The 72,089-nt window shown below is 39.4% G+C and overlaps 1 protein-coding gene across 4 annotated transcripts; it reads right to left on the bottom strand.

The window, feature by feature from the left end:
• Positions 1 to 18,633: 18,633 nt before the first annotated feature.
• Positions 18,634 to 54,232, bottom strand: LETM1 (leucine zipper and EF-hand containing transmembrane protein 1). Of its 4 annotated transcripts, none has more exons than XM_085309665.1 (14): positions 54,046 to 54,232; positions 49,924 to 49,981; positions 46,862 to 47,318; positions 43,097 to 43,240; positions 41,193 to 41,330; positions 38,127 to 38,330; positions 37,518 to 37,637; positions 36,597 to 36,728; positions 35,246 to 35,425; positions 34,426 to 34,581; positions 27,459 to 27,593; positions 26,748 to 26,938; positions 23,750 to 23,906; positions 18,634 to 22,466 (listed from the first exon to the last, which is right to left on the bottom strand). In XM_085309665.1, exons 1-14 carry the CDS (start codon positions 54,122 to 54,124, stop codon positions 22,317 to 22,319), a joined length of 2,301 nt encoding a protein of 766 aa, XP_085165791.1. In that variant the 5' UTR covers positions 54,125 to 54,232; the 3' UTR covers positions 18,634 to 22,316. The 4 variants fall into 4 exon arrangements, 3 of the variants coding, with proteins under 3 accessions (XP_085165791.1, XP_085165792.1, XP_085165793.1); XM_085309666.1 differs by having other exon boundaries at positions 23,750 to 23,888; XR_014896436.1 differs by lacking the exons at positions 18,634 to 22,466; positions 23,750 to 23,906 and adding exons at positions 23,915 to 24,017; positions 24,662 to 24,811.
• Positions 54,233 to 72,089: the final 17,857 nt, after the last annotated feature.

Genomic DNA, 72,089 nt, shown 5'->3' with positions numbered 1-72,089 from the left:
CATCTCTGGAAGACACAGCTTTTGAACACACCAACAAATACAGACATGAAGAGGAGCCCATGTGTCCAAGAGTTTGCAGGGTTTTTTCTCCAAATATTCAGGGGAATTAATGAGGAAAATTGCTCTCCTTACAAACCTTGCTTTCCTTGTACCCTTAGATCATCATGGCAGCAGCATCCACGTATTGCTCTGCACACCTGGGAGCTGTGGCCAAACACAGTGCTGAAGGCAGAAACATCTGGGTAGACATAGGCAGCCTGCAATGCACAGCTCAAACTGGGAGGGAAGTTTCCAGCCCTGCAGACCCGGAACAGCAGCATGCAGGAGAGCCACAAAGCAGAGCAGCTGCACCATCTGCAGCATGGGCAAGCACGCATGCGAGAAACATGGCCTCCGTTCCCCATCCAGGATTACGGATCAGAATCTGACCCTTCGTTTGTAGGGTCTCATGTTTTCACTCTTACAGTTCTCTTGTGGGTCAAAATGGACTGCAGCAGCCACGGCACAGACCAGCTCTATGAAGCTAGAAGKGTCCTTGGCAGCGAGCAAACCATGATGCACAGAGCTGCTGCGGGAGACCCTCTCCCTCTTGGTCAAGCCTGCACATGCACCAGCAAAGGGACGATCGCAAAGTCAGCACAGCTCCAGCCTGAGGCTTTTTTTTCTTAAAAAAGCAGTGATCAAYGTGCCCCGGCCTCTGAGGGTAAATCTTGTGATGGGGCCACAGGGTGACAGAGCATTCTCCTGCCAAGCGGAGAGGGCTGTGATTCAGGTCCCAGACTATTTCTTTTGCCCCTTGAAAATACCACTTTCCTGGCATTTTGCCTCACGCTCCTGCCAGGCACAACCTGCGCAGAACTGGGCGTCTGGAGGAACAAAACATTTTTGCTCCATCCTTGCTGGTTTTTCCCACCGTGCCTCAGAGCCGAACCTCTGCTCCCTCCCGCACGCCCGCACGCACGCGCACGGCGCTGCCGGGGTCTGCGCTGAGGTTCGGCCACGGTGAGCTCGCGCGGGAAGCGCACTGAGAGCTCGGAGGCTGGCGGCAAGCTTGCAACCCCGAGCGACGGGCTGCGCGGACTCCCTGGGGAAAGCACGCCCGGCGCACGCGCGCCTGCACGGCTGGAATTAAAATCCGGCCTCGTTCCCCGTWCAGGGTCACTCCGCTTCCCCAGGAACGAGCCGTAGCGACACAAATACGCAGGAGCACGTGGAAGAGCTGCTTTCAGTTAGCTRCAGCGCAAGCGCAGAAACCCGGCCCTCCTTCCCCGGCCGCTGCACGTCTCCTGCTTCTAACGATTACTTGCTTCGTAGCTGAAGGCAGGATTTAATCCTGCAAGCAGCAATTCACGTGTACAGTGCTGTGATCAGTGAGGTTTGCCAGATTAAGTCCTTAGGTCCAGCAAAAATTTTCACAGAAGCATAATCATAAGCAGACATGCAGCTGCACGTGCATTTGAGCACATGTGTAATTGCTTGCAGGAGCAGGGCCCGAAAGGGCCAGTCTTCGGAGCAGGAGCCGCAGAGCGATTTGCTGCTTCCTCATCTGGATGGTCCCAGGGAGGGTAGAGGAGCTGCGTGGGGATATTTGCTGTAACCATGTGGAGATCCAGGCCTGAAGGTCGTCTTGCTTCCAAGACACATTTGTCACACCCTTGAGCACAGGGAGCAATGGGAACACGTTCTGCTTGGTTCCAGCTTTTAACCAGAAAAATCACGCAGTGTCGCATCAGCGTGAGAAGCCTGGACAGACATACATGGCATGGAGCTGATTACAAAAAACAAAAACAAACAAAAAAAAATTCGGGGGGGATCCTGTTGTTGATTCTTTGCTTTGACCCTCCTCTGTCCCCAATCCAGGACTGGCCATGGAGATACAGATAACCAGCCCCAATCGCCCACGGCAAGAGGCACCTCGTCCCACAGGCCTCCCCCTTGCAGAGCAGCACTAACACTTCTCTATTTCTCTCTCTGATGCCCCCCAGACCATACATCCCTTTTCGGCAGCACACCTGGGGTTCGTGCTCCCTGTAGTCAACGGGAGCCCCATCAGCTCCTCCTTGGAAACTCCCAGGTAATCGAGTTTTGAACCGTCTTAGTTACTACATAAAGCACACTGCACCACAAACGCTTGAATTTCAGCCAATTTCTGGTGCACCAGCTTTTCCATCTCCCAGTTACCTAAATCTCCTGCTACGATACACCAGTTCACCCAGAGGCTGCTGGCGCTACCACCCTCACGCGAGGAACCCCCCTAACAAACTGCAGCTTTTCACGCCAGAAATTTTCATTAATGAGATCATTTACAAATGATCGTTTATCTTTCRCTTCTTGTATTTCCCACGCCACCGCTGCAACCCGTGCGCCCACCGGCCCGTGCCGGAGCCAGCCCAGGCGGCGCGGAGCTTTCAGCTTCGAGCCGAGCTTTCCGCCCGCACGGCCCCCGTTGCAATCGCGGGCTGGATGAGCGGTTTCAGCCGGGTTCCCAGCTCGTGCTGCTGATGGACCGAAAGCTGCCACGGGCAGAAGAAACAACCTCACATAGCCACRCGAGTCAGCCTGCCCCAACTCCGGTCCCCTGCTGACGGTCCCGGCCGTCAGCCTGTTTCATGGACCACAGCGAAAATCTYTCAGTCGTGGGAGGAGCAAACCGGGTTCAATTTAACATCAAGCAGTTTGCTCAATTAAATAGAGTGCCGAACRGGGAAATATTATTTGCTCTCCTTACTAAAAACATAACGCTAATTAAAGCAAGAGTAAYGAAAGATGAAAACGCATATTTAAATTTTCTCCATCAGTCTGAATAAAACCAGAACAGTTTTTAAGGGCATCTTAGAGGTATTTGCTCCCTTCAGAACGCGCACACCGGGCTTTGAATGAAAATGGACTGAGAAGATGAGTGAAACCTCTGCRCAGAAGGTTTAAGGCCAAATAAATAAGAGCCTTAAATATTACCTCTGCACTTCTGCACTGCACAGAATTATTGCTTTTTCCAAACTGGAAGCACTAAGTCCTGTGCAGAGCAGCAGCTGCCTGAGCAGTTGCTCGTAGTGAGAGTTTGTGCTTGGTCCAGTCAGAGGAAAGAGCCTGAAATCAAACCCTCGCTCGGCGCTGCCATTAATTCCCTTTTCGCAGCGTGGCACAGACCAGGTGTAGCACATCCGGCAAGGCCCCGCCAGCAGAGGCAACGGCATAAATCACCACGTGACAGCATGAAGGGACAAATAAATCAACAGGGGAGACACGACATGAGGAGAGATAAGAGCTATAAGCAGCTCAAACACATGAGTAYATGGCCAAGGCCAGCCGTGCTGGAGCTATTTTGGGCGGCATCAACTGAACATCTGGAGTTAAGCTTGGTTTATGGCACTGTCTAGGCTCTAGAGATAGGAAAAGTGAAACACAGAGTAGATCAGCTGGAGTTTTCCAAGATTTTGCACAGAAGTGAGACACCCTCTCTGGTTGCAGAGACCTGCCTAAATAAAGCTGCTTTGGCATATTAGTGCCAGAGCTCAAAATAGTGCAGAACTTCCCAGATCCTCCCTTCTGACTTCAGCGTAAYGTATTTATTTCTTCCTTTACTATTCAAATATATTAAAAGCACTTGTATAGAAAATGAGCAGCAAAAAAGATATGTGGTGAAGATGAATAGCAGGTGTTAATAAAAGGCTGTCCTAACAAAAAGTTCTTTCTCAGAAAGACGTGTATAGAAATTAATGTGAAGAAGCCCTTCCTCTTAAAACTATCTRTTGGAGTTAGGTACATAACGAAGAAATTTGTTTTATGTTTGGGGTTTTTTTAAGAGAGAATGAACAGGAGAGAAGGGTTTGTTTTKTTACTGCAGCTCATGGTAGTTACAAGCAGGAGGCAAGGGCATCCGTATTCCCAGCCCACGCTGGRAACGAGACGTCGTTGTCAGAAGGAAAGTGAAATGCATGCAGAAGTTTCCCAGAAATCAGTTCCCAAGGTTTTATCTTTAATCTCTTTCCCTCCCTCCTCCAATGTGGACTATATTGAGAAAACCCTGAGCTCAGCAAAGCAGCCTGTGCGCGAAGCTGRAGCCTGTAACCACGGCCTGGCCCAAATCGGCAGAAATGATAGCAAACATCTAATTTCCTACATGAGCCCGAATGGGCTCCCAGCTTTCGTTACATCTTCATTGCGGCAGAGCCACAGACATCGCACACGGAAATATCTGCTTTGGGTTGCGGTTCCTTCAACGGGCAGGATCCGAAGGGCAAAGCTGGAGCCTCTCCRCCACGCTTCAGCGAGGGAATTGGACCGGCGCATACCTCGGCGTTGGGTTACCGCCGTGCACAGCATCACACACGCAATCAAATACCGTGATGAGCTGGGGGCTTTCTCGGAGGACTCTTTGCTCTGTCTGAGGGCTCCCCCTTTGAACTGTTCCCACCACTCCATCCRAGCCCCATCCGTCCCCGTCGCGGCGGGACGGCTCCCGTGAGCCCTGGCACTGCGCCTGTGCTGCGCGGACACATCCCAGCCCTCCACACACCCCTGGTGACTCAGTAACGGTTCCAACAAATTCACTACTTATAGTGGCTTTTTCTTTATTCTAGGCAGCTGTATACTTTAGTGGTGACAACGGCCACCCGGTTTTGCATTTAGCAAAGAGAACTTCTTTGCTGGAAAAAGCAAACATAAGCAGATGAGCTTGCCCAGCTCTTGTTCTCTTATCTCCGTGAGGGAATTAACGACTAGTTAATTCCTGTGAAGACATTTGTATTTGTTCCTGGTTTGGTCTTTAATCATGAACTTGAAGGCCAGGACACACACACATATATGGAAAACAGCAAAGACAAAAGATCATTACAAAGTCAGGAGTGTCTGGGATGAGAAAGAAATGTAACAACAGCAGAGTGAAGAGTGACCATTAAATAGCTGGGGAACGCCAGAACCAGGAGCCTTTAGGAGGTCGACAGGCAATCTCATTTAAAGTACTCAAAAAGAGCATACAACGTTTTATGCAAGATTCACACTTTGGTCGGTGTCCCACGGTACTATTGAGGTCCACAGCTTAGCAAGCTCCTAAAAAGCATCCAGTGTTTTTAGCAGCATTAGATCTCCGGAAATTCTTGTTAATCAGGACTGGGAGGACAGGGTGGGGGAGAAGATATTTCAAATGCATTTAAGGAGCTATTGCCAGCTGATCTGAAAGCGATAAATCCCACCACCACCTACATCCAACACTCACAGGCATTTCTCTGGGATTCCTCAACACCAGGAATGAGTAGGTTGCCCTCTAGACGTGGAGGGAGGGTAGGGTACCCATAAAAAGCACATTGTGCTGAAATGTATACGTATAGGGCTGGTGGATCTGTAAGGGCTGGTGGATCTGTAAAGCCACATAGCTCCAGTTCAGATCCTCGAAGGCTTGGGGTCTTTTTGTCATTTGATTGGTTTGGTTTTTGGTTTCTCTTTTTTTACATTTAACTACTTTGAAGAAAGAATCCAGCCCTTMGGAGAAAAAGTCCCTTTGGAAGCCAATGGGATTTAAGAGCATAAGAGACAAAACCATAAGGTAGTGCAGAAAATGTTATACTAGCTGTGAGGAGCACAAATACTTGTGCTTCAGGGAACAAGCCAACTGTTAATTATGGACGAAAGAGGTGTACAAGGGTAAGGAGAGAAGTTCCTGTTACAGGCTGGTTGTTTCATGCCTGCTGTGTTTCTTGTACCTTCTCCTGAAGCACCAGGAACTGGACAGCCTAAGAAACAGGGAAATGGGCCATACTGAACTCCTAACCTGCTTCTGTGAAGCACTTCCTACTTTCCCTCCAAGTAGCATTTGATTTTGTGGTAGAAGGTATTTGCCAGACTAGCTTTTTTTGCCCTCCCTCCCATTTTTTTAGGAGGAACTACAAAATGATGGAGTTAATAGAACACAGAGCAGCTGTAATATATTTGGATTTTACTGAAGGGCTCAATACTGTCTCCTGAAATCTTATGCTCCAAATTAATTCAAGTTGGCTTGGGCAGGAAAACACTGTCATGCCGATTGAAAACTGCCTGGAAAGACTGTAAATACAGGGTAATGATACATGGCGATGCGTCTCGCTGTCGGGAGAGCCTCGCGGGGCACCGCACGGCTGCAGAGCAGACCTGCTTTGATTTAACCRCATCGGCGATCTCGGGGTGGGGGGCAGGAAAAGAAGCAATCAAAGCAGCATTTACAAAAATTCACAGATGACGTTGAAACAAAATGGGGTTGCAAACATCCGTTTGAACAGAGGGCTAAATCCCACAAGGTCCATAGAGTTAAGAAATGCTGATAAAAGCGACAAAACTCAAAACTTTTTGGTAGGAGGGAAAGAGGGGAAGGGCCGAGCAACCTCACATATCTGCAGAGGTAACCGAAGAGCATGCATAACACTTAATGGAAATGAAAAATCAAGGAGACAGCAGTGTTAACAGAGATCTAAAAGTGATTTCTTTCTCCCCGACAAGCACGATAACAGCACGATYGGATTCATGAGCTCGCAGCCACATACCAGCCCCTAAAGCCAGAGGCTGTGCGCGCTGGGTGTGTTCCTGCTCCGTACTACAGCGGAGATTTAAGGCTTGCCGACGCAGGGAGCTCGACCAGAATAGCTATTGCAGAATAACTTATTCCACAATAACAGCTTTGGAAGAGCTCCCTGTACAGACCACTCCATTCCACAATAAAAGTCATTTTACGGTGGAGTAACTAATGCTCTCATCCGAAGCAAAATARTTACTCTGGAATACACTCCCTTTGATTCCCCAATAGAGTTCATATGAGTAGCAAATTCCAGAACAACTCTTGCAAAATAGATTATTCTGGTCAATGTTCCCTAGTAGGCAAGCCCCTAAAATCAGGAGGCTCCTGATSCCTAGGTAGAAAATCAATGTGGTGACCAAGGGAAGGAATCTCATAGCTGATGCAATCTGGTGCTGCCCTCGTCACCACCAAAATCTGCTGAGCGTCTGCTCCAAGGCTACTAAAATCTGGGGGAATTTTGCTGCTTCAGCAGCAGGGGATTTGATCGTGGCCAGAAGACTTTTTTTTTCAAGGAAAATGGCTCTTCTATATTAATTTTTTTTTTTTGCTTGTGGATTTATTTTTCCATTTAATTTCAATAAAAGGAAAGCACCTCAGCTTTTGGAAAGGAAGAAAATGTGGGCTGAAAAATAATTGATAAGAATGGGAAAAYTCTGTAGGGGTAAATTTAAAGAAATATGGCTGTGGAAGAAGAACCAACAATCTCCAAGCAGTTTTGACCCTTTCTGGCATATTCACTGTCTTTGCAGGCCATGCTTCTTCACATGCAAGTCTTCCAAGTTCTCCAGTAGCAAAATGAGGTTTTGCAAGACCTTTCCCTTTCAAAACCAAGGGCAGATACCTCCTTCCCATTTCTGCCCACACCAGTGATAGGCAGTGACTATTTCTTTAAACAGACGKTCGCTAGGAACATGACATTCAGCTTTCTTCGCCTATCCCTGCTTAATAGGAAGCAGATGTCTTCTATTAATTAACTAATAGCTAATTAATAACCACTTTGATTCTCTTCCATCAGTTTTCTTCTATACCCAGGGAGGGCACGCTAYGTAAAATAAGTCAGTCTCCATAGAAATACATTGCACATAATGCAGCTTGAAGGCAGCAAGGTAGAAGATGAACAAGGCAGTGTTTCTTGCCAGACAGGCCACTAAACAGGGACTTTGGACATCCAGTTTAGCTCTTGGTACTTTTATTGACTTGCTAAGTTGCTTAACTCCTCCATACCTTGGCCACCCTCTCAAGGGTTCTCAAGCCTTCACATGCCTATTCGGATTATAAACCCTAAACAAGGGACACCTCTTCTCTGACTTCAGTGCTTAGCAGAAAGGGGCTTTGATATTTCCCAACAGCTTGGGAAACTATAATAGTGCAAAACGTTGGAGCAGCTACACGTGCACATAGGTTAKGCTGATCCTGTCTGGCCTAGCTTGTGCACAAGCTCATCTTGCACCAACTGGCCAGGCGCAGAAGCAGTTGTCCTGTGTTTGAATGCAGCTGCACTCACACTGGGACTTTTGCTGCACGATTTTATCAATGAAAACAGTTACACTGCTACTTGGAATCAGGCTCACGAAAGTTCAAATGCAGAGACTACCTAGGCCTAATTTCATCACCCATGGGMCACTGTGTAGGGTGCTGCGAAGGCAAGTACATGAGTGACTTTGCAGTCCTTGTGCAGACCAGCAGCTGAGCAACACACGTCACAGATACACAGTCACATCACTTCTGAAAGCTAGATAGCACATTCCCTCTTTTCACTTCGAATTTTCATGGGAAACTCAAGTATCACAGAACGGTTGAGATTGGAAGGGACCTCTGCAGATCATCTAGCCCAAACCCCTTGCTCAAGATGGGTCATCAAAAGCATGTTGCCCAGGACCATGTCCAGGCGGCTTTTGAATRTCTACAAGGATGGAAATATTAGCCTTCTGTTASAGTTGCATCACTCTAAGACAACACAAATACAACCCAGTGACTTCAGCTCTAGACAGTAAATACTCCACTCTCTGTACYGAGACGAAAATTATCCATAGTAGAACCTCTCCAGTTTTCCTGCCGGATGTGGCAGTATGCCTGGGACAGCCCCGGAAGCCAAGACCCTCCAACAGGCATCTTGCTGCAGCTTCTGCAGYTTCCCTTGCTCCTGAGCAGGAACTCATGCAGCAGCCCAAAGAGATTCGCCCTCGGGGGACTCCTGAGCTTGGGACTCTCAAATTCCAGTACACAGCATTACATCTCAGTTTAATTAAGAGAAATTATTTCCCTCTGGGCTCTACATTCAAAAATCCAGTGATACTTATGAATTATTTATAGAGGAGGGATCACATTCAAACTTTGTCTGGGTCCCGGCCGCCAGATTGCGTCTTTCTAACGGTTTCCCAACAGAGAAAGATTCCTGTTCTGGCTGCCTGGTTCTCCTCTCCCCTTTTCCCTTGATACTAAAAGATCTTAAGAGCTTAGAAAGTTATAGCCATGCTAATTTTGTAATACACTGGAAGTCTCCTTTTGCATTGTCCTAAGGGGGACTTACTGTAATTTGGTTCTTGGAAATAACTTCTCCTCTCATAAAACACCCCAAATTGTAAACCTTCCAATGAACTCCTTCCACAAAGAGCTTTTAAAGTTTTATTTYGGTAATCATAATAACAAACAACTCCAGCCCGTACAGAGCCCTTCATCCCAAAGGATTCCCGAGCGCTTTCACTGCACACCAACTATATACGGGGATGAATTCATCTCCCTGCACGCACACAGCTGTTGCTGGGACAGCAGCTAGTGGCGCACAGCAAAGCTCTGCAGAAGGGTTATCAGCGGGAAGGGAAGAACAATGTCTCAGCCGCTCAGCGGGTGCAGCCGTGTTGTATGGAGTTCGAGCACAGACAAAGCGGGAATGGCCCAAGTTCTCCACTTTCACAGAGCATCATGAAATTAAAAGGGCAGTAGGGGGTTACMGAAAAATATACTGCGCTTTTACTGTTAATCTAGGGCTTTAGTTAATTAATAATTAAGATTACTGATTGCAAAATGATAGGGCATGAGTCAACACACACAAGTAGCAACACAGGAAATTCCAATTAGATCTAAGGAAAAATTTTTTACCATAAGGGTGAAATATTGCAGTGGGTTGCCCARAGAAGTTGTGGCATCTCCATCCTTGGAGATGCTCAAAATTCAACCGGACAAGACCTTGAGCAGCCTGATCTAATCTACACTTGCTTTGAGCAGGGTGTTGGACTAGTGACACCAGAAGGTTCCTTCTATCCTGAACTTTTCCATGCTGTAATCTGGCACAGTAAGTTAAAGCATGAGTTATATCACACACTAACTTCTGAACTGCAACATCTGTCATAGACTGGCCTTTACTGTTAGTTACAGGCCTGGTAACCTCCAGCCGACAACCAGAAACTGTGATGCCTCAAATGGCACCAGCAAGATTCTGCAGAAAYGCCACTCTTCTAATATTCCAAGAATTTCACTGAAAGTTAAGTTTTCTTCTCATCCTGTCCCTACCTCTGACAGCCATGGAAAAGAATGAATCACTRGACTTAGTGTACCAAACGTTTCCATACTGTGTGTTCCCTCCCTACAAGCCTGCATTTTCTAGATTAAACCAATGCAATTCTGTTAACTATTCCTCACAGCAACCAATTGCTTGTTATACTGGTTAACCCTGACCCTCTCCAGTTCACCAATATTAGTGAAGTGCAATGCCTAAACCTGGAGCCAGTATGTTTTAATTAACACCTCATCAGCACCAGTGTAACCACCTCTCTTCTATTAAGTACAGTGTTCCTATCACCATGGCCCATTTCTGGGCTCATACAAGCCCARATGCCCCCTGAGTTACGGTCTACTGTAGCTCCAGACCTTTTTCCATGGCACAGCAGCCTCAGCCGTTGTTCCTTGCTCGTTGTGAATTTGTGCACTGGATTACACCTCCTGCAGCATGGCACTGCTTACATCTCTGCTGCAATTTGTCTTGCTGATTTCAAGTTCACAGTTAACTCCTGAAAATTTTTCCCCTAAGGACTTGTGCATGTAGYGCAAGTAGCAACAACTATACCTTGTCTTCTCAGAAAAGCATCCAAGTTCTGACTGGAAGATGACAAGGCAGGAAGACTCTGCCCTCGTACTTTTTTAGTTGTGAACTTTCAGCTTGCATTGGATACTCATAGGGAGTTAATATGTGGGCAAAGACTACAGCATTACATAAAGACCTGGTAACTAGACAGTCAARCAACTACAGGCAGAGCCACTGTGCAAAGTCTCCTGAGGCTGGGCACCACAGAGGTTCCAGTACAGAAGATATTCCTTTTTTTATTGATATCATTATATTTTTATGTTCTGTTTCATTATAATCTGAAAAGACTTTGCAACCTCCCCACCCACCCATTCTCACTGTGATTAGCAGTCATCCTGTTATCTCAAAGGAATCATTGCCGGGATTCAGGGGATTCAGGTTGAACTTAGATGTAGAAACAAGCAGGCAATTCGGGTTTTTACGTGTTTTGGCTTTAGTTACCGTTGTGAAACAAACAGCCTGATAGCTCATATAACTGTACAGCACTTTCTAACAAAAAAAATAACTGAACTATAGAGGCAGCATTTTTCTCGCTACTGTAGGGCAGGGAGACCTGGGGCAAAACAGAGTAGGTATCTATAGCCCAGACAAAAGCCACATGACTCATTGACTTTGGACAAAGATCTAGTAAGTTCCAGTTCTGCTACATAGCTGCTTTTAAACTGCAGCTACAAGCACTGGCAAATATGTTCAAAAATTCTTTACTGCTATAGTTTAAATCTAGAAAACATGCAGGTCAGAAAACATGCAGTGCAAAGGTGAACTAAAGAACAATTTTTTTGTTTAAAGTTTTAACTCCACAGAGTTTACATAGTGAACAAGTTATTTATAACTYGTAAGTCCAGTATGTATGGTATCACATAAACTTTTCAATTTATAATGTTTCACAGCAGTAGGAATTCATTATTCTATTCATCACAGCAACTGAACAAACATAACTGCTTTAAAAAAGTGGGAGAAAGAAAAAAAAAAGCTTCCTACCAAAAAGTAAAGAAAAGAGAGTTAATTACAGCACTTCTTTAAAAAATAGTGGTTGGGCATCAGCCAAAAAACATTCTGTTTAGACCTGGTTAAGTCTTCCTAAGGGAAGCATTATTTTTCTGATGCAGAGATTCAAGCCTCTATTTTTAGAGTATATCACAGTCAATGAGTTTAGCACTTTCCCATTTGGACCAACAGTCTATTAGTTTTTTTTCAGACCTTCTGTAATACCACATGGTAGSTTGTTTGCTTTGTAACAATTGCGTAAATCATCAAGTCCATGGCTGTCATTAAACTGTTTTACCCTGAATAACCTCTTGAATTGGGAAAGTAGAACTTAACTCTTCTACYCTGTGTGTTAACTGTATGACTTTCTTGTTTGCACTTCAGTCCTTCCTTTGAACCCTTTAGAGCASTCAGTATGTGAGCGTGCAGGCTGGAGAAACAGGCTGGTGAAGCTGGACAAAATCCTGCACACGGGGAGGAACAGCAGCGTGTACCAGCACAAGAGAGCTATCAACGGGCTAGAAAACTGCTTTTCAGAACAGGCCTTAGGTGTTCTGCTGGACAAGCTGAACAGAAGCCAGCAATACACTCTTGCAGCAAGAAAGGCCAATAGGTTCCTGGGCTGCATTAGGTAGCTCGCTGCCAGCAGGTTAAGGGACGTCACCCTTGCCCTCTCCTCAACACTGGTGAGACACCTCTGGAGTGCTGTGTCCAGTACTGGGCTCTCCAGTACAAGACAGACATGGGTATACTGGAGCAAGTTCAGCCAAGGGCTGGAAAGATTATTAAGGCATTGGAGCATCTGGCATATAAGGAGGGGCTGAGAGAGCTGGAGGAGAGTAGGCTTCAGCAGGGACTTTATGCTGTCTGCAATTACCTAATGAGAGGGTATGGAAAAGACAGAGCCAAACTCTCCTTGGAGGTGCACAGCAATAGGAGAAGAGGCAGCAAAGTTACAACATACGAAACACCTACTAGGTTTTAGGAAAGAAGCTTTACCATGAGGGCAGTCAAACATGGAACAGGGGCCCAGGGAGTCTGTATAACCTCCATCCTTGGGGACATGCAAAACACGACTGGACAAGGCCATGACTGAGCTGACCTAAACTTGCTCTGAGCAGGAGTTGGACTAGTTAACCTCCAGGGGTCCCTTCCAACCTAAATTAGTCTACGATTCTATGTCTCAGGTCTTTTCACCAAGTTAATCTGTTTTTTTCCCCTTCCCCATTTGACACTTCAGATCAAAACCCCTGAATCACGTGACTAACTCTCTCTTAACTRACCTAGTATTTGATTCTAAAAATGCCTCATACCAAAAAAATTAGAGTGGACTTTCAGTTTTTGTTAACTAAGTGTCCATAGTACTGAATAATAAATCTGATAAGCCCTCGAGGCCAGAGATGAATGTGCCTTTCTTTTCATAGCAGAGCTCACCGCCACCATCGTTTTTATAGCAGCCGGAAAGTAGTGGGCTCTGTGGAAAGATACAAGCCAAGATTTTAAAGCAATTCACACCGTTGCAAAAGGACGATGTATTCAGAGCTGTTTAGCACTGACCTGTAGAAATGTAGCCAGACTGACTGCTCTAGAGCCAAGACATACGCAAAACCACAAGGCACCCTCAAACACCTTGGTCCAGGTGTCTACACTGAAGGGCTTATAAGCACATGTTACATAAAACCAACCCAAAAGGAAGGGCTCCAAGTCGGGGAGGACATGGGTCAGTAACAAGAGAATCGGGAAACTCTTGGAGGAAGTGAACAGCTTCAGAGTTGCACGCACCTTAATGCATCTCATACACAGCTCAACAAAAATGCTGTCAGGTGAGCTTTTCCACCCAGCAAATTGAAGTCAAATGACTAGAAACTGGCAAATTTCACTAGAAGCAGCTYGGGGTTTTGTTACCTCATATGCCAAGATGGGAACTTAAATTTTTGCTAATTTTTTTCCTTTTTTTTTTTTTTTTTAGATTCTTTTTCCTGCTTCCTTCCTGCATRAGAAAAGCCCACAAACCAGAGTGTGATAGTAATACGCTAGTATAAGAGCTCACCAAAGAACTGCAGTAGATTCTTCTTTTGCTGTCAATTTTCAAATTAAGATTGGAGAATTTCCTGGAAACTATGCTCTCTTTTAAAGAGCAATTAATCTGGGGAAGTCCAGTGGCCACTTCTGCTTGGTCAATTGACCTGACAGCAAAGGTTTGCAAGCCAGTGTTACCATGTCAGAAAATGGGGAGCAGTTAGAGTCTGAGGCACGGGATGGGAGAGGCTGCGGAGCCCCAGCACTGAGTTAGGAGCGTGGAAATAGCTGCACATGGCCTTGAATTTACAGCAACCTTACTGGRAAAAAAAAGCATTTAATAAAATTTTGCAAGGGACGAAGTATCAGGCACTGGTTGGGAAGAAGCAAGGGGGTAGGGAGCAAGGGAGGAGGCTGTTCCAGGCAGAGACCTCACGTGCCTTGGGTGGCACCGCTCCCGGCCCAGCGGCCGTGCGCAGACGTGCGGCGAGCGCGCTTTGCCTGGAGCGCCCAGATTTGGGCCTCGCCGAGCTCTCGGAGCGGTGGGGGCACGCCATCTAGTGAACGGCGACTGCTCGCTCGCTGCCGGCTCTGGCGCGGGGGCACTCAGCAGGGCTTGAACCCCCAGCCAGGCCAGAGCCAGCCTCACCGGGCAGAACCACCCCCGCCTGCAGCAGACACGTCTCCATATGCACGGACTTGAAACAAGGAGGATAGCTCCCCAACTGCGGTTTCTAAACTCAAGAGCAAACCGTGGGGAGGGAGGGAGGAGAAGCCAAAAATAACACCGTAAAATCTACCCCCCCAACACAACCTATTTTAGTTCTTGACATTACTACAGTTTCCTGTGTATGATCTTGGAGAGTTTATCTATTTTCCACCCCTAGAGTCCTCTGGATCACRAAGATATTCGGAAATACAAAAGAGAATCAGTTTGGGGGTTTAGCACTATTGCTTTCTCCCCCTTACCATTTATTTCAAGAGGGCTTTTTTGGACTGATACCAGTTTAACTCTTGCATTTGTAAACCCAAACCTGGAAAGCCCTAAAGGACCCTATTTTCAGAGTGAGAACAAAGCATTTCCTGGGAGAAAGAAAAAAAGCCCTCCAGTGGTTTAGATACACCCGAAATCACACTAAGTCACGAACGGACCACAGCATTGTATTTATTACAGAACTTGGATGTGTAACTCTGCCTGCAGACAGCAAGCCTAAACATAAGGATACGCACGTCTTCCCTCCCAGTGTCAATCTCACTTTGAAGACTAACTCTAAGAGCATACTTGGTCTTGAAATTTTGTGGTTAACGAAGGGGCATATATAGTTTCCTGCGATAAGGGCATGCTGGATTCAAAGGGAACGATAAATGCTTTCAGCTCTTCTGAGCCCGACGTATATGCTGCAATCAGGGGCAAGGGTGGGACTGGCATAACTATCACAGAGAAATGCGCTCAGCTTGAGGCAGGCTACTGCTGACTGTGAGTTTACATAGACCAAGCACTGAAAACTGTCTTGTGAGGAGACATTCACTGGAAAGATTAATGGTTATTAATGATTTCAAGGCTACTTCCACCAGTGCAAAGCAAGCTACTGAGAAACCGAAGTGTAACACGGACTCCAAACATGTTGTATGCTTAGTCCTGCACACTTAACTAGGGACAGGGAAAAAAGAATAGTTGGGAGAGAGAGAGAGAGAGAGAGAGGAGGGAAAAGAAAAACAGGCCGCTTTTCTTACTTCTTTAGGATGTATTACCTGATTAAACCTGGGGGAAAAACCTTACTTTTTAAAGTCTGAAGTAGGCTACAAAGATTCCCAGCTTTTCTACATAACAGACTACAATTCCCATCTTAATTGGGTAAGACATTGCTCAAGACTTTTTTTAATTTTGTTCCTTACCTTCGAGTTGCAATTCAACTCCTTCCAGAAGCTCTCATTAGGACAGATTCTAAAGATCTCACTTAACCAACAATCTGAAAAACGTGGTTAGAAAATACTATGAAGGAACTCTGATTACTCGCATGCTGGAGTTGAGACAAGAGGAGGAGGGAGGGAGGGAGAATCCACAGACTCTCCTAACACGCACAAGAGACTTGACATCTTGAACTGTTGGCTGCAGCATCCACCAAGACATAAATCAGCCCATTCATGAAGGGGTCTGGTCTGCCAATATACATAAAGAGAAATACTAGACGGAAAGAGGCAAATCTGAATTAGATCCATCTTTTGCATAGCAGAAATCCTTTACGCCAGTTAGATGAGAGAAACTGATGTTTGAAAACCACAGAAGGTTTGGCAAGTGTAAAATTTTACATGCTAATGAGCCCCCAAAGAATTTTGACCTGTGAAGGATATTTAACTACTGAGAAAGATTTATATCCAGTATTACACAAAAACGGAAGTGAGCACAGAGTACAGGGAATTAGAAACATACTACAAACATCCTCCTGTTCACATCAGTGCTGGAAAAAAAAAAGAAGAATTTAAGAAAATACTAGAAACACTTTTCAGTACATAAGTAATGAGAAATGTAAGATTCCCTAGCCAGGGAAATTGTTAAATATGGTCTGTCACTGTTTGTATTAAGTATCTAAAAGCCTTATCACCAGAAAAAACTCTAATAGGCYTTGTACAAAGAGAAACTCTCTGCTCTGGAGATCTAGTAATCTACCCACTCAAGGTCAGGGAAGTTTTACATGACTAGAACTGAGACAGAAGAGCTTCAAATCTAGTATTAAAAGAAGAACCATTAATCGAGCACAGATTTCTCAAACCTTGGGTCAACGACCCAACCATAAGACTATCTATCTTCTCTCCCCGCAGGTAGAATCATACCTATATAGCATTTAAGTGTCACTTCACTGAAATAGTTTGCAATGAAACTCCCTCTGTATTAATACTTTTAAAGACCTATGTTTCACAAAGTCTAGAACTTGCAACAGTTTTTCAACTAGCTTATTTCATATCTGAATTACTAGTCTAATGCAAAAGAAAAGACGCTTCTGTCGAGTGAAATTACAGCAGTATTTTCATAATGGATTCTTTTTCATTAGTGAAGTTAGTTACCATTCCCTCCGTATATACTTTCATACAGTGTACAGAGTCTCATCTGTAATAACGGCAGACTAGCATTTGTCCTGTGTCTACCACTGACTCATACTAAAGCAGACTGACCAGGCACTCTACCTGATCATTTATATCACTTTATTTTGTCTTCCCCTTACATCCAGGCAAGAGAGTCCAAAACCACATTTTTTTCTTAAAATTGTAACAATAACTAGATATAATTGCTCTAAATGGGTAAAATATGTTTAGAAAAAAATATTTCTTTCTTACAATAAATCCATTAAGAAAATACCACATCCACAATTCACTCTCTTTTGGGCATTTGAGGCAAATAACTACAATCAAGAGCACTTTGAACATGYACATTTAAGTTTACAAACTCAAAGCTATGATTTCTCTGCTTTTCTGCTTTACCATGCTGCTGCACAACAATCCTGTTCACCCCCAAATTAGTCCATCATTAAAGGAAATCTCAAAGCAAAATCTTAGGAAGAACAGGTTGTTAGTTTTATTTTTAAAAYAATGGTTTATCGATGTTATTTAGCTTCAAGAAAAAAGAAAAAAAATCCAATCTATTTTATCTATTAAGCATCTCAAGACAGCAGATTATTTTATTTTCACCCATCTGTTGAAATACTTTGACACTGAAAAGCAGATCCACAGAAGTATGTACATACCCAAAACCCATTCAAACGGGGCCAGGAGACTAAATACTTCTGTCAGAGTAAGCCTCTGGAATATGACCTCTTTTGGGTACAGATCATCCTTGCTACGCATTTCTGTAAGTGTTTAACACAGCTGGGTCAAGCCTGGTGTTGAAACTTCTGAGAACAACTGCAATACAAAGTATGTTTGAGACAGTTATTTCCAAGGGATGTTATGCACGTTAAAATACCTTTTTGACTTAGACTTCTATCTGTCTTCCCATCCCAGGCTGCCAGAGCTTCTAGAAGACAGAGAACAGTAAGTCACTAAGAGCTTTTAAATAAAAAAGCACATAGCTGGGTACACTCAAGATGCATAAACTTGCTGTGACCTACAGATTTGATGTACTCTGAAATGATTTTTGTAAGGAATACTAAGAAGGTTACAGTGAACTGCATATAATTTYGCAAAATTGGGGGTGGGTGCCATCATAGCATGACATACAAAAATAATGTGATTTCAAATGTAGTTTGTTCTTACTGACTTGGACAAAGACCAAGTACTCTCTTTGGTAAGTGATGACTGAGGGGGGAATCTTATCAATGTGTACCTGAAGGGAGGGTGTCAACGGGACAGGGACAAACTCTTTTCAGTTGCCTCGTTTGATAGGACAAGAGGCAATGGGCAGAAATCAAAGCACAGGAAGTTCCCCTGACCGTGAGGGGGAATTTCTTCCCTGTGAGAGTGACGGAGCACTGGCACAGGTTGCCCAGAGAGGTGGTGGAGTCTCCTTCTCTGCGGATCCTCAAGGCCCGCTCGGATGCAACCCTGTCTAACATGCTCTAGGTGAYCCTGCTGAGCAGGAAGGTTGGACTAGATGATCTCCAGAGGTCCCTTCCAACCTTACTGATTCTATGATTGCCAGAAACACTGATAGCTCCTGAGGCAGTTCATTTGTATTTGGAATAGACTTTGACCTTTCCAGTAGTTCTTTATCATAAAAAGGGAACTGTTCACCACCTTCTCACCTGAATGGTTCGGTACTGTTCAATCCACCAGACAAGCATTTCCAGTGACATTAAGAAAACTTCTACAAGAATGAAATAAAACATAAACAAAAAAATCCCACACACCCAAACACACAGAATTTTAAAGACTTAACTTGCCCTCTTCCAACCTGGAAATTTCAATTATGGTGTCAGCCCATCACTGACTATGTCTGTGCCTGGCGTGTCATCTGAAAACTAACAGGTAACACTAAATAATCAAAAGCAACAGAAAAGTAATGGTCGGATTAGGTTTCAAAATAATACATTTATTCAAACTGAACAGAGGACACAAACTCCAATTAGCTTAAAAATTTTATACTACATTATGGCAAACACAGGACCAATATGCTCAGAGCACAGACACATGATATACAACTTAAAATTATAATATGGGCAGTTCTTAAACTGAATGGCAGAACTTCAAATATGTATCGAGAATAAATATGGGATTTTTATTTTAATTAAGTATAACCAATAACATGATATAAACAATTGAAAAGTATTTGAATACAAGCTAAAGTAGCTAAAGTTTAAATGATTAGCAAAATAYGTAGATATAAAGTTACAAGTAGTATTTTGGAGTTGGATACAAGATGCAACTTTGTCTCCAGAYGAAGCCTACAATATAAGGTACTAATCTTGTCCAGAGAACATTCTCTGCCGACACACGGTCCTGCTGACACACTACCTAGTAAATTAGCTTTCTAGTATTTTAACTTGCAGGCAGACTTGCTTACACAGCATGCAYTCAGTAATGAAAGTCTTAGTAAAACCACCTTTTGAGCCAATATGAATTGGAAATAAATTCTTCATTAAAATAGGTCTTATAACCTAATTATTTTGAAGGAATGATGCAAAAGAACAATCCATGTAACTTTTCTTCTTTATTAAATTCAGTTTTATTACTAAGCTTTTATTTTTTAAATTTAGTTAGGTTTTCCCCTGAATAGTTTATAGTCAAAATCTGATCTTTATGCAAATCTGAAACGACTCCAACAATGGTCTGATTACCTAACTCTGAGCTTAGAGGYTTTGCCTGTGTAAGTCATAAGGTCACCCAAATCTCACACATCCCCTAATTATTTTAACAAATATTTACATCTCCTGACTAAATATTCATTCCAGAATAAGTTCTGACCATTTACTATACACTTGGATGTCAWCCTTTCTCTGAAAGTACTGCAGCTTCCGGTTTTTTTGGTCAACATGAAAGAGAGCAAAGCACTTAATGTGGAGCTAGTCTGCAAGCCAGCAATTCACTTAAGTTGTCTTTATCACCTGTACAGAGCTGTTCAWGAAGGATCTGAAACCGGGCGACTAAACCACTGAGCGTGTCCTAATCTTTTTAAGCCTGCAGAACATCTGCTGTTCAAGTCCAGCTGTCATGGGCTTGCCTACTTTCTACATGAGAAAGCAAATACCTCCTAATAAATTACTTTGCCGTGGTTGACTCCTTAGGTAACGGGGGGGAAACRGACATTTGTGATCAAGAGCAATACGTTCAAGCGTATTTCATATAACCTATTAAATTTTCACAATATACCAAGTTTCAGACAAACCCAAAAGCTACAGGTGATCAATAAACATATCAATTATTTTAATCAGGGCATTCTTTATAAAAAGCAGTTACTTTTGGCTCTTATTTATTCCACAGAAGAAATTTAAATGAACAGCAAACACTATAAATATAAGCAGTAAAGTCCCAAATAATACAATCAGATACTTTACTGTCAGACCTTTAAAGCTATATAAAGCTTAAATCAGTAAAATCTTTGAAAATAGCTTCTTCTGGTATTTCCCTATTTTAAAACTAAATGCATTCATGCCCACTTCATTCTTAGACTTCTGATATTGTATGAAAGCTAGAGGAAAACTTTAGATAGAATATCACATTTCAGCCAGCTGACCTTATCCCTGTATAAAGATGAAGGAATGTCAAGTAAGACTGTTATACAATTTTTTTCAAACTGAAGATATTTTAGTAATATAAGATTTAGTGTACTTCAGAGCCTAGTAATCCTAACTTTAATCATACAATGTCAAGTCAGTTTTAAAAYTGTATTTTAGTGAAATGAGTTTTACTCTTGCATTTCCATCTAAGGTAATTTTTGGCCTAAAAAGCTTATAGTGAAGTTGTATCTTCAAAATCTACAAACTGACTTCTATGCTGAAATCTCCAAGTTAATCTACAATAAAAAAAAAAAAAAATCAATCCCTTAGGTTTATATTAACTGCAAAGATCATACTGATTTGAAATTTCAGCTCTGTCAAAGCAATTTTACTAATAAGATAAAGTTGCAGTAACTCTCTGGAGGATCAGTAACATTACTGTAAGCAGCTTTCTTTGCAAACTGTACAGAATACAAACCAATACTTGAACTAAACACAGACCCCTATTCTAAAAATATTTTTACTGTACATCTTTCCTTTGGAACAACTAAATGCTATGGTCCATCATGCAAACCATGAGATCATCCAAACTCTTTTGTTCCATTTACTTCAAATGAGTTTTTACAAATAACTTAGCCAATCTAGATAAATATTGAGCATATAATAATGCTCAAATACACTTGGGAGCCAATGTTTTCTAGGAAAATACATAATCATTACTATAAACATGAAGTACTAACTGCCCATCTCAATATCACTGTGCACAGCACCATCATAAAATGTGTTCTCTATAGAGTACACAATCAAGAAGGTTTGTATGCCAGGAATCACAGAACATTCTACAGTTGGTATGTTTGTTTTCAATTTTGAAAATTTACTGTTAAAGACAGACTTTAATGAGTAAATCTAGACTATCAGGATTTAATTACATGGTTAAAGACAGTACTGATAACAAATAATATAGAAAACCAATGATGTAATCAAAACACTGACTGTATCAGACGACACTTGTTGATTGCACAGTCAGCAAGGCCATGAGATGAAAGCATTCATGTACTCCAGCGGTACTTGGTTAGTGAATTTTATACCTGAGATGAAAATTAAGAGGTAAGAGAATCTGTGGTGTAAATAACCATGTTGGTGAACAAACATGAACAAACATGCCTTTATAACTGTTTTTTTAAATATAAGCAAAAAAACCATAATTGACATTTTCCTCTTACAATTAGTTTCATTTTACTTTTTAGACAAACTCATTTTATTGTGTGACTGATTGTGTTTTAAAACTATTTTAAAGGCTCCTGTGATTCCAGTGCTTTAGTAATTCAAATGGAATTTTGAGTAACAACATCCTCTATTCCCTAGTCTTACAAAATTTAAGGCACCCATAGGAAGCAAACTTTATGGGAAGTTTCCATTCTAGGGAAAAATGAGCCTGATTTTCCCCTCAACAGAAAAGAATCATGAATTAAAAAAAGTAATCAGAATGCCACATTCTCTGTCAGTGAGGCAACAGCTTAATGACATTAAGCTTAAACAAAGCAAACCTAAAGAGCTACTACTGAAACCACAAAATCTTCACTAATATCACAAAAATGTAGTATTTTGACAGAAGAGAAAGTTTGTATTAAATTCTGAAAAAGCTAAAATGTAGAAGCAGAACAAAGTTGGGCCCTATGTAATAATGAAAGAGAATAAATGAGAAACATTCTTCCATGATAGATACACTGAATTTATACAGCAAACTCGTAAGTTTAATGAATCACTGTATCACAATAATGAGTGCAAATACATGATTTTGTGGGCAGGAACACTGAAAAAAGCATATTTTGTTTTCATCTTTATGGAATGACAATAAATTACTTGTCTGATGAATGAAAATTTCATTCCATGTGTCAGAAAACGTATCTATGATTTATTACTAGAATCAGCTCAGAATGTTTTCCATAATCACAAAAGCTCAAATAATAAGTCATTAGACAAAGATATACATGGTTTTGGTTAAATAAAAATCAGGGTTTTCTTCAAATTATGAAGTTTAATTCTTTGCTTCTGCAGCTCCCTTATCCAGTTTTTCCTTTGCTTTCTCTTTTTCTTCCAGTTTTTCTTCTTTTTGAAGAAGTGCCATAATCTCAGCAACCTGACTGGTTCCAATATCAATGTCTTCTTTGTCAATCAATTCTACTACCTAATATGAACATAAAATGAAATGGAGAGTAAATTTAATTTTTACGTGATTGAAGCATTTTGACAACTTTAATCTTTCTCTAATTTATTCGAATGTGAAAGAAATGGCTACTTTTCCTTTAGTAAAATTTTTTAGCAGTATACAATAAACCTTCTTAAAAATGAACATGAAGCGTTACTGCTGATCACCTTGGAGGCTGGAACAGAAAGCTAACGGAGGAAAGATAAGTCATTTTTCCTTCTACCTTTTCYTCCCTACATGAAACACCAACTCAAACCATAACCAATGCCTCAGGCATACTTTGAGTACTTAACAGAAAAAAGAAAGCCAAATTTTAAAGTAAATAACTTAAAACTTTTGACCTCCAAACACAGAGTCAAATTTTAAAGCATTTATTAAAATGAAGCCATTTATTGTTTCTGTTTCAATGGAAAGCTCAGATTCAGTATCTAGTACTGCTGAAACAGTATTTACAGCAATATCCAATTCATAGGCTTCTTTTTAATTGAAAAGCCCTACTGCACTAAATACAAGGCATAAAATTATGAAACTTTCACAAAGTGAGGGAGATGCCTTTCTGAATGCAAAATAAATTTTAAAAAAWTACCAGACACTTCCAAATTCCTTTTTGCAGCTTTCTGTACAAATGTATTCTCAACATATTTCAAGTTCCTAGAACTACAGCATTACATAAAGAATTAACTCAGCAATACATTTTATCTATGTTGATAAATAAAACTGAATGTTGCAGCTGTTTAGAGCAGCAGTGAAAAAAGGTTCAAACATGTTTCAAAAGGCCAATGCTGTATTTTCCACATAAAAAAAAAAAAAAAAAAAAAAAAAAAAAAAAAAATTAGTTTCCACATAAAAAAAAAAAAAAAAAACTTTGAACATTTTTTTTGTATTAGGTAGAAAAATTACTTACAAGGGAGTAAATTTCACGGTAGCTCTAAATTTACCTTGTAGAACAGAAGCAAGAAAAACTAAAAATACAGGAGAAACCTAAGAAATTCTGCAAAATGAGAAAACAGGACAATGCAGGCAAATAACATGAATATTTTGGATAATCTGATTTTTATTTTGTGTCTATTTTCTCCCATAAAATAGCAATAGAAATTCTGAAGATATATTATAGCATCTAGTTATAGCATATTCCCCAAAACCTCATCCTTATATCAAATAAGGACTCTCTGAAAAAGAAAGCAATATTAAATTATGTCAAAATAGGGAAAACATTTGAAGCATGGCTAGTCATATTTTATTTAAATATTCCACAGACTTACCTTAACAACATTATCTATATCAATTTTGCCATCCTTGTTTTCATCTAGTGCCTCTGCAATCCTAGTTAGCTTCTCCTCTGGAATCTTCTGAATTTGTTTCATTGCATTAATAAGCTCGGCAATACTGATGAGATTCTCCCTAAAGGGGAAACACAACCTGTATATGGCAAGCAGTTACTCCAAAGGAGTAAAGGTGATGGTACTGAAACAAAGTACTGAAAGTCACCACATTGCAGGTCATTTATAAAATATTCATAATTTTATAAYCCTGAAAGGAATGCAAAAAAGCAAAAATAAGTTACTGATCAGCAAGCAGATTTCAAGCAATCTTTCCATAGAATCTAACACTACAGGTTTCCACATGCTTTATCGCACAAATGTAAGTAGCTAGTGGCATTTGAAATAATGTTTGGCACAATTCTGTGCTTCCCAGCACGTATATATAATACCCTTTCCCATCCCCTATTTATCCAGGATGCACTGTCATGCCCCAGTCCTTCTTTTGGATTTAGAGGGGCTGGTCTACACAAAATAAAGCAAGCAGACAGAAAACATATGTGAAAGTCAAAGGAAAGCAAAAGCTAAGAACTAATTTCTTCAGCAACTTAGTTGCTTTATTAAAAAAAGCTTCATTTGCTCAAATCAAGGAACACACTTTGTAGAAGAAAGGTCTAAATGTCACACTGTGACTAACAGATTTCAGAAACTGTCCATTTCTGTTGTCTGCTTACTGGTATTATGAAGCTAACATTGTCTGTTTTCTGCACACTGAAGACTCTGCTTGCCTATAGAGCTTTATTAATTTATTTTGAAGAACCATCTTCCAGCACAGGTCAAGCTGAAATGCAGGAGACAGTAATCCCAATAAATATTAAATAGAAGGGCTTTATTAGTATAGTCCTGACTTCATACCTGCCTAACCTCTGGACAGAGACTGACTTTTTTTTCAGGGAGCATTTCTCAAGACTGCTACTAAATGTCCTGGACTTCTGCTGTTCCTACGACTCTTGCTTTGATGGCTTGACAATGACTGCATCGACCAGATTCAAATGGTAAAAGTAACTTGAATAGAAAAGAGGGGAGGAAAAAAAAAAGGCATCATTACATTAAGCTTGAACACTTTTCCTTAAGCCACTGAAAATATAACACACCTTACACAGTAATTACACAGGATAWGAATTCAAAGTAAACCTAACATTTTCATGCAGTAGCTTGAAAATTCAAGTGACTGACAGGATTTATGCAAGACTCAAAGCAGGGAAATGTAGACTCACACACACAGAGGCAGTTGACATAACGTGACCAAACGTTTCAAGGCATCCTGGATTACTCTGTGTGCACTGAAGCTCAGCTACAGGTCAGGGGTAACTGCCCACTGAGTAACATCCAGAGTGGATTGCTGACAGGCCTGTTAAGCATTGTCAGTGCAATTCATGCCAAGAAATGGAAATTTCTTCCCACCTGATCCAGCTCTGCTTCTTTTTGCTGATAGCTATATCACTGGTGCCTCACATCACTTCAACAAGCTACTTTCCCAGTGGAGCAAAAATAAAGACTTCTGACAGACCAAAGAGAGGGCTGAAGATCACCCATTCGGAACATCAGTTTAAAGATACTGGGGAAAAAATAATCTTGTTCAAAGAAGTCTTTTCCATCTTTGGTTGAAGATGATAGGGATTTTCCAGTAGATTTCAATGGAAACCAGGTTTACACACAACAACAAATTCTAACCTAAAGGTCTGAATGAAAGTCTAGTGCAAAAGGGTCTAACGACTGATTTGGGCCCCTGTGAATTACAGTAATGTAACTTGAAGTTATAAAAAGGATCACCCTGATAATTAAACAATGTTTAACTAATCAATTCCAGTCATCCACTATCACCTACAAAAGTTAATTTTTTTTTCCACAAAGCCATTCACTACATGTTATATAACTACATTCAAAAGAAGCAGATGCAATATTGCGTTTTAGTTTACACATTTGGATAGTTACGATCAACAACTTCTCTATAGCATCTTTCACATATCCTTCTTAATCTTATTATACAAAACCTGAAATAATTGACTACTTGCCATGGGGGACCAGAAAAAAAAAGTTAGTGGTCAAGTTTAACAACAAAGGCCAAATACTTGTTTTTGTTCAGGTTATCTTCTTTGGGAGCTGGGAAACTCTCTTAATGAATCAGACAATAAAATGGTGTAAGCGCAAACTACATTACTGCTGTATTCACCATCACAAGTTGTGAGAATTACTGTCACAGTTTATAGACAACTCAGTGCTATTAACGTGCAGCATAGGATTGTCTGAAAGACTCCCCAGTAACAGCAAGATCCGGAGAACCACTGACAAATGAATTTTGCAAAAACACTGTGTTAAGAACATTCCTTGAAGATCTGCAAGTTTACTAAAATTAAAATGGAACAAAGTTTTAGAATGGGGTGACAGAGAATTATCTGCTCGCTTTCACTAGATCTGTTCCCCCATTTCTCTCCAAAGTAGTATTTATTTACGCTAAAGACAAAAATAGATTTTACTGCAATTTTACTATCACTGACATTCACACTACTGAAAATAGAACAAACATGAATATGCTCATAATCCTGCTCCATACTTTTTCAGTCAATGACATCGGGCAAACCTGCTGCCTGAGGATCATGACTAAAGCCATGATTTCACCTGTATCACCTTTAGTGCTACAAGTTTGAACAAGATGCTAGGATCCTAGTAAGACAACTTGACTCGCAGAACCACAGYAGGAAATGCAAGTGCATCTGAGGAAATCATACCTTCCCCCCTCTGCCACCATATTTAATGTCTCTCAGAAGAGAGAAAAATCTACAGTATAATTTCATTAATTTTGTTTTTAAACCTAAGATTAAAAAAAAATATTTCTTAAATCTTGTCTGAAYTGCTTAGGGAAAGAAATCATACATCATACAAAAGAGAGGCTGAAAGTGAACAGCTTGAAAGAAATATTCGCTGCTCTCAAGTCACTTACCCAGCAGGTAGACTATCACCACCTTCCGGCTTGACATCCACTGTCTCTTGACTTGTCTCTAACTCATTAATAATTTTGTCTATCTGACCAATCATTCGGTTCACCCTTTTGGTCAATCGCTTGCTTGCCTTTGACTCTTCCACTACCTCTTCTTGCCCCGTTTTAGATAGCTCCTTTATTTCTTGCAAATCCTAAAAGAAAGAGTAAAGAGAAAGAGAACCTTTTGGAGGACTGAATTCTCAATGACAGGACATTACTGATTTAAGAGATTAGGATTTTCAAGACAGGAGCCATTAGCAAATGAAAAGACATATAAAGCCATAAYGATATTAGAACATTTAACTTAAACACTGCATATATATATAGATAGCTAGATAGATAACACTGACATCTATGTAAACATACATCTATGCTTGATGAGAAGATCAAACGAACTGCAGTAGGCTCAGCATCTCTTAGTCTAGTCACCCTGGGAATAAGATCAGCATTTGCACCTGGTGGGAATTACATCAATGATTTCAACTAGGTTTTAAACATATTATACAGATGAGGCTTTGTTTTGTCACGTACAGCAGTATAAAGCCCAGCTACTCAGCTATCAAACACAAGCTAATAGACACCCAAATTAGATTATCTTTAACTATGTGGTTTGTTTATGCTAAGACTACACACGAACATAAGAAAAAGCAACTTTCTTGTCCCATCCTTCACCTCGTTGTAGTCCTGGACATCACCCTTCAACTCCTCAAGCTCTTCCTTTTCCTTTGTTAGTGATTTTTTCTGCTCCTGCAGCTTGGTGCAAGCATCACTCAGCATGTCAATCTCCTCCTTAGTAATTTCCTCCCCCTGCAAAGCAACATATATACTCAAATCAGAGACAGACACATTTGTGATTTTTCCTCAAGGATTTTTAGTCTTTCACCAGAAAAGACAGACTCAAGATTCTTTTTCTATGTCTGGAATCAGTATCACAGACTGGCATTTCGAGGCTAACAGAGATCTTAGAAGTGCTAAGCCAATTAGTTTGGTAATGATATATATTAAGTGCATTAGTATCAAGTATAGGTGATTCATTATGTGGATTTGGCTCTTTGAAAATCTGTACCTAACTTTGTCATTTTAAAATGTTTTACCCATCAAAGAAGCAAGTAAAAAATGCAAACAACTGAGAAATGATTCTTATATATGCAAAACATTACATAAGAATTTTAGAGTAAAGTTTAAGAAGCTGAGTCGCAGGGAAGTGACCTCTAGAACTCTTAAATAAGCGCAAGAACATTCCTAGCTTGTTAGTTATTTTTTGTTTCCTGAAATACTTAAGTTGGAATAAAAATCTAACCCTCAACCAAATGCAYCAAAAATAAGACTACTAGAATAATTTCCTGAAAAATATTAACACCACTGGATACTACRACAACTGATGAGTTGCCCTAATTTTACCTACACAGCAGCTTTCATTTTGAATGACAAACTGAGCAGCCACATAATTACAGTATACAAAGATATACACAAAAAAGCATGCCACAAAAAGAGAAGGATACTATGCTTCCAAGAAACAACTATAGAAAACTTCACAAACCAAGTATCAGTCTGTCATCTCAGAAAGTTTCAGAGTACTATTACCATCTAGACATTAATCTCTCTTCACATTTTAATACAGTATCTATACCTCACCTTAACCAAATAAACAAACACAAACCACCTGAAAACAACTCCATTCMAAAGAAAATTCCTCTACCTCAAATCAAATTGGGCATCTTCAGGAAGTCAGTAGGATTACATTTTTTTCCTAACAGGCAGTAACACATATTGATGTAGAAAAAAGTCTCAAAGAAGTATTTAGTTCCCTTAACTATTTTACACTTAGCAATCTTTTACCAGTCCTGAAATAAATCTCTTTCAAATACATCTCTCAAAAAAACATAAAAATCTTGTTGAGTAATACCAGTGCAGCTTATTCTTTCTTTCAAATTTCTGAAAAAGTATTCCACAGCATTTAAAGACTTTGGAAAATGTGCTGCAACTTACATTGTAGACATAAGACTGCACTAACTTTGCTTCTCATTTCTCTTATCACAGTAAAGATTGCTGAAGAAGTCCTACTTGTGGCCTAGTGTCATACATTCTCATGGTGCTGGTGACATGGCAGGCAGCAGTGCAAGCCCCATTCCATATACGGCAGTTTAAGCTATTAAAATCAAGTTAATCACATATCCTTGTGGTTTCCAAAAGAGATCATCCCAACCTCGCCTTCCTCTCTCCCCCAACATTCTTCACAGCAGCACTAGCACCAATCCAGCTATGAAATCAACCAAATCAGCTAACTCATCACACACAAAAACTTTAGATTTCTGTGTGGATTAGTTTGCTCTGTTACTACCATTAAAACTTGTTTTGCAGCATTCTAAATTAAACAAAGAAGGCTATAATAATAGCAGGTATATAATGATGCTGTCTAGGAAAATAAAAAATATTTTTCCTACTTAAAATATACATKTCAAACTACTGTTTTTCTGCAGAATAATAATGGGATTTCAAAAAGTCTATGTACAAGAAAAAAGTGCCCAGCTATAAAAACTCAAGGTACAACTCAAACATAAAAGCCTGTAAGAGGCAGAAGGAGGGACAGATGACCCAGACGCTGCCTGAGTGTGCAGATGAGAGGTTAGGAAAGCAAAWGCCCACCTGGAGYTGAATTTGGCAAGCGATGCAAAGGGCAATGGCAAGGGGTTCCACAAGTATATCAKCAGCAGAAGGAAGACATGGCTGCTGAACGGGGCAGGCGACCCATCAAAGGTCGTGGAAAATGCAGAGGTACTTGATTTCTTCTTCCTCTTGGTCTTCACTGGTAAGATCAGCTTTTTAGGAACCCAACATTCCTGAGATCAGTGAGAAAGTCTGGAGCAACAAGACTTACCCTCAGTAGAGGACTTATCAGGTTAGGGAACATTTATACAAACTGGACATACACAGGTCTATGGGACCTGCTGGAATACAGCCACAAGTGCTGAGAGAGCTGACCAGGGTCATTTCCAACTATCTTTGAACAGTCTTGGCAACTGGGAGAGGACTGGAATAAAGCAATTATCATTCCCTGGCTTCAAGAAGCAGCAGGATCAGGGGAACTACAGGTCAGTCAGCCTCATCCCASTCCCTGGAAAGGCAACAGGGCAAATCCTTCTGGAAACCATTTCCAAACACATGAAGGACAAGAAGGTCATCAGAAGTAGTCAGCATGGATTTACAAAGGGGAAATTCTGCTTAATCAATCTGATAGCCTTCTACAATRACATGACTGGCTTTGTGGATGAGGGGAAAGCAATGGATGTTATTTGTCTCAACTTTATTAAGGCTTTCAACACTATCTTGCCTAACAATCTTACAGACAAGCTGATGAAGAATCAGCCAGGTAAGTGGACAGTGAGATGGACTGTACACTGGTTTGAATTGCTGGGCTCAGAAGGTTGTCATCAGCTGCATGAAGTCTAGCTGGAGAACAATCACTACTGGAATACTCCAGGGTCAATGTTGGGTCCAATACTGTTTAATATCATCATTAGTGACCTAAGATGATGGGACAGAGCAAACCTTCAGTGAGTTTGTGAATGATGCAAGTTTAGGAGGAGCAGTTGATACACCAGATWGGTTTCCCACCATTCAAAGGGACCTCAATAGGCTGGAAAAATGTGCTGGCAGGAACCTCTTGAAGTCCAAAGCAAAGTACAAAGCACATGTCAGGGGTCAACCATCTGGAAAGCAGCTTTGGAAAGAAGTTCTGATAGACAACAAGTTGAACGCAAGCATGTAACATCCCCTTATGTTAAAGGACGCCAACAGTATCCTGTGCTGCATTAGGTAGCTCGCTGCCAGCAGGTTAAGGGAYGTCATCCTTGCCCTCTCCTCAACASTGGTGAGACACCYCTGGAGTGCTGTGTCCAGTACTGGGCTCTCCAGTACAAGACAGACATGGGCATACTGGAGCAAGCTCAACCAARGGTTGCAGAGATTATTAAGGGACTGGAGAATCTGACATAGGAGAAGAGAGCGAGAGAAAAGAGAGCATTGGGAGAGTRTGAGGAGAGCACAGGGAGCAAAAAGAGAGCTGGGATTATTCAGCCTGGAGAAAAGGTGGCCCAGGGAGAACCTCATCAGTGTGTGCAAGTGTATGATGGGAATGTACAAAGACGACTGGACCACACTCTTCTCAGTAGTATCCAGGGACAGAACAAAAGGCAATGGGCACAATTAAAATATAAGAAATTATGTTTAACAAAAAAAGATTTTCACTGTAACAGTGATCAAATTTTGAAATACATTGCCAAAGGGTTGGAAAAGTCTCCATCCCTTGACCATCCCTTGAAGGTGGTCAAAATCTGACTGGACATGGCCCTAGCAGCCTGCTCTAGCTGACCTTACTATGAGCAGGGGTAGTTGGACTAGATTATCTCCAGAGGCTCCTTCTTATCTCAACTATTTCATTATTTTAATTCTAGGCAGAAATGTAAGCTATTTAACTGCAAAATTGGTACAAAAATAAAATGAACATAAAAACAAACCTCCTTGATTTTCTACGGCAATATTCAAGTAATAATTACTTAATTATATATACAATTCAATTTTAAAACACTAGAGAGGTAAAATACATTCCAGACCTTAATACACMGGCACTTCTGCCATGTTTCAAACTTTGCAGCATGAAAAAAAATAATGTTTCTAAAAAACACTACTCTAAAGCCACTAAGCAAAACGCAAGCAGACACTTCACAATCATCTAGAAACAAAACTACAAAATGCACAAAAGATACTTGCTCACGCGGGAACTATTATCATTAATATATCACTTACTTTATTATGAGACTGTCCAGGCAGAAGGGGAAGAAAACTCCAGGGATAACAAAAGAAATAAAATTTGAAGAGAAAATATACACCAGAAAGTCCCATTTCTGGTGTCCTTAAGAAAAAAGTCTACAAGAAAGTTCCCTTATTTGTGTCAAAATGTGACATTATTAGTGACTTATATTTTCAAAACACCTGRTTCACACAATACTATTGTCATTAATGACAGGACTTTCTAAACTCTAATGATATCTACATTGATACGTATATATACATTCATACACACACACACACACATATATATATCTTGGTTTAGTTTTGATGTCCACTGTTAAAACAGCAACTCCTTCAGAGTTTTCTGAACTTGTGCATCGAACCTATTTTGCTCTTAAATACATGCATAACTCCGTTCTGTGTACTACTTTATGACAGCTTTCAATATCTATTTTGTGGAACAACTAATACATATGAATGTAAGACCCCCAAAACTTGCACTTCAAAATAACTCCAAATTAAGATTATGACAACAATAGCAAATGGTTTTGTCAGTCATAATGGAAAAAAATTAATCTCTGGTTTTGAATCCAGCCTTCTTCTTTCAATTGTCTAAAGACTCCAGTCTTTTGTAAATATTTGTTTTAGATCCTGATCCAGGGAAGAGGATCAGAGCATGTCAAATTTCAACGGATTTTAACCAATTTGCTACCATGGTATCTAACATGTTCTCGGATCATACACTACCTAACCCAGAGTATGCTCATGCTAACCTGGAAATGTARGGAGCCCTCTTGGAACACATTTCTAGGCACTTCAAGGAGAAGGCTATGATTGAGAGCTGTGACCAGATTTATCCAAAATTTATTCATCGTGTCTTGCCAGCCCGTGTGCCCTCTATGATAACTAGATTTATAGGCTAGGAAASAGCAGCGTGTGTCATTTATCTCAATTGTAGTAAGGTTTTTGATACTGTCTCACATGATACTGCTGGACACAAATTGAGCTGTTATGGTCTGGATAGGGAGGCAATGAAACAGGTAAATAGTTGGTGGTGGCAGTTAATGGTCATGCTCTATCTGAAGACTGGTAACAAGAAAAGTACTGGAGGGGTATTAGGACCTGTCCTGCTTAACATCTTTATCAGAAAAACTGGAGGAGATGAATRGAGTACATTCTCAAGTTTGCAGGTGACACCAAACTGAAGTTAACAGATACACTTGACAGCAGGGCTGCCATTCAGACAGAGACACATAGGCTGAAGTACAAGGCCAGCAGGAACCTTATGAAATTCAACAAGGACAAATGCAAAGCCCTTTGCCTGAGAAGAAAGAACACCTTACAATGATGAAGGGTGGGCACTGACCAGCTGAGGAACAGCTCTTCTGGAAAAGGTTTGACAAGTAGACAGCAAGGTGAGCACAAGCCAGCAGTGTGCCCTGGCAGGAAAGGCAGCTGATGGCAACCTGAGCTGTATCAACAGGAGATAGCAGACAGTAACATAGTAGATTGAGTGGAATGATTACTTCCCTTTACTTGGTGCTGGTCAGACCACATCTGAAGACTATGCCCCCAGTTTTGGGCACTTCCAATACAAGAGATCTATAAACCAAAGCAAATTCAGCAGAAAACCATCAAAACTGACATAGGGTTGGGACAAATTGCCCTGTGATTAGAGGCTGAGGGAACTGGGCTTGCTCAACCTAGAGAAGGCTTCAGGAGGAACCTAACAGCAGCCTTCTGATGCTTAGAGGCASTCAGGAAGACTGATTACAGTGCATGGTGGGAGGACGAGACTAAAAAGACGAAYAGAAACAAGAACGGTTCCAAATGGATGTATAGAGAAACCTCTTCACTCTTAGGAGAGTTAAGTGTTGAAAAAGGTTGTCCAGAGACACTGTGGGATCTCCACTCTTAGGGGCTTTCAAATCACAAACGGATAATGCCCTCAGCAACCTGGTCTGATTTCATTGCTGATCCTGCTTTGAGCAGAAAGTTGGACTAGAGACTCCCTGAGGTTCCTTCCCACCTGAAATAACCTACGAACCTAAGAACCTTGGGGTAGGCAAGATATGATATTGCCTATAAGACCAAGAATCGCGCGTTCAGTTYTCTTAGGCATTTGTACGAGTCAGTGTTTCAAAGCTAGACAATCACATTTTAGAAAAGAAAGATTCAGCTAAACTCAAATGTTTCTTTGTTCTTGCATGAGCTTCTTTTGGACAATTTCTCCAGCCCAAACCAAATCATGGCGCAAATGGTTAAACAGAGCATCTTCTGACAAAAGTGCGCTAATCCTATAAATTAATCTGTTACTTTAACTGTAGTATAAATCTTGATCAYCATTACACTAAAGAAACAGAGTACACAAAAGTTGTTGTAGTATACATATGCCTCCCGTTTAAGTATAAAAGTAAATACAAACCTAGTACAGTCTAGTACAAATATAGAAATGTCTAGTTCCACCATAATCCTTTGGTCATAGATTGACTCTTGCAAAGAAGAGATTATCRTTATCTACTCTTACCCTCTCCCATCCTCATATGTTAATAATATACAAATAAGCATAAATCTATCATATCTACAAAGAGTGCAAATGCCTCCCCCCCACCAAGCTAGGCATATTAATTTCAATAATATATATATAGTAGGTACTCCTTTTTTTGTACTGACTTCAATTTCTGTTTTGATAGTTAAGAAAATGAATTTAAGTCTATCAAAAATTTTTTAAGTGCTAGAATGCGATGAGATGTTTAAAACTGAAGGACAGCCAAGGCAACTTATCACTCTTAWGCGGATGTTTTGAGTCTTTACATTGAGAAGCATAAAAACAAATCACCCAAATTACCTTAATGCCTTCCAACACCGGTGCTGTATCTTTCAGYGTCTCTGACTGCATCACCACATGCACCCTTGCCAGTTCTTGTTCAGTATCCACAGCGAGATGACTTTTTTTAACTTGCCAACCACCTGCCTCAAGATCCACTGCCGTTTCCACTTCTTTCTAAATTTCACAGMCCCATAAAGTTTAATTAAAACAAGGATAATGTTATCTGTATTAGCATCAGTAAAGAATTCTTCTTAAAATAGAAATTTTTGCCAAGTAGATGGATAGATTTTATTAGAAGATAACTTTTAAAAGCTTGCAACATATTAAGCAATTTCATATTAAAATAATCAGTGCTACTTCATGAACTATGCCTGTGAGCATGAGGCTTAAATCACTGGTAAAGCAGGTCAGCTTTTATATTGAATATTACACCAATGGCATCACAAGATAATGATAAATGAAAATGGCCAAAGATGAGAATAATTACCAGAAACATTTTAAGTAAAGAAAAACTCAGGAAAAAAAACTCAAAAAAAAAAACTCAAAAAAAAAAAACTTGCTCGAGAAACAGAAGGTTTCTCTTACTATTCTTATTTCTCTTACTATTCTTATTAAGGAGAAAGAAATCAGACATACACGAGACAGGTAAGTCTTCTCTATTTCACAGTGAACCCTTCTGTACTCCAGCATATTTTAAAATCTTCCAAGATTATTTATATGTGGATTTAAAGTCCAGTTTCTTGCAGACAATACCCAGAATGGAGGCAGTAATTCTYGAAGGAAATAAGCATTCATAACATCTACATCATCTACGCTCCTGACASATTTATAGACTTACCATGGCTGCAACCTGAAGGGTTTCTTTGGCTTTCTCTGCAGCTTCGGACATTCTTTCCATCTCTTTTTCTTGATTTTCTTTTCTGATGGCTTCCTCTTCCTGAAGTGTTGCTTCTAGGCGTGCTTTATTATCTACTTTTTCACCTTCAACTTCTGCCACTTTGACTTGAGCTTCTTTGGCCTAAAAATGACATAAGAAATCTGTTTATATACCCTTTCTGAATTAGGCAGTACTGGTATGCTAATGAGTACAGTCAAAACCCCATAAAATTACCCTGCTTTTGCATTTCTCGGAGAGGGTGAAAGGGGAATCTTTCTTCAAAAAAAATCAAAACTTTCCACTTAGAAATGGGAAACTTTCTTCACTCTCTTTCTCTCAAGATTACAAAGCAGCTACTCAAATCATTTCACTCTCAAAATCATAGCATTAAAATTAAGATAAAACAGTGAATGAACCTTAAGAAGATAATGTAAATTTATCTGCATCCTCTAATATCAGTCATGTTCACATCAGAAAAAAAAAAAAAAAAAAAAAAAAAGAGTTGCTTTGGAGATCTGGTTAGAAGACCTTCATACAAGCAATTGAGTCCAAAAATAGTAACTTCCAGGGCTAAAGAGAAATCTGTAGGTCAAGACATGTCAGAGTTTGTCTTGTGTCTTGCAGTCAATTTTCAGTGGAAGATTTTGAATACAGCGTAGCCTTAAAAAGCCTAAAAACAAGTAGGCTGATTTCTGCTTCTTTTGTCACAACAATAAAATGTAACATCAACTCTCCAATTTAAACAGAATCTCAGTCATGACAAAAAATTCATGAWCTCTTCATGAAGGGGAGAAATCTGATCTGCAGTTTCGCCTGTTGTTCTGAATCATGGCCTTAGAAATTCTATTTACAGTTGAAAATAAATCTAAATTAAATTAAGACAATCATGAGTATCTGGAGAAAACCAATGTCCGTAAAGTAATTCAGACTTTGGCCCCATCCCATATCAATCAAAACTAATATAGCAACACAGCCTTTAAAGACTATCTATCCTAGTATCTTTATGTTGCCTGCAGTGTAGCTTGGTTTTTATTTAAATTAAAAAAAAAAAAAAAAGCCTTTCCAATCTTTCAATTCTATTGCTGTCTACCCTCACACAATGAAATATCACCCTTCATTTCCTTTACACTCAGATTCCTCCACATATAAGCCAAATTCTTTCATTTTCAAGGCCACTCAAGTAAGCCTATCCATATTTCACCTTTTCATGGGCCAGCAAAGGACTTGCAAAATCAACTGCACTGAACAGGTTTTCAATGATAATATTGAAACTTAGTTATAGACTATACAGACTATATAAATCAATACTTACAACACTCTCTGGTAGTGTCTGAAGTGTTGTTTTAAGCTGATCAGCTGGAGAAAGGGTATCTGGAAGATACATGGCTCTGGATAGAATAAGCAATGAAGTAGGGATTTCCTGGTTCAGGTGCAGATCTAGCCACTATAAATTCAATAGATAAAAATCTTCAATTTTTGAATTTTTGAATTACTTTTTTTKAAAAAATGGTTCAAGTTAGGTACACACACAGAAACATAAGTACTTTCTTTTTTAAACCTACTACTTATCAATCAATATCCTAGCACAAGAACTACAGGTATAAGCAGCAAAGAATGACAGTGATTGCAGTCATCCCTAGCTAGAGTTAAACTCTGCAGAGCAATGCTCTACCACAATCCCTTATTGCAACTGCTTCTTTGAATATTTCCATCGAACATCTTCCAAGAAAAGCTTATTACATGCTTCAGCCACAGTGGCCCATGTGATACTAACAGAGATCACACAAATTACACGGTTATACTCTACGAGGCTAAATGTGCTCAGTCCATTTTCGAGGAGSAACTGAAGACGCATTCATACTTTATTTCTCATGCATATTCCTCTAAACCAGGCAACACCAAAAGACAAGGAACTGACTTACTAGGAGGAAAGCTTTTTATAGGGTAATAAAAATAATTAAGACAAAGAGCCAATAGCTAAAACCCTAAACATATTTTAGCTATATTTAAGTCTAAGTCTTTATTTGCTTCATCAGAAGCCCAGTCAAAAAAATAACAGAAATCCACTGTTACTATGTACTTGTATAGTGCATGTGACAAAAGCTTTCTAAGGAGAAAGACTATTTTATCAAAAACCTGAATGATAACAAAAGCAAAATGAACTTGACCAGAACCTTAAGATAGAGCTGGCAACTGAATTTAGGTCTGTGTATTCAGTCTTGCAAAAATATACCTGTTTAAGTTGTTCCTTCAGACGTTCCTCTGTTACACCAAGAGCTCTCATGCCTCGTGCACGACATGCTGCCTGCAGTTCTTTAACAGTCAGACTATCAACTCCTTCCTCAGCAATCAGCTGTACAAAATGTACAATAAGCTTTAACATGTAACAGCTCAAAACTAAAAAACTACCACCCATACACACCCAGAAACATGCATTTTTGCAACAGCCACTAGAGGCTGCTGTGGTAACACAAAATTATCTCAACTTTTTGAACAACAGTGAACATTATACTGCAGTCTTAAACAGCTCCATATTTGTAGTGTCAATCTCCCTGTAAATTTATAAGATTAATATTAAACTCTGAAAAAATACAGTTTCATAGAAATACTTTTCTTTATAATTATTTCCATTACAATTAATGGTAGACAAAGGGTCAGCTTTTTCTTTGTAAGACAACTTCTGATTTTACGTTTTTCAAGTCTTTTTATTATTAACAAACAATTAATTAACAGTTAATTGTAATTAAGAAAAATAAAAGGAAAATGCCTAGAAAGAAATTATATGTACTYATTACTCTTACATGTAAGCATTATTAATTAGTGGATATTTGGAATGACTCACTTTGTCATCTGCTTTTATGCTTCTCAATCTCATAGTCAGCTGAAAGCGGAGAAAGTTATTTGTCCCAATTGACTGAAGCTCCAACAGTTTACAAAGTGCCACCAGCTGAGGCCTGGTTAGATTATCCAGAGTCAATTCATCTTCAAATAGTTTAGAGAATCTTAAGATCTCCTCATTACTAGGTCTTTCACCAGTTTCTCTGATCTGTAAGAAAAACAAACAAAAAGTCTCTCAAAGCAAGTATCGTGGTTGAAGATTATTTTGAACAATAAATATGTTTCTCCTCATTTGTAACGTTCTTTGCAACAATTCTGATAATAGGAAACAGAACCCAAGGAAGAGAGGAAAACAAAAATCATTCAAGAACTTGTAATTATTTAGTAAAAAACCCAAAGACTTGATAGTATTGATAGTTTCCAAGTGCAATGCATAATATATTTAGGATAAAAACAATTAAAACAAAAGTCAGATGCATCTGTATACTGATGAGTAGCTCTATCTGCTCTGGTGTTGCTATGAGAGACCTCCAAAAAATCTCAGAGAAAAAACAGCTGCTATGGAGTGGCAAGTATTCTTTATGGTACGGTACTTACTAAACATAAAAGCATGTTAAAAGCATCATCCTGTGAAGATAAAATAAAAAGTACATCCTCATTTCCAATGGCAAAAATTTTGCAACAGGAGTGTCCTAACAATAGCCAGTTTGGACACTTACCTACCTAAATTCTCTCCACAACTGCTTCTGTTACGATACTGTTTCATTTGCAGCCCCTAACTGTTCTGTAGTACTTCAGCGCAAACGCCCTTGTACGTAAAAACAAAGTTACTCCAATGCAGAAATCATTATTTGGGAAAGCACTTTGAATCCTTCGAACCTGATGAAAGGTTCTAGGTGATCGCTTATACAAATGAAAAGTTAAGCTTTCATGTGCTGCCAAATGGCACTTCACAGTAATTAAATCAAAACATCAGAAATAAAAATAACAGCTCAAAGAAAAAAAAATCCTTAGTCTCATCAGGGCACAGCAAAATATTATTTTCTATGTAAATGTTGCATTTTCTATTTTAAGTGCTACATCAAGACCTTATTAGTGATATTACTAAATGCAAATTTACAGAACCTAGTAATCAAATACTATCTTCAAGTCACTTAACACTCTCAGTCGAATTATTTAGTACTCAGATATCCAGAAAAGCACTTTTCTCAATCCCTCTACCTTTTTTAAGCCTTGAAAATATAAGTTAAGTGATGTCAAGTACAGCCTGAAATTCTATTTTCTATATAGCCTGATTTATTATGTCTGCCTGCTCTACTTGCCAACTTAAGTCTTTCATTCGACAGCTATTTAGCGAAGAAAAAAATCATTAAAAAACTGGCAGACAAGATGGTCCCTTGAGTCCATTAACCTCCAGGSTATTCCTGCAGCAGAGAAACTAAAACTCAGAGAAACAAAGATCAAAGACCCAGTTGTTCCACTTCACCAGCTCCTTCACAATATGAGAAAAAAAATGGAACTTTAAAAATACAGTAAGTATTTTCTTCTTTAAAGTTCAATTCTGTCAGAGCCAAACATTTGTAGAGAAAAAGAGAAAAAAAAAAATCTTAGTGTTAGCAGCTGTTTCCTTGAGAGTATGAATTAAAACTGTTCTCGTGTACAAAACAGATTAAATTCTGGAATTCTGAAGCATGCATCTTAAGCCTATAGTCAGTGAGTCTCATAACATCAAATACTTCATTGCAGAAGTAGCTATAAAGAACAGGGAAAAAAAGAGGTCAGAATCCTTTAAGCTTTTTTTTGTTTTGATATTTATTACCTAGTACGCCTGAAGGAGACCAATAAAGCTGGTCTATACGGCACAAGTGAGAGCACTCTAGCTGTAAAAAGCACGCCCACACATAACGAAGGCAGGGCTCGAAACTTCTTTGAGTCATCACAGGAACGGGAGACTTCCTCTAGTGAACGTGAAGTGACGGAGCATGAACTTCTGTGGAAATTAACTCCTGAGTTTAAATTTCTACTAGTTCTTTCAGTTGAAAATGAAATGTTCCAAACATAAATCATGGCAGTGCCGTGCTCCCAGAGCCTGCAGACAGAGCAGTGCCAGTGCTTCAGCTACTAACTGTTACAACCTGTTGATTTTTTTCCGCAAATGCAAAGAATAGAAACAGGTAGTTGCACAGCAGCTTCAAAGTATATACAACTTTGCAAGCAGATACTGATTGGCAGAACTTGTCTACAGCTAACTGAAGTAACTTAGTGCCATCAGCACGATCTTAGTACCCAACACCTTAAATCTCTATTCTCTATTACAAGCAGGAAAAGCTCAAGACAGCTAAGAGGAGATTTAAGTCCAGGTCTGAAAGCCCAAGGCTTATAGGCCTTCTTCTTTGCAAAAGGCAAATTTCTCCCTTTGGTTAAAAATTCCCAGTCATATATACATTCCTGCTTTCAAGAAACACCTGAAGTGGAAAACAATGATACTCTCCTTGGAGGCAGATTAGTGATCTAGTCTCTGCTCCAGTAACTGCTTGTGAATAGAAGAATTTCACACCAAACACAGAACCTGCATACTAGGATTTAAGAAATGGTACATTTAAAAAAAGCTATTTTTATATGCAGAATTAAGTTTGACAAAAGCCGCAAGTAATTCAAATTTTACATTCCCCTCAACACAAGTGATTTTTAAATCCGTTACCTAGAAAAGAACTTATTTCTCTCACTTCTTATACCTAATGTTTATAAAAACAGAGAAACAACTATTTATACATAATTCTTGGATGTCAGAATCAAACAAAGTAAGAGAATGAAGTGAACACACAGAAACACACCATTTCTAGATTTAAAGAAGAAAGCACCAGTATGAATATCAAACCTAAAGATAGTAAGACTTCAGCACACTCAGGTATTATTCATAAAAAATTAAATCTATCTTAAATAAAACATTACATCCTGCCCCTTCAAAAACAACAGAATAAAGGTAACTGATAATTACCATAGGGCAAATAAAACATCACCAACTGTATTTTTTGCTGTAGGAACGAAAGATGTTTTCTTGATTTTTTACCTTTTGAAAGAATGTTGAAAAGTCTTTTGTAACGTTTCCTTTGGCTGCTTTATTTTTTAAGGCCATCTCCTCAATCGTGTCTTGAAGAAACTTAGCCAATTCAAGTTTTACTCTCAATTGTTTCTTCAGTCTTTCCTCCTATTAAAGAAAATACTTGCTTTAAAAAGTCTTCTCCAGAAATACATGCACTAACACTGCTTTTTCTGCCCTCGGACAAGTTATCAGAACTACTTCTGAATTTCTGTTCCTACGCACAGACGGTAAGGTGACATTCACTCTTACAGATTACCAAATCACACTGAAGAGGATGATCAGCTCACAAAGCTTCACGCAGCATAAGGTGCAATGTTAACAAAGAAAAGTACATGAGTGGCCTCACCTGCTAATACTAACATGCATCCTCTGAATTAGTAAAAACAAAACAAAACAAAAAAGGCAGAACAAAAAAAAAAAAACATAAACAGCTGGTTAATTTCTAACTCCAAAGTCTTATATGCAGCACAGAAAAATTCTATTTTAAATTCTTATCCTAATAAAGTGGAATTTATCACAGAATTAAAATTTAATGGTTACTTAGATGCAAGTCCATAACCATGATTTGATTATATCTGTGACTGACTGGGAGCTCAGTAAGTATACACTGCATATAAAACTATTTTGTGCTCTGAAAGTAAGTAAGTATTTTTTCCAAAACTCTAAGCAATATTGAGAAAAAAAAATAACTAGAGATAGTTTAAACAGAACAATGTATACAAACTTAAAAGATTCAGGACACATACAAAAAGCTCACATTAAGAATAAGGACTACAAATGCTAAAAACAGTCTGCTTATCTCAATGCAAACTGGAAAAAGGAAGTTTCATAGCTTTCCTTTCCATTTTGTAAGAGTTGCAGAAACTGGACATAAGGAAAACAAAAAAGATAGGAGAAACTTGCAGCCCTACAAGCCAAAGTACTTGCACATATGAAAAAGGAAACCAGAGTGGCACTAGTTCATTATTAGATGCTGAAAGAGTAAAGGAAGGGGAAAAAATCATTCACCAAATACAAAAGAAAAAAAATTTTGACAGTCCAGAAGATGCATGTCATCCTAGGTAATAACATGAAAGCAACACTGAATATGATGAAAGTTTTGCTTAGGTCAAACACTTGAATTTGAAAAAGCATTTAGCAAAATTGTAAGATCTATATTGTGATCACCTGGACCGACCACCATAAAAGTCCATTTCAGCCTTAAATAAACGCATTTCAAGTTTTGAGGTTCCTATGCAAATTTTGAGCACCATTTCATTTTTCAAAGAACAGCTTTTTCCTGTATTTATTTACTAAAACAAAGGAGCTCTCTACATGTGACAAATAAGAAAAAAAAATGTTATTCCTAAGCACTGCAACACTGTTTGCTCCAAAATCCTAACTGCCCAACAGTACTTGAGTGTGTATCTACAAAAATGCGTATGTACATTTTTCCATTCTGAATCTATCAATACTTTATATAAAATTTAACTCTGGCTTAAAAAGTCAGTAATAGTACGTTATTAATTTATAGAGCAGTATAGATCTTTGTGAATCATTAAAATGACCTAGTATCTGTAAACTGTCCAATACTCTTGCTGAAATTGTTATCAAATAATGTGTAAACTAAATATTGCCTGGATTAGCAGGATGAATTTTACTGAATCAGTAAAAATAAAAGCAAACTATTACAATTTTCTTCTTAAATGGGTGTAACATTGTAACAAACAAAAGCACTTGCACTCTAACATCAAAAACTAAATCATGACTTCTGTTAATGAGATTCTACATACAAGTACAGCAGGCATAAAACATATTTAAGTAATACTTTAAATATTGGGTTTGAATTTTTCCAAAACATCTGATTGAATTATAAATTCAGACTTGCTTACCTTTTTAGATTTTGTCTCAAATGTAGAGGGTAGCATATTAGGGAACAACTTAAGAGCTACCGGAAGCAGAAACTCCATAAATGGGACAACAAGAAAAACCAGGAAAGGAACCAAGCGGAAAAGATCGGCACATATTCGAAGGAACTGAAAGAAAAACATATAATCGCATTTATTGATAAGCAAAATTTTAGATGTTAAAAAATACTTGATGTGATTACATACTGCAGTTTAAGCACACGGACACATAAACTACAAAGAAAATTTAAAGTAACAGGAACAAAAAGGATGTGACAAAGTTTTTAGTATCTTTTCCTTAAAGTTGCCATAGACTACCGAGTGCCAGAGTTTCACCAGTTTTCAACACTATAGAAAGTATTTCAAAAGCTCCCTGTGTCTCAATAGGATTATTGAGCAAGTATCTCATTTAAACCTCTTAAAAGCACCTGAAAACAGGAGGCGGTCATTTGTTGTTGTTAAAGCTGCTTAACTTCTTTTATTCATCTTTATTTGTGCTCCACCACTTCTTACATGCATGAGCTCCTATGGACTGAGTAATCAAGAATAAAATGAAAGATCCCTCCCCCTCTGCCTTGTAACAATTGCAATGTACATTTAATTCCAGGGTAATGAGACCAGCTTAGTGTGTTTTTTTTTTTTTTTTAATCACAGTTTTTCTAGAGCAGTAATCCTCTGAAACAGGCAGATGTATTAGTTACTAAATCTTCAACTGCACGAAATAAAGTCTAATTTCTATACACTCACAAATGTATATAATAGATTGTACAGCCTATAATCAAATATTTCAGAGATATTTGGAAGCTTAATAACTTGGTTTATATTAAGGAGTAGAGATTTTGCCCCACTCTACATCATTTTACTAAGCAAATAACAATGTATTAGGAATAGCGTCAGGCTTCTAAATCAGAGATTGAAGGCCAGATGTACACTGCAGTCAGTATTGCCACAGCACTGTCAATCATCATCATGACCTGATAAACACAGTTATGATTGGCAAGAACTAGCTAAATAAATACTATTACCCAAGTAAAAGCATGCTTATACACACACATAACTCATGCCAACCAGGGGAACAGGAGCAGAAGCCAGTATAAATTGAATATCCTCTAGAACTGCTTTGCTAGAATAGGAAACCAGTAAAAGTCACAGAGTTATATCAGCATAAAGCCAACAAAAATTTTAAATGCTGTCTGGAGAAAACACAAAACTCCACAGTTCTAAAGTTAGATTATATATATATGTATATATATATATATATATATATATATATATACACATATATATATAATCTAAAAATATCTCTCTCTATATATATATATATATGTATGTATATATATACAAAATTCAGTTTCACAGAAAGGAAATTTTGGCCCACTGTTTACAGACTCTAAGATATTCTCATTTATCTAACAATAGAAGATAAATGACTATGAGAGAGTTCAAAAAGATGCAAGAACTCTTTGGAAGAGAATTTTAATGGCAATACACAAAAAGAATAGGTACTTCCTACCCCCACCCCAATTCAAAATTTACGTAGAGCATAATACAATGTTCCTATCTCTATCCTATATCTATTTTTATATGGCGTGCAAGAGTACTCATATGAGCTGAAATACCATTCTAAGAAAGCAATTTTATAACCAGACTAAGCTAACCTAGAGTCAATCTAAGGTAACGTATACAAAGTCACGAACGTGCACTAGCAGTTCACACAACGTCAAGGTACACTACTAATCCAGGTAAAATAAACCCATAAATGTATACACAGATGCACAAAAAGGGATTAGTGCCAACCCAAAGGAGAGATGGAGAAYGTGCATTCAGATACTGATCAGGACTGGCCTTTCACACAGCAGCAATGTCCTGGATCAGCTTACATAAACCATGGAACTGCCCCTACACTAACCCACCAAAACCAGCTTTGTACAGGAACCTAATACAACGGTGCACGATAACACACAAATTATTTGGAAGCACAGCATGAAAATTTGTGACTACTCTGTATCTCCTACTACAGCTCATGTACCATAATACCCCACTTTTCCCTTCTCCTCAAAGCAGGGAGTTTGTAGCAAGCATATGAGTGCTGTAAATTCAGCGATATTTGTCATCTCACTTCAATGTCCCAGATTATCCTGCTAGAGAAAGTAGCAGCCAAGCAACTGGTCTTTGTCAGTAAGTATCATATTTTGCAAGTTTTATTTCTTCACAACTTATCTCCTAAGCACAGACCTGTGACCGTTCTGAATCTAAACCACCCAGCAATTGCACAGACAGAATTTGGTAACTGATTTTTGGTTTACAAAAGTAATGGCTCACTTGCCCTAGCCATATTACTCTTGCTTGTAATCTGGTTAGATTACTTGGATATCTTTTCATTATTGCCTCCAAAGAGGAAGGAAAGAGCAGGCAGAAATAACTCATTTGTCAGTTTGTGTAAAGATTTGATTTTTTCCCAGGGACTGTCAGCTCATACAAAGTTCAACACATTTAAAGCAGTATGCATTTCAGATTAATTTTTTTAAAAAAAGTTCAGGAGTAAATCTTACAAAATTGTGTCTAATTGTCATAAAAAGATAAAATTTCTTTGTATCAACCCACATACTACATTTTAAGGCTGAATTGATTAAACAAGAAAAATAAAAAGAGTTTTACTGAAACAGACTTAAAGTTTAAAATAAGCATGTATAAAGGATTTTGTTCAGGTGTGAGTTGGTTTGCTTTTAAATGACTCTGGGTTCTAAGTCTGTTCAAGAGAGAAGACGCACTCTATCTCCATACAAAGAAAACATAGAATTAGATCGAGAAAATGATAGGACAGTAGTTGTTAGAACTGTTTTTTTCCCCAAATTTCTGCACTGGACTGCACATACACACACGTACGCTAATGTAATTACACATACTACTATGCTAAATCAGTATATCCACACAAATTCCTTTTTTATTTAAAATAAGGGAATTGATATTAGAATCATACATCTGCAAACAAAAAATAAAATTCAGGAAGGCCACATGCCAGGCCACTAAGTCACTGAGGGACAGACAGTTCTATTATCACCAGATGTGATAATATGTCTGTGATTATATTAAGAAACAAAAGTATAAAACTAAGAATTTTTTCTACTTTTCTTTTTAGTCTAAAGTTATCTGACAAATATTCTTCTAACCGAAATAGCAATATCTGAATATCAATCACACAATTAGACTGCCACTTTCCTTCTGCTAAATAAATCCCACAGAATTAAAATAAATCCAACCCTTACTAGAAGTGATTTCCCTCTATTTTTCCAGCTAAAGTGAAAAAATTGAGAAGATAATGATGTATACACAGGGAGCAGGATGGCAACTTGAGAACAAATTACAATTGCTGACCACTTACCAACCCAAAACAATTCGCTGCTTTTCTGTGAAGCGAACAACAAATCTATGTCAGCTTTTTAAAAACAATTATGTTTAATTATAAGCAAGGAAACTGTATATCATCATGTGTAATCTACAAACATAACAGCCACATAACTAAAAAAAAAATACTCTATTATTTTAAATCACAGGTTCCTAGATTAGTAATGGGAAATGAGTTAAAAATGGTTTGGAGTCCAACCCAAAACTTTTAATGTCTACACAATGGGGAGAAAGACGCATAGCAATTTTAATTCTAGGAACAAAAAAAGARACAGAATTAATTCAGATTAAATAAAATGGAACAATAATTCAGGATACTAAATTAAATTGTTATTTACTCAGTACCTGTCTACGTTCTCGACGAGACAGAGTGTGCCCATGAAGTATTCGCCAGAGCATCCTTGCAGCTATTTTTGTGTCAATCCACAATAATCGAAAGCCATGATAATAATGCTTCAGCTCATCCACAATCCTCTGTCCAAGAGATTTTTTAACAACTTCTACTTCTGTTGGGCTATATACAGGACCACCTTCTTCCAACTTCTTGTTTTTGTCCTTCAAGGACTTCAGTGATTTTTCAACCATGGAGTCATCTTGAAGGGGATGAGAAGAATGCCACCATCTAACAGGAAGATACTGGGGACCTAAAACACCCACTGTCGCAAGTGGCGTCCATGAGCCAGAGGAGCTCATAACAGAAAAGTACATTCGTTCAGACCCTTTAGTCCAACAACAGTAGTAATCTTTTTTGGAGTATGCATAAACAGGAGGCATACTAGTGCAATACTTAAAGTGTACAGTCCTTTAAAAGAAAGAAAAAAAAAGTGTTCAAAAATTAGCGATAGATGCTACATCACTTGAGAAACATCTAGCACATATTTAAGAAAAAGAACTATGAAGCTCAAGACCAAGAATTCTATTCCTGAAAAGATCGATCAGTTTTATTTCACAACAAAAATAACCCATTGGGTATTTTCCCTTAAACCGCCAGTAAAAGGTAGTTTATTCTACTTGAATTAAACAAAGAATAGCAACCAAAAGTGTTTTCCACTTAAAAAATAAAAATGAATCTGTAAATCATAAGTAATAAATCCTTTTCTATTAATTGTCTTATTATATAAGACAACTAAAGAAAGCACAAGTTATAAACTTGGGACAGGTGCTAGGTAAGGGGGAAGAGAATTAGCATTAGAGAAATCTCCTTTCATTATAGCTCCTCCTTTATTATCCATCATGATATTGAACTGACATATATAGGACCAACACACTTCCACATTATTCTGCCCTTTTTCTTTTAATTAAACATAAGCTGAAGTTAGAATGAAAGTATTATTCAAAAAAAAAAAACAAACCCTGAACAGTAATCATACAGACATTAGAACCACTTATTATATGCAAGAAAGTTTCTAACTCAGTTTTTCAAAAGGTTATGGCAAACTTAAATAGTAAACATAGTATTAAATGATTTCCATGATGTGGCCATTAAAAAGCCAGTACAGGACAGAAACAACTAGGATTTTTGTTCACTAAGCCCTGGTACTAGACAAATAAACTCAACATTTTAAATCAGAAAGTGTATTTCTCTTCAGTGAGTAAGAAATAGGTAGAAGTAGTTCTATAGTTCTGAAGAATACTAGAAAAAAAAACAGAAAACCTTATTGCACACTTGTATTACCCTCACTCACTCAACTTTCACCTCAAAATACTTCATAAACATAATTTTTCCCTTTTATCCTGTTTACCTTTAGTTTTATTCAAAAAACAATCATAGGGTTTTATCCATTTAATGTCATTCAAACAGAGCTTCTTACAAACAAAAATATTGACAAAACGTATTTCTTTAAAAAGTAAGTTTCATCATAAGCTAGAACATAATGAATAATTAAGTATCTGTCCATCAGATGTCATCATAGTCAGATTACTACTTAAATATACCTAACTACAAAACCATTTTCCTAATTAGCTAGAAGTTCTATCAAACTACATGCTTGAACCAATATTACAATTTAAGAAAATAAAATACACACTCAAAACCAGATTAAAACACCTGTATAGATCATTCCACTCTGCCTCTATATAAAGGAACTTTCCAACAGCACAGCTCCAAATTTACAAACTAAGTTCCTCTGATAAATTTCTGGAAATAGGAAAGCAGCTCTGCAGCACAAGTTCAGAATCTTCAATAAATTATATTTGCAAGAAATGCCTCTCTTTGAACACACCGAAACTTTCACTAACAGGATGTAGTACATAAAATTCCTGTCTCTTTAGGAGTTATGAAGGCAGGTTCTTCTTCCCCAGTCTCTTCAAAATTATACAAAGTTGAACCTTAATATGGCTTATCTGCGGATAGGATAAAGAACAGGCAACATTCGGACTTTGCCAAGTACTTTCTCAAGGCAAAAGTACATTTTTATTGTAGCATCCAAGGAAGAGTCAAGCAGGCACAGAGAGATGCCCATGCAATAAAACCATCCCACATCAAAGGAATGTTCAAATATTGTGTGCCAGGGTGAGTATCTCATAAGTAATTACAGATTAGCTACTCATTTAAATTACACTATCTTTTTCACTAGTTGCTTTCAGGCACAAAAATGTTAAGCACTGCATCTTCTCCTGACTTCTTGCTTTAAAATAACTTGCCAAAAAAAGTTTAAGAGTATAGCAATAGAGGAGGCAGAGCAGCAGTGATTCTTATAAGCAGAGAGATAGAAAGGTTAGTTCAAAAACAGGRAAAAAAGCGGGGTGGGGGAACATGTTGCTGTCCACAGTATCCTTAGAGCTCCTTGCTTTTGGATGCAGGTTAGATGGTGACACTAGTTTGTTAGTTAAAGCAGTAACATTACATTAACAGCAACTTTTGGCTAAAGAACTTCTTGTAACAATAACGAAGATTTCTGTCCCAATATTTTCTTGTATTACATACATTTAAAACGCTGACTTTCTATTTTTCCAAGAGAGAAGCCCAATATAATAATCTGCTTAAAAAAAAAAAGGTAAACCATGATTTGAAAATACATAAGAACTAGCTCAACTATACATATACAAAGTCGTATAGAACTAACATGACTAAAAAAAAATAAATGAATTACTGTTATGTTCTTTATCAAACAGAAGCTTAGAAGATCTGAGAACTGTTTCCTGAGGGGGCAGACTGTAAATATTTTAATACTCCAAGGAAGGGTGTTAGGAAATTTGTATCCACACATATGCCTTTTGAGCCCAGAGTAAGAACCTAGGCAGATGAGGACAGTAAAACTCAGAATTCCTTCGCTCTGTCAGTAACATAAGCTGAAGCTAACACTTTCATGTTTTGTCTAGAAGACCAAAAATGACATTCTATTACAGTACAATAAAGGACTGTGTGGTACTCTTTCGAATTTAGAAAAAGGTTCATGTTTACTTACATTTTGTTTGCCAGTCTCAGGGATGTACAGCTAAGACAAGCCCGATCTCCCAGGTTCACTAGGGGAAAAAAAAATATATATATATATATATATATATATATATATATATATATTAATATTAGCATTCACACTGAAACACAGGCAAATAATATCCTTTTAGGGAATTACATACAAAAACTGATTTTAAAGGGCTAATATTTTCTTAGAAATATCTGTTACTAAAAACCACAAAAAAGAAGCTGCTTAATAGCAAATGGAATTCCTGAAGATGTGTTGTTTTATGTGTGCACACCCAGACAATTGCACATGTTAACCATCCAACACTGGAATATTTTTTTTGCTTTGGTAATAACCATGTATCAACTACTCAAGCCCAGATACCTCATCCTATTCCAATACAAGTCAAAGCAATGCAATGTTCTCATTTCTACCAACCTGTAATCCTCTGCCTCACAGGACAGAAAGGAGGAGAAGGGTGGGAAGCAATTTGGTAACACAGTCAACATCTCCAAAAATATCGTATACTACCAAATGCACAATCACACTTTGTGAATGTGCAAGGGACTGCTTGTACTTGGTTCAATTGCCTGAAGATCAGTTGCTGAGTCTCTCAGAAAAGTGACTATCTCAGGCAAAACTGCACTGAAAGCAATATAATTTCTGAATGGCTCCATGGCAGCATGGTATTAGATGATCCAAATGCAGCACCAACCAAGTGTCTAGGATGGAGATGTTCTTTAGGAGGACAACAGATAATGTTTGAATAGAAATCTGAATATACATCAGTAGAGAGGTGGAACTGCAATGACATTCTAAAGCATTGCTGTCTACTTGGATTATCACCAAGTAAAAATAGCCATACCTCTGGATCTCTCTGCAAAGGAAACAAATTGTCTTAAAGAGCAAGGGACTGATTCAACAAATAAAAACACTTGGCTTTCTCAGCAAGCAGGATGCACCACCAAATGAATTCTAACCAAAACAGTAACTCAAACTCAGTTATAATAATATCCAGGATCAGGACTAGAGTCCACAAAGAGGACTTAGACTTATATGTGCACCTTTGTCCAGGCACAGACCCAAGCAGCATCCATTCATGCAATAAACTTATTTAATTTATCAGCAAATGGTAAAGTCTAGCTTGGAATCCCGTGCCTCAGAAGAGGGCCAAGTTTGAAAGAAATACAAGTTTAAGAAATACAGCACCACCAAAGCACCATAATACATATATAAAATGCTACCTAATCACTGCACCAATCCACATCTGTTGTAAATCATCCCCAAATTCACTAGAAAGAATCCTAAACTCCCTAAAGAAATTCAAAAGATCTTGTATTGACCTAGTTGCTAAGACTCAATAGCTGGCCAGTACCAACTGCAAAAAGAAAAGACTCTTGCATAGAACTGAGGAAGACCTCATGAGCAAAACTCCAAAATGCCTATGCTCTTCTTTGCCGGTCTTTCTAGAATTTGCTGCAACTGTAACAAAAATGGCAGGCTGGAACAGGCATACTGTCAGTTGTTTCCCTCATGTGGAACCTACTATGTCTGGTCAGTCCTAAGAGACAGCAAGGTACAAGGTACTCATTATTCTTCTCCATTATCAAAGCCAGGGTATAAGCTATGACAAAATCTGAAGCAGCTATTTCTGAGAAAATGCATTACCAAAACTGTTTGGCAAAAACCTTGCCCAGCAAAATAGCCTGTTAAAGAGACCCCTCATAAATCACAAGGGGCAACCAGAAGGTATTGTGGAGGGGAGAGGAAAAAAAGAAATTGAATTATCAAAGAAACATGTCAATAATGAAGGGATGCCTCATGCTAAGTGGACTCTGGCATTATTACAGCAACTCTATGACATTAACAAGTCAAAGGAAAAGGATTTCTCCACCTCAAGTTACACCAAACTTTAACGGGTATTCACTGTCCCTGCAAGTAAGAGCTGCGGGGAAAAAATACATAGAGATATACAGTCTTCCTTCTAGTTCTCAAAGCAAGCCTTGAGACTCTGTGAAGGCATTCTCTAATATTCACAGAAAGATCAGTGCCTGAATTTGACTTGAGAGTCAAGCCATCTCAAAAGGATGTCTCTTACTCTAAGGAGAGCTGGGTAAAGCAGAGCAGTACTCAAAGCTGTGAGTCCCAGCACTGTGATCTCTTTCTCTACCTCAGCACCAGAAGGCATACAAAGCCTACCTTGTATGAAAGATTCCAGCACCAAGAATTCAAGTCCTACCAGTAGAGGACTAAGACATACATTACCTGCTACAGACAGGTGCTCGTAGAAAAAGATGGAAAATCAAGAAGAGGTAAAAGCTAGCTTGGGCTTCCTTAGATAAAATCCCATAGCAGCAAGAGACTTTCTCTTCACTCATCTCCGTTTTACAAGCAGGAGTCATTAACACCGAAAAAGGGGCCAAAGCACAGAGCTCCATGGTTACCATAAGGAAGAAAACATGCCGACTCGAACATTTCCTGTCATACTGCCACTTCGGGTGTGAATGGGAACACAGAAATACACATTTTGTTGAAAGATTCTACAGAATAACTGTTAATTTCACCTTTGTTAATTCCAAAGACAGGCACTCTACGTGTTGCAGGGTCTATGCTACATCCATGTACATAAGAGCAAGCTAGCCTGTACTTCCTTAAGAAAAAGGAGGAGGAAAGTTCAGAGTCCTTGCTTCTAAGACAAGACGACATCCAAGTGTGCCTGAACAAGATGAATGCACCTCACCATACTCGACACTGTCCATTTAAGAAACTTACATTAGAATTACTTGTTTTGGAAGTAAGAAAGGCAATAGTGCCAGGAAAGCTTTATGTAAACATATGCCTCATGGAAAAGAAGTCATGAGAGTCTTTATTTTTAAACATAAAGCATTGAAACCAAAATTTTAAACATAAAATAGCTGTGTACTGTTACTATTATTAAAGTTCTTAAAAATAAAGGGCTAACATGACAAGTCCCTCCAGAAGTATAAGCTTGCAGTACTTAATAGCTTGATCTTTACTGGAAGAACATTTAGGATTCTTAGAAGCACTTAGCGTTAACTTAATCTTAGACTACTTACACATAAAGCAAAGAAGATGAGCTAAGAAAAGTAAAAGCATTATTTAATGATACAAATTCTTGTATAATGGCTTAACAACAGATGCATGTTGTAACTAAAAGCACTGACTATACCATAAGCATAGTATGTTACAGCACACAAGTGATCTGATTTTTATCACAGCAAATGAGAATTTTCATTTAGGGTTAAGATTTACAAAATGCAAAAAATGCAGCAATTTCTATTGTTTCTTCTTATACCATGCCACAAGAACAGTCAAAGTTTTTGTTTAAGGTACAGGAATGTGTTTCTTTACTATTCTAATAAGCTTGATGGCTAAAATATGCCAACTTTTTGTTCGAGTCCTGTACAAGTTCAGCCTAAATAAATGTCTTCAGAAGAGTGGCAAGAAAAACATCAACTAGAGGAAGCCACTATAATTCAGTGACTACCTGTAACCGAGAAGTTAGCAAAACGAACAGGCACCCATACGGTCGATAGGTTGTGACTGATACCCGAGAGAAGCCAAATCTGAGTGTCGGTGACAAACTGCTGGCAAAAAATCACCCTGTTCGGCCTTCCCTCATCCCACGGCTAAAGCCCGCACGGTTCGAGACCGCAGGCGTAAAAAGCAACCGCGGGCCTCACCCACCTCCGGAGCTGTCAGCTGCTTCGTGTCGCTAAATGCTACAGCCCAGAGATACCTAAACGGCCGAATTATCTCTACTGGGGATGGAAAAGCTACGGCGCGCTGGGTTTCCCTTTTGCTTTCAAAGCCCACGCCACCCGCCAAAAGCCAGTTTTCTTCGTAAAATGGACGGGGTAAGCAAAGAGCCTCCCGCTCTCTCCTAAGGGACACGGAGGAGAGCGGAGCGGCCAGCACACCCTGGCCTTCGCACCGAGGGCGAGGCGAGGCGAAGCCGCTTGCTGCGGGCCTCCTCCCGCCCGCCCGCCCGCGGCTCGGCTCGGCTCGGCTCGCCGCCCAGGACGGCCCCGAAGCGCCGGCCGCCGCCGCCCTTCCCCTCCCCCCTCACCGGCAGCGCCCTCCCGCCCACAGCGGGAGCCTCACCCGGCTGGGGCGCGCGGCGCAGCGGGCGCGGCAGGCGGCACACGCGCCGGCCGCAGGTCTGCAGCAGCATCGACACCATCTTGGCGGCGGGCTAGCGGCAGCGGCGGCGGCAGCGGGCTCCCGGCTGCGTCATGTCCCGTCGCCCAGGCCCCACGCTGCGATCCCCACACACCCAGAAGCGCCGAGCCGCGGCCGCCGGCCACATTTGCATAGCACCACCTCCCCGGAGCTGGGCACGCCGGGAATTGTAGTCCTCGGGGAGCGGGCACGGTAAGCTGCCGCAGCCCGACGCGCGGAGCACGCCGGGAATTGTAGTCCGAGGTGGGATCAGTCGGCGAGCTGGGGGCGGGGAGGGCGCGGTGCATGCTGGGAGGTGTAGTCTTCCCTGGGGCGCGGCGGCCGTTTAACCGTTTCGCCTCTTTGGCAGCCCTGCTATGCGCGGGGAGGGGGGCGGCGGGGGCGGCGCGGGCAGAAACCTGCCGACAAAGCCTGGATTAGAGCAGCCTTTCCCGAGCTCTGTGGGCTCCAAAGGGCCCTGTGAGCCGCCATGCAGGCAAAGCAGGCGTGTTTACCTGAGGGCAGAGCACCAGAGGCCCCAGGCTCGCAGTCTGATAATCCCTAGCTGTGCTGAAGGCAGCGAAGTTGCTAGCAAAGGCAAGGTCAAGGAGACCGTCTGCCCCAACAAATRTAGTTTGCAAAGTGGACTGTGCTATCACCCTTCATAAAACTGCTCTAAGAAATCAAGGCCAATACAGCCAAGTACCTCAAACGTTAATTACCATAACAATAACAAGACCTATGTATAATGGTGTTCTGTGAGTAGCAGCTGCTTACAGGCAGATCTGGGGCTAAAATCTGACATGTATGCCAGCGTTAAGAACTGCTTAGCAGCCCCTAAGAGCATGGTCTGTTTTCTGCATACGTACGTACTGCCTGCTTTTTTTTTGCAGGATGCAATGGAAAAAACACCTTTGTCATGGAGCTTTGCAGATAGACACTTTAGATGTAAAATTGTGCATAGATTACTCAGTCASCAGCATATCCTTTGGTAGTACTAGTTTGCCTACCAGTAGCATGTTATTCTTCAAGTATCAGTCTGCTCCTGCCCCAGCATTATGATCTTTTATCAAATATTGAACTGCTCAGTTAATACAGGATTAAACACTATGATTTATTTTGCTTAGCTTTTAATCATATAGAGAGACACAGAGTAACCAGGGTCAAACCGCAAAAAAACATAGTTTAATCTGAGAACAATGATTTTTTTTTTTTTTTTTTTTGAGGGGGGAATATGTATATGAGATTTGGGTGACAAGGAATGCCTGCCTTGCTCTAAAACATAGGGGAAAAGCTGTCGCAAATACTTTTCAACAAGATGGCTGACTCCCACTTTCAACAAGATGGCTGCCTCAAGAACAGTGCTAAAACCATGATTAAAGATACTGTGGTTTTAGGTGGCTTAAATTTCAAGGTTATTTTTAATGCCAGGCATTTAATCACCTATACAGCTGCCTAAGTCCCAAAGAAAATAGGTGCTGGTTTTCTTTGTCTGTAAATGGTAGCAGAATATTCAGGTTTGATCCAAAGCATGAATGACTGAAACAGCATCTTATATAGCAGGGAAAAGCACACTTGTTTCTTAAATCATTCTTTCAGGCTTGAGACTTAACAAATGCAGGAAATTAATTAATCTTTTGAAGTTCTTTTTGTGTATTTAAAGAAAATCCTCAGGTTTCTCCTAAGTATGAAAAAACTAGGATAAATTTATACTACTTTTATTTTTCATTCAAAAGAATGTGTGGAGATGGGGTATTCAATTGAGCAAATTCTCAAAAAAATCCAGATACTACATTTTTCACTTATATCTTTAGATAATCATATCTAAAAGGACAAAAGGAATACTGCTTTTTAAATTTAGTACTTATAACAATATAATGGGTGTTATTATTTATGTACTTATTAGAGCTTGTTCTAAATGTTACGCTCCCAGATGCATTGCAAAATTTTTACACAGCTGTTTGCTGTACAGTGCTTAAATACGGCATACAGTAATATATTTTAATGGTTAAAACTATCTAAAATATGTAGTTTAACAGTGATGCTTTATGTTAATACGACAATCTTAAACCAAAAAACAGTATCTTCCCAATCTGCACATTTTTCTTAGTCATGGGTTTGTATCCTTCCCTTGTTATTCTTTTTTCTTTATGGCTGGCTGACAACTAAAGCAAATGAAATGGGGCAACTAATGGCCGATCTTTTAACAAAGCTGCTTAATTATGTAGAAACATTATATGAAGTCTATACAACACGAATAATGTGCTCTGAAGTCATTAAACTAGTGACGAGATATCAGACAACAAAGAGATGATTACAGAAGACTCAGTACATTTAAGCACGCAAGTAACCAGAATTTGAACAGTTTCATTAATTTCAGCAGTATTCAGTGTGCCAGATAATGTACATACATGAGCCTTTGCAGAACTGAATCTGTTACGTTTTTGTACACCCTTTTGTTCCAGGTTTGTTTATTTCTGGAAGTTACAGTTTTCCACTGTAAAAGGAAATATGCATTCTGTGAAAGCAGATGCACAGTTTCAAAACACTAATTGATTTTGTACACTTACCAAGTATTGCAGAATAATGCTTATTTTTTWAAAAAAAATAATAATGATTTTAAAGTACTTGTATGAATTACTGCCGCATGAAAAAGCCTAGTGACTGTAGGTTATACATAAGCCTTCCATGCAGGTCAGTTTTTGCTTTAAAGAAAAACATCTTCCAGTCTGCTCAGACCAACAGTCTGAGTTCACACAGAAAACATTCATTGCAGGAATAAAAAGTGATACACGTTTCCTAAATTTTTAAAAAGTCTTAGGTTGTTAYAGCCATATTAGACCTGATTTTAAAGCAACCATCTTGTTTGAAAAGTTGTCAGCCATCTTGTCGAAAATGATGTGTTCTGTAGCAAGAATAGGCTGGGAGTCTAAAAGGAAGAAATATAAGCCCTTCCCTCCAGCCAAATTTAGTACATATCTGAGAATGATGAAAATTAATGCACTCTTTAAACAAAATCAAGACTATTATTTTATATTAAACATCYTTTTTTTCTCCTGAATGTTAAATAGAAATACAAGCAAACTGAGAACTGTCTAAACAATTACAAAACAAACAAGCCCCAAACAACAGGAAATTATGATGCCTGTAATAATCTGTTGGAATATCAAAACATGTATTTCACTGGTACATGAACAAAGCCAAGTGATATGAAAAAAGAAAAAATGTTTTATTTTTCTAAGAGGGTTATGTGCATAAAATCTATAAAAATATGCCTGTACCTGTATAGTGCTTGCATAGAAATGAAAAAGGAGCGGGTGAACATAAAACTCTCTTTGAGGAAGTTAGAGATCTGTCTAGAGTTGGGGGACAAATATCAGTATGGACAAGGTGCAAAACTGTAAGTAAGATAGCTACATATGCACTAGGGTCTTTCAGAAAACCTCCATCTCCTATTGCAACAGACTTCCAGTATTAAATAATTCTAAAAAACGTTTAGCTGCCACTGTGCCTTACTCCTTCCCACTTCACAACAACCAGGCAAATGCATATGGGGATGACAAGGAATCTGCATGGCTAAAAGTGGATTCCCTTGTGGCCTGCCAAATCCTGTGCAGTTAGAGGGGGCATCCCTCCATTCCGACCATGGTTGTTGCCCTTCCTCGAGCACTTCCTAGGTCATTTTCCTGTTGCTCTTTTTGAGGATGGATAACAGGATCCACACTCCTGACTTCAGATACATAGCTAATTGCCCTTAAACTTGTGAAGATGGTTAGGTAGCAATACCAAACTTGTGACACTAGGGCCAGAGCCGCCACATTCAGTATGCAAACAAGGCCTCGGTACCCCACATGGCAGACTGAGCTGGCAGCAGAGGCAGCAAGGGGTCAGGGAGATAAGACTCAGTGGGTGGAGGGGAAGGAGGTGGCAACACACTATGCTCTGGGCTGTAAGAAAGAGGAGGTAGGAGCATTGGTGGGAGACAAATTTGCCACTGCTCTGCTGAGGCATCGTGTTTGTGTGCACAATGGTGACTCTGAGCTATAGCGTGGTACAGGTCCATATAAAGTATTTGAAAGTAGCATTAAACTCTTAGTCTTTAAAATCTATTTCCATGGCAATCCCCATGTTATCTATCTGAATAGAGTTAACTGTATGGCATTAACCTTATCTTTATTCACCACCACCCAACAGAAGTTTGGAAAAAAATGGCATTACTCTTATACAGTTACCACACAAAATGGAGGAGAAAAACAACAGGTTACTAGTAGTTCTTAAAAAAAATGCTCCATTCATAATCACAGATTTTTGGAGATGCGTAGGAAACTAAAGCATGTTGCCTTGTAAATGTTAAAGCCCAAAGGTAAAAGTTCAAGTTGGAGCTGCATTACAGAATTGCTCTCTGTGTATGATCCCGTCACAAGTTCAGTCCTGCCTGTAATGTGCTAAAACCAAGTGGCAGTGCCTACACATTAGCAACAGTACAGAAACAATCTCTATTGGGTGCTTTTTCCAATAACACATGTAAAAGCTGTTCAGAGATTTCCATGACAGTAGTAGTGTTCAGTAAGCAGTCATTCCAGACCTAAGTGCAATTACCTGTTCAAGTTGAAAAGCAATACTTTTAAGAGATTGCATAGATCTGACCCAGATTTGCCCTATGAAGTAACTGAATAGGTTGCCAGTAATTAAATTTGACATTTAGGCAGACAAGGAGAACACGGCTGGGGAAGTTCAAACAGGTGAGGTATAAAATCTTCCAAACTGAGGACAGAGTAGCATTTGCATTTCATAGAGGAAAAAAAAATGTACAAATGCTAGTTTTAACCAGCAGATGGAGCTTATGTGAAACAAACTGGAGGAAAAGCTGCATAATCATTGCACAAAGCAGTCTTTTTGGGCGCCACTGTCTATGGGACTGGAAGAGGACAGGAGGAAAAAGCTAGAAGGTTCTGGTCAAGGTAGGACAGAAAAGAGGAGGGAGGGCAGGCGGAGTTCAGGCTAAATGCAGAGCAAGAAAGGAAGAATGTAGCTATAATGAAAAACTGATTTAGACTTTGAAAAAATTTGGGGAAAAAAAAGACAAAAAGAGTCTCTAGTGTTAAAAATGCACCTGTTAATTCCAGATGATAGGAGGAAGTCTGATGCTGCAACAGTGTTATGAATGCTGTATCTGAAATCAGCTGTCATGCCTCCAAAGTAATTGATTTGATTTTAAGAATGACAGGCTTTAAAAATATGTATTTTAATTATTTTTGCCTCCAAGATTTTTGGAATCTTTAAGGTTTGCAAGTTCTCTCTGCAGTTAGAAACACAGCCAACAATTTCATGCCATCATCTGCCTCTCAGAGTTAGGTCTTTGAAAAAAATACCAAATGTTGTGTTACTGTCAATAAAAGCCTGAAATCTGCCACCTCTGCTTTCATAAACCCACCATAAAACAACACAAGAAAAGCATGCAGCCACAGGAACAGTCCCCTCCTCCTGGATTTAGTAGACCTGATCCTGCACTCAAATACTTCAAAATTCCCATTGATTGAGACTGTATTACAGGAGCGCAGGAAAAATAGGAGGGATCCTACAAACTAAAGGATGCCATCAAGCTTGCCCTGACTAAAGAAACAGCAGCAGGTCAGTACACCATTTTAGGAGAATTTTTACCTCTGTATTCTAAAAGACAGGAAGAAAAATGGGCTACTTCAAGGGCTGTGTTAGTGGTGATAACATAAGGCAGGAACAGTTGGCAAGGCTGAGGGTGCTTGCAGTAAGCGTTGATTTAGAGGGGAAAGGCAACCGGATTCTGGCCAGTGCAGCACATGCCCCCGGTTGTACGACAGTGCAGCAGGCACAAAGCTACGTAGTCCCATTGTCCCCCGCCGTCCTGGGGCTTTGCAAGCCTCTAGGGAGGGAAGCATTTCTGGTAAAAGAACAAATAAGAAAGTTATTAAAGGTAGATGAGTAGATTTGCTGAAGCCTGATACTTAAAATTCCTGTGCAGAATTTAGCCCTCTTGAGTCTCGGCTATTGTTACCTCTCTTACTGGCTTTGGTGATGATTTTATCACTCCTGGCCCATATTTCTTCCTAACAAGCAGCCCAAATGCTCCATGTTACCTGTCAGAATATATCTTTCCAGCCTTTGAGTCATTCTCTCTTGTTTACCTTTTCAGGTTTAAACTTTCTACCTCATATAATCCAGACCAAGCCTGTAACGTAGATCTCACACTTTTTTATCCTGTTCTCCTTGACCTGACTAACATTCCCGTCCTCAGTGCTGCCATACAATGACCTCCCCATTCCAGCCTGCAAGCCCACACCCCTCCTTTATTCAAGTCAAAGAGCTGCTTTTCTCAAGAGGCCTCCCCACAGAGATAATGAAAAGCAGATTAAGAGATTTTTAAAAAGGAGTTCGTTCCTTTGGAATGGTCAGTGTGCTTTCCCTTTCTGCAACTGTCTTCTATACTGTAAATTTTCTAAATTAGTGTTTGCCTGGATGTTTCTGCCCTGCACTTAGGAGGACATAAGCTGTTTAGCCCCAGTTCTACAAATGCATATACACGTATCCCTTTGCTATTCCTGACATTAACGGACCTAGAGTGGTAAAGGAATGTGCATGGCTATGTATTTGTAGAAACAAATCTTGGTGCTTGCCACATAATATCATAAAGCATTAGAAAGGACTGAAAATCAACATCTTGATTTTTGTTTTTGTAACGCAGAAAGAATGGCAGCCTCTAAGACAAGTGAAGCCACAGCTCTATTGACAGTACTTGATTTGGACTGATGTGTAGGTAGGTGAGACTATCGAGGGGGAAATAGCTGGTAAAATCTGATGTAAAAATATGGAAAAATAACGAAGAGCCATGAGCACAAGTACATGCCAGTGGTGCTTTACCACTATCCTTTCTTTTTCTTTTATGGTTGGATTTCAGGCGTCAGAAACACAGGACGCTTTGTCTGGGCTTTCATGTAATCAGCAACCTCTCTGCTGCCTGTCTTAGGCCTCCATTCACTTTATTACTATTATAGTATCCCTCAGAGACAGCCTTAGGAGGCAGTCACCCCCAAACGTCCTGTTACCTTAAAGTAATTACTTACTTTCTCAGTAATGCATTACATACGTTAATCCTAGTTTGGTGATTGTATGAATTGTGGCTAGCAAGTTACTTGCTTATATGAAAATACAAAGTTGACATAAAAGAGCTTTACTATTGGATTGGAGCATTACCCAGGGGAAGTAAGGGTCCCCAAAGCAGGCACTCTTCCCTGAATGCAACTTCAGGAGGGAGTTTTGGTGTGAAGCCTCAGCTGGGAGATTGCAAACATCTAGCGGTTTGTCAGCTGCACTGGACACAGCAAGAGTAACTGTTGGACTGCTGTAAGCAATAGGAAAAAAGAAGCCATCCAGGCCACTTGCCAGTCAGGATGACAAGTATCACAGTCATTCCAATACGATATATATTGGTCATTTTTAATTACTAATGCAACAGATACCAACAGAAAAACTCCACTCCCCTTCAGCTCAGATAGCAGTGCTCTCCTGTCATGCTAAGGAAACCACCTCCTCCCCTTTCTGAGGCCTCCGCTCGCAAGGAACAGATATCTAACTCTCTTGGAACTGGAAGCTGGTTTCAATGTGCCAGCTGGGAATCAGGGCCCTGGGCTGAATCCCAGCACCTGTGCCTAGTTTTCTTACAAAGTGTGGCCAGCTGCTCTTCCAGGTCTTTAAACGTCCTGTAACCCTATTTCTTTCCATTTGTGTGGATTGCTTTGGATAAGCAAGGCAAATGTATTGTTTACATTTGAATTTTTGAGAGTATGCAATCTTACATTTACCTCAACCTGGTTTGTGCTAAGGATCCGATCAGGGCACTCACAGACACAGAGCCATCCTTAAAACCAGAATTGTTAAAGGACTCTGCTAGTACTCAGAAACTCTATGCTATTCTTGAGGGGAATTTGAAAGCGAGCAGGATATAACTACAGACCATTTAGTAAACTAGTAGCAGAGTTTGAGAGGAAGAAGTGTTTTTGATGGCTGGTGTTTGTCAGAGAACTTTTCTGGCATTGGGCATGGTAATAGAGAGTATAGTTGACCCTGAGGGTTCATGGGACTAAGATAATTGCTTTGGCTCTGACTTAGTTCACAGCACGTTAGACTAGTCATTTCTATCTGTGACACTGGACTATCAACTGCAAACTTCCTGTGTTTCTGTCTTGCAGTGTATGTGGAAATAATTATGCATCTTTTCTGAGTTTGTGTTATGTACTTGCTTATCCAACAGTTCTTATGCAGAGAGGCAAGGTTAGAGTTGGGAGAAGACTGATACCACTGCTAATAGCTTGCCTCTGAAAAGCCCCATATTATTCAAGGATCTGAGTGTAAACTGGAGCCAGATTGGGGCCTGCATCCTGCACAGGAGGGGATACAGAGAGGCCTGGAAAACAGTGAAGGTGGGAAGAAAGTGAATAGAGAGTGGTTGTTATGGTTGTTATCACTGCTCATAATACCACAATAATTCAACCACTTTATCAGGGAGCAGAGCTTAAAACAAATAGAAGGAAATACTTTTTCATACGAACTCATTGCCACAGGATGTTATAAAGCTCATAAGTGTAAATAAATACAGTCAAAAAGAAAACAGATAAATTAATTGGAGCTAGGCCTAACAATGTCTCGACAGATGCTTTTCTAGATACAATGTGTAGTTCTGGATGTCCCTAAACTACTGATTTTCACAGTATTGCAGTATTCCACAGACATGGCAAGGGATGAGCTTCTTTTCCTATGCCCTCTTTCTAATACTAAGCATACATTACTACTGTCCTTCCTGGTGTCCCTTGAGGAAAGGACATGCCGAAGCCTGCTTTGAGGTTTAGGAGCCTTCTCCATTCTGACAATAAAAAGAGGCAAAAATAAGAGAGGGTAAGTGAATATCCAAGGGCAGCTAATGAAAACTGGAGGATGCAAGATCCTAAATTGGGACCAAAAAGAAGGTGTTTGAGGTGAAGTGAAGGGTCATTGTAGGTGGGTTGCAGGCCACTTGACTTCAGGCGAGTCTTAGGCTGCTTGACTTCAGGCATGCATGTCTAGGCCAAAGCTGGGGGGCTATGAAAGTTCATGCAGTCCCAGACAGGTGGTAACAAACACCACACTATTTCTGCCATCTTTACTACTTCGGGAATTGTCCAAGAGAACAAACACATTAACAAAGATGGAGATTTTTTTTGAAAAAGTATAGCAAAAGCTAGGCCAGGAAGGAGAAGGATTTCAATACAGTTCAATTCAAGTTAAGTAGGTAAGTCAGTAAAATCCAGTTAAGCTCAATCCAACTTGCACAGAATTTTGCAGCATGAAACTCTGCCAGGGTAAGGAACTTGTATCCTCTTCAGCTTTCTTACCACAGCAGTTTCCCCTCTGAGATCTTTACAAAGTCTAACTTCTGCCATAATCCTCCTGGCAACAGATTACAGTCATCTCCCTCTACTGGGTAGTTAACCATGAAAGCAATGAGGAGACAAACATTAGAAATTTGCCTTCTGCTTGCTTCCCATTGTCTTCTTTCTTCAGTCTGTCTTCTTTGTTGTGTGTGATCTCTCTCCCAAATACATTCAGTGTTTTCTTGACACCCTCTTAACATCATGTCTACTTTCCACAGCATCACAGAGTAGTTGGGGTTGGAAGGGACCTTTGGAGGTCATCTAGTTCAAACCTCCTGCTCAAAGCAGGGTCACCTAGAGCAGGCTGCCCGGGACCATGTCCAGTGTTCAACCACCCTCAAAAAAAAATGTTTTTTCTTATGTTCAGATGGAATTTCCGATGTTTCAATTTCTGCCCAAATTTTTGCCCTCTTCCTCCATTCTTGTGCTGTATTAGAGTTGGGTCATTTAGGTTTTCTGTTATTGTAACTCTGATGTAAGTGGAAGTGCAAAAAGAGAAGCCTCCCAAGAATGAATTTAAAAATAAATATTCCAGAGATTGTTGGTCTTCTCATAGAGGCATTTGTGCCACCCCTGATACTCCAGAGACTTAGAAATCTTGGTAAAGAAAAAAAGAAAACCCTAAGACTCAAATTGGTTCCTGAGGTTTATCATCGATTTTTCTATCTGGAGTCAGTCAAAAGAATTTTAATACTCAGTTTTCCTATCCTTAAAATGGATTTACTTGGGTGGAAAATCTGCATTCTGCCTAGTAGTTTGTTTGTTTAACATTTGTTGTTTGTTTAACATTTGTTGCTCCATTACCAAAAAAATTAACAGCAAAATACATAAGCCAGCTGTGTTATATCTAAAGTTAGCTCTCTAACAGCAACAGTTAACCACCAAAGAGTATTCCCAGAGCAGAGCTGACATTAATTGTGAAAGATAGTGCTCTCAAATATGTCGAGACAAGATGCTATAGAAATTGATTTAACCAGAGCGTGCCTTTTGTCAATGGAACTGCATTTCTATCCTTGCAGACCGTATAGACTAGATGCTATTACTGCTACTCCATTGAGATTAATGGAAATATATTAGGGATGAATCTCAAAGGTGTTTCCTTTCTCTGACTATTCTGTTTTTTTGTCTGTTTAAGCACATTTCAAAGAAAAAGATGAACAAGCCAGTATTTTTCAAATGGAAAATGACAGATATAGTTGGGGAAGATTTTTGTGTCAGGCTTTGATAAGTATACATTTCTCCAGAGGTAGTAGACTTTGTATTAATCATTATCTGTTATCTTTCTGTTTAAAATTTTGACTTATCAGAATAAACCAATAGGAAAGACATTTTTCTCAGATCCAAGTACTTTCCCAGATTGCTTGAGGCACTGACCTTCTTCTCAATTCACTGTTATAGTGGTGTTCCTCAGAAACCACTGATTGGAATCCCAGTAGAGCCTTTATTATGACAAACTTAAGTATCACAAGGAGAATCATTAAATGAAGAAATTAACTGGAACAAGGTAACATCATGGATTATTTGTGCCGAGCAAATTCTGTTCTTACTAACACTAATGCAATCCATATATTTACATTATTTTGTGGAACAGAAAGCATCATACAAAAATAATTTTAGCATATAACATACCAGGATTATCCACAAAGTCATTTTATTTACATCGGTAAAAAAAAAATGATAGCTTTTGTTCCCTTTTTTACTGAGATGTCAACATAACTAATTTCATGTTACCGTAATAAAGATGAAGTGAATTCCAATACTTCTCATGTATCAGTAACAACATATTTAATTCAGTTGAAATATTTCATAAACCTGTTGAAGCAAAGAGTTGCAGATGCTGCTGAGACAGGACGTGAAGGCAGGGAGAAGGTACTGCAGGACAAATGTGCAGCCTCTGCCCCCAGACCTTTACAAAGTCGGACTGATGTACAGGAAAATATGAATCCAACCTGAGGGTCAGCTTTCAAGATGAGCTTGTAGCGCTAGCACTAGGCTAAACCAAAGGCCCACTTCTCTCTTTATCCACTATCTGATCACAGCCAGGAATAGGTGCTTAGGGAAAGAGTATGAGAAACAGGGCAAGCTTAGAGGTTTGCTGTCATTAGCCTACTCCGCCTGGAGCAATGAGTGTTGTATTTCATCACTGCAGATAAAGAAATGTAGAAGGTAGTCTAGTGGTCTGAGCATAGAGCTGGGAGCTATGAATCTGCATGCTTCAATCTTGGCTCTGTCACCAAGGTTACATCTGTATTGCTGCATCCCAGCTCATGTGCATAAGTGCTTGTGGCAAACCTGTCTTAAAGCCTCCACAGTGTCAAGGTGCACTGCACCCATGTATCCACATTCAAATTAACACTGTAGTTGACTAGTTCTGGTATCAGGATTTGGAGAGATTTCTGCCTGCCTTATGAGCTGCTTAACGTCTGTGTTTGTTTCTTGGAGAGCTGCATAAATATGCCAGTGCACTTCTTATTGGGCCTCTTTGTCTCTCCCTCATTCCTTCTGGTTCCTGAATTTTTCATCATATACTGTCTTTGTAGTCCTTATGCTTTGTCTTATGCTTGTCACAAGAACCTCAGTTCTTATGCTCCAGAGCAACAGGCTCTGATCAATGTGAAATCTCCACAAATGTTTTCCCTGGACTGCTTAGTCCTAGTCAAGGTCAGTCTGTCTGGCAATGTGGAGAGGGTGACTCTTTCAAATGTCCCAGCTGAAGCTGCTGATAAAAAGGTGATATTATTAGATTTCCAGTACAACCAAAAAGCTAATGTTTAAAGTCCCCTTAAAATTTCCCATCAGAATTTTTTTAAAAAACTATGCTAGAGCAGTCCACCTTTCTTCCGTAGCACTCCGCAGTTCCCAGTACCATGAGATCATTTCTGAATAGATCCTTAGAAACTAAATCCATCAGCTGTAGGCCCACTTACTGGGCTTACAGCATCATAGAACATTACTGAAGCTCTGCCTTTTCCATCTCCTCAGCTGTCTTGTCCAGTGCGAGCGTTGTTCCCACCTCCTTTGGCCTACTTAAACTGTCCTTCCCAGGAACATGTCATAGAAGTCTGCAAGCTGCACAGTCAGGGCACTACCCTGAACATCATGAAGCAGACAGGTAGATGGAGAGTTACTAGAATTACTGTTTCCATGCTTAACCTTGCAGCGGAGAAGCTTTAGCAATTCAATGCATTGTTTGCCCCATATACCCATTGGACATGGCCCTGTCACTGCAAGTTTATTCAAGCTGGATGGATCAAAGGGCAGATTTGAGCTATTTCTTCCCAGTTCCTGATCCTCCCAAATTCTTGTACCTGAGGTTAAGCAGAACCCTGGAGAGCTCCTCCTCATTGCGGTGGCCTCCAGCTGTCAGTCTGTGCTGGGCAGGGGTGCACAGAAACTGGAGTAAGCCACATGCAAATCAAGGTTGGTGTTCATCAACCAGCAGAAAGCTGATGGGAAGTGCAGAGTTGGTAAAAGGGAAGTAAGCTAATATACAGGCTGGAACATACAGGCCCTGGTATATTAGCCTTCAGTGAAAGGCTGTGTAAATGCATAATAAATAAAAAAAATACAGGTACACATGCTTTGGCTGTTTCCCCAGGGTAAAGTGTATGAGTAGGAGTGCATTTGCTTTTCTCTGCCCTGCAAGCATAGGTTCAATATACACATTAGCAAGTATTTAAGGGTTGTATGCTTAGATAATAGAGGAATTTAGACATCAACATGAATAATATACATGAATAATATACACCAAATCCCATCACTCTGATCTCAGTCTCAAGACTTTTAACTTCTCAGCATTACAATTCCCCAAGCCATTAACATAGCTACTATATTAGGTTATTAAAACAAACAGTATTTGTCAAGTACTTTAAGTATGAAAAATTATGTTAATTGTTAGGCATTACTACCTAATGTAAAAATTATACCCCAATGTTAAGAATTAACAATGACTTAATATTAACTTGCTTAATAAGATAGCTTTGAAAGAGTGGTATGTTTTTCTTTTACATTTCTACTACAAGAGTTTTGTTATTACTTTGATTATTAAAATTCCTCCTGCAATAAAGGTGATTCAATGGTTCTGCAAGCCAACCTCATCTCTAGCATGTTATAATTTGACAATTTCAAGGCATTTCAACACAGACCCTTATACATATGTCATATATCGCATTGCAGATTTCATCCAATAGCAGAAAATGTACTCTGAATGCAATATCATCTTATCAGTATTCCAGCACCATAAGCTTTCTCACTGCAAGCAGGGTACTGTTCATTACAATGAAACTGAAAATGGAATAACTGAAGGATTGATTTATATGACCTTCGCTCAGGAATGTTCTAATTCTGACATAATCTCTCTGATTGAAATCCTAAACATTGTATAATTTTGATTTATTACTCTAAAAAGAAGGAGCTTAGATTTAAAGATCAACAGAATATCTAGCTTGAAAAAGAGCGGTGCAACAGCTCAGGAATACTGCAAGAAAATGCAGATTGCTCATGTGACTCCACTCCAAACATTGTCTCAGCCAGCAAATCCAAGAACGGGGCTGAAAGCGAGTCGAAAAACATTATGTGGATATTTTCACAAATCCACTCTGTTGCTCAGATTTATCTCTTGGTTATATACATTTTTACAGCAACAGTAAGAGCATCTTAATATGTTAAATTACGAACCAGTCTGTTTACTATCAGTTGCAGAAAGTGTTTAGCAAAACAACAAATTTATGGTAAAACAGGGCCAGATCCTGATTCCTGATATACACCCCAAGAGGCTGAAAAGCTGCTTTACCAGGCAGCTCCTCTCACACCAGCGGTATAACCTATTCTGTGCTATCCAGTCCTAATATCAGCTTGTCACAGGGGTCTGGAGAAGGTTTATCTACAGTGGGAGGGCATGTTGGACCTGTCCTTGACTGCTAGCAGGTGAAAGTTAGAAAAAAAAGGCAAAGCAGTGTGCTTCATAAAAATAATAACTGATATCTTTAAAGCAAGGTAGTTATGGTGAGGCAGATAAGAGATCTGTGATCTAGTGGGTTTTTTGGAGAGGTAAAGAGAGCAATTGAAAGAAMGTATAGGTATGAACTATTGACAGCAAGAAGACAAACTAGCTGATAAGTCAACATTAAAAGCCTAATGAACAGCTCTACTGTCTTACAGAATAAAAATGGATAGGTCATTTCATTTTAAGCAGACTTAGAAACAGAAATCTGCCCCCTGCCAGCCTTTTTTCTTGTCTTACAGTTCAGTGGGTGAATGCTTGCCTCCTTCCCACCCACACACTCAGCTCATAGTTCCCACTTAGCCACTTCCTAGTCCTGTTTTGGGCAAATCTTTATCTTATCCTTCTCTTGCAAATCCTTCTTCTCTAGAGCACTTAACAACATCCTCTTTCACAAATTCCACCTTTTACCAGTGAAGCCTCATCAATCTTACTTTATCCTATCTGGAAAATGGAGGGGTTTATTTTAGAAATAATTCTTTTTATTCAGTGCATTTTGCAGCTGGTATGAATACTTCTCATACGTCTAATTCTGGCAGATAGTAGTCTTCTCTAAGTGGGAACATTGTCTGCTCCAGTGTATTGCACAATGCTAGTCTAAGCATATTATTCTCACCTATGAGTGGACTTGTTCGTTCTTACTCCCAAAGATCAAACATTACATGATTCCTCCAGCATTTGTCCCTTATGGACAATCTGAGCTGCAGCTACTGCAGCCACCATGAAAACATAACAGCCGCAGAGAGATTATTCCTTCCTTCCTGAATATGTTAGAGTGGATATACCAGGAATTAAATTTGTGCCTAAGGCATAGCAGGAAGTGCCTGATTCTTTTTATGTATTTGTAGAAAGGAAAGAGGGGAAAAAAGAAAGAGAGAGAGAACTTAAGGGGGGATCACATTTACAACGTTTGTTCTCTTTAGCTGTATGGACACAGTTTTCGAGAGTAATAAAAGAAATTGTTATAAATCAAAAATTTTTTTGACTAGGACAATATTAAGGCCTGTTAGCACTGGACAAAGGAGAAAAAAACAGTATATATTACTTTTAGGATTAATTATCTCCGTAATTGCATGCAGTGCATAACAACATATATGAATACAATACAGACAGAATTCAATTCTTTGGCCTAGAGAACTTAATGTAAAGCCCAGTTCTGCAAAAAAATCCTGGCATGCTTGAATTTCAGCATGAGTTGTTTATTGAATTCTCAGATGAATGCATTTATCAGTAGGAAAATCAAAACAGCAGAGGAAGCAATATAGTCCTAGATTTCCCAATATGAATTCGTTAGCAGAGTCAGTTCTGAGCTCAGCTTGGCATCTTATCCACCAGACAACACTCCCTTTCCTGCAAAATGACAGATGATCATAAAAGCTTAACAGTGTTTTGCTATGCTAGTAGAGCAAATAGGGATGGGATTGAAGAGGAAGATGGTACTCCTTCTTCAACCAATGGCAAACCATTAAGCATGAGAGATTAAGACTAGACTTTATTATGGTGATTGTTATCATCACCCTCAACAGCAACTATAAAAAGCTCTAAGTCAAATGGCTCTGACACACTTGCTGAAGCGTGCTATTATCTGTGGAGGAAATTTGGGGCATGAGCTGTTGCTGGTGGCTAATCCCTGCAGAACAGGTGCACAGCAGTTTGCCAGTCCTGCTTCATAGCAGGGCTGGGAGCCAGAGGATGCAGCTCATAAAAAGGATGCCCATTTGGAAAAGAGCTGGAATAAAACAAGAAAGGGCACTTCCTGTCTTGCCATGTCCACTGAGTGGCCTCCGCTGGTGAAGTTCTGGCGATTCAGGAGAATTTGGAAGCTTTGTTTCCCTCAGTGAACGTCAGTGGTGATACCCTACATGTCCATGCCCAGGATCAACTTCTGTGCTACAGCAGCAATTCTTGGGTGAAGTATTTTTGCAGCTGGTATGTTTGTAATTGTAAATTAGGCTAATTTTCTATAAACTGGTGACTGTTAGCATTTTAGAAAATCGCTAGAATGCTCAAGTAGTGGATCAGTCTAACCTGACGAAGATCAAAGAATGTTTATCGAGCCCTTTCAGCCCAGAAGGAAAAATATTGCAAAATTGATTTTCAAATGAATGAACAAGGAGTACAGACTAAAAATCTGCAACTTTGGCAGATGCTAAGCCCATGATCATTTCATCTGCAGCGGCATTTGAGTGTCTGAGTAGATCAATTCAAGCAGAAGGAAACCCATCCGAAAAATCACAGCTCCTATTCAACTAGTCCAAATGGATGGCTTCTGAATGAGAGAAAAACATGCTTTTTACATTATAATTCTTTTCACTGGTTCTGATACACCTATAAAATTTACATATTTTAGCGCTAGAAGGGACCCTCTAGTCAGACTTGCATCAGACAGAGCAAAAGATTTTTCTGAAGGGAATTTTTATCTGAAATAGAATGTGCCTTTCAGTACAATATACCTGCCTGATTAAAATATTTCCAGTGATGGAAAATCTACTGAACACAATTTCATTACAATCACAAAAAAACTATTTCTGAGTGTTTATTATCAACCTGAGCTGTAAAAATGTTAATATTAGTAATTATGAAACTTGAGAACAACACAAAAAAAAGATTAAGAAAATAGGAGGGAAATGAAGCTTCTGAAATGCCTGATTTCCATTGATTGCCAATAACTGCTAGTATTAAATTAAAAGATTATTTTATTGTCCTCTACAACCAAGTTCAGCCATACTGCATTCAATAACCAATAATTTAGGTCTGTGAGTTAATAATAATTACAATAAAAGTATTCCCCATTTCCTGGCATGCTGTGTTTATTTTAGGATGTTAACACAGCAATCCAAACACAACACATAAGACTCCCTCAGGGCTTTCTGTCTCACATCCCAGGCCTTCTGTTTCTTCATAAGCTTTAACAACCACAGTTATAAGAGATATAAATAGTAAGAAAGCACAGGAGAATYTCCTTTCCCTGACAGAATCTTTATTTACAAGCTGTACCAAGCTAAGCAGGGTAAATAGTCCCTTGCTGGCAGGTTAATAAGGCCCACCTGCCAACTAAACCCACCAGAGAACTCCATGGGGCCTGCAGAAATCCAAAAAGCTTGGACAAGGCAAGATTTTATTCTGAAGAGCCGTACTGAGAAGTGATACTTACAGTTCAAGAGGGATTCATCTTATGGACTCGAAAGTGCTTGTACACCTGGTGCACGGGAAATGCACGAGTCCTTCCTTCAGAAGACACTGTTATTTAGCATTTATATATCATTATCGCTTACAGGCCACCACCACATTGAGGGCAACTGTATGGGGGCCATACAAACATGCAGGACTGTTAAGTCCCTGCTCTTAGGAGTTTTTAAAGGACAAGTGTAGCTGCATCATAAATCAAATGCTTAAAATTATTTAAAGATTTAACATACAATTAATTTACCTACAGTGCCATGAAAGGGAAATGGAAGAAGAGGATAACTGATCATTTATACTGGCCTGGAAAATAATTGTTACAAGCTACCATGCGTTTTTAAATTAATATTGACCACTGTCAA

Source organism: Rhea americana, unplaced genomic scaffold (genome assembly GCF_003343005.1).
Source record: "Rhea americana isolate MKP2758 unplaced genomic scaffold, rheAme1 scaffold_30, whole genome shotgun sequence".
NCBI classification, from domain to species: domain Eukaryota; kingdom Metazoa; phylum Chordata; class Aves; order Rheiformes; family Rheidae; genus Rhea; species Rhea americana.
The sequence above is the reverse complement of the archived record's forward strand: the minus strand, read 5'-3'. Positions and strand labels throughout refer to the sequence as shown.